The 72089-nt window shown below is 35.2% G+C and overlaps 5 protein-coding genes across 6 annotated transcripts in view; 2 read left to right on the forward strand and 3 right to left on the reverse strand.

Moving 5' to 3' along the window:
* The window catches only part of LOC131641803 (cullin-4-like), an 11366-nt gene extending 5678 nt beyond the window's left edge, over positions 1 to 5688 (forward strand). Inside the window, exons 7-17 of the mRNA XM_058912110.1 lie at positions 1 to 84; positions 236 to 337; positions 428 to 481; positions 2057 to 2163; positions 2263 to 2323; positions 2431 to 2562; positions 2671 to 2808; positions 2914 to 2994; positions 3170 to 3250; positions 4969 to 5049; positions 5330 to 5688. The exon at positions 1 to 84 is cut by the window's left edge and continues 42 nt beyond it. Of these exons, the coding sequence (XP_058768093.1) occupies positions 1 to 84; positions 236 to 337; positions 428 to 481; positions 2057 to 2163; positions 2263 to 2323; positions 2431 to 2562; positions 2671 to 2808; positions 2914 to 2994; positions 3170 to 3250; positions 4969 to 5049; positions 5330 to 5443 (1035 nt within the window). The 3' untranslated portion in view covers positions 5444 to 5688. The remainder of the gene's footprint in view (positions 85 to 235; positions 338 to 427; positions 482 to 2056; positions 2164 to 2262; positions 2324 to 2430; positions 2563 to 2670; positions 2809 to 2913; positions 2995 to 3169; positions 3251 to 4968; positions 5050 to 5329) is intronic.
* Positions 5689 to 15753: 10065 nt separating this feature from the next.
* LOC131641800 (outer envelope membrane protein 7) lies at positions 15754 to 16283 on the reverse strand. The gene has a single exon (XM_058912106.1). It carries the CDS (start codon positions 16156 to 16158, stop codon positions 15934 to 15936), a length of 225 nt encoding a protein of 74 aa, XP_058768089.1. The 5' UTR covers positions 16159 to 16283; the 3' UTR covers positions 15754 to 15933.
* Positions 16284 to 31820: 15537 nt separating this feature from the next.
* Positions 31821 to 34110, reverse strand: LOC131641804 (F-box/kelch-repeat protein At1g30090-like). The gene has a single exon (XM_058912111.1). The coding sequence runs from the start codon at positions 33246 to 33248 to the stop codon at positions 32031 to 32033; it is 1218 nt and encodes a 405-aa protein (XP_058768094.1). The 5' UTR covers positions 33249 to 34110; the 3' UTR covers positions 31821 to 32030.
* A 5907-nt stretch (positions 34111 to 40017) lies between these two features.
* Positions 40018 to 48587, forward strand: LOC131641802 (uncharacterized). Its single transcript, XM_058912109.1, has 5 exons — positions 40018 to 40436; positions 40566 to 40677; positions 46923 to 47015; positions 47365 to 47565; positions 47671 to 48587. Exons 1-5 carry the CDS (start codon positions 40120 to 40122, stop codon positions 47881 to 47883), a joined length of 936 nt encoding a protein of 311 aa, XP_058768092.1. The 5' UTR covers positions 40018 to 40119; the 3' UTR covers positions 47884 to 48587.
* Positions 48588 to 49867: 1280 nt separating this feature from the next.
* On the reverse strand, positions 49868 to 54057 carry LOC131641801 (exosome complex component RRP45A-like). Of its 2 annotated transcripts, none has more exons than XM_058912107.1 (8): positions 53872 to 54057; positions 52166 to 52614; positions 51945 to 52059; positions 51781 to 51861; positions 51506 to 51694; positions 51127 to 51389; positions 50838 to 50896; positions 49868 to 50309 (listed from the first exon to the last, which is right to left on the reverse strand). In XM_058912107.1, exons 2-8 carry the CDS (start codon positions 52606 to 52608, stop codon positions 50110 to 50112), a joined length of 1350 nt encoding a protein of 449 aa, XP_058768090.1. In that variant the 5' UTR covers positions 52609 to 52614; positions 53872 to 54057; the 3' UTR covers positions 49868 to 50109. The 2 variants fall into 2 exon arrangements, with proteins under 2 accessions (XP_058768090.1, XP_058768091.1); XM_058912108.1 differs by having other exon boundaries at positions 52166 to 52636.
* Between the last annotated feature and the right edge of the window lie 18032 nt (positions 54058 to 72089).

Genomic DNA, 72089 nt, shown 5'->3' on the forward strand with positions numbered 1-72089 from the left:
CTTCGTGCGGGTAATAAGGGTACCTCAGAAGAGGAATTAGAGGGTACACTTGATAAAGTCCTGGTTTTATTCAGATTCATTCAGGTAAGCACAATGTTTAATTGGAGAGCAGCTAACAATTACCTCTTGTTTTCTGTATTATTCATTCATGCTTTTTGTGCTATCGTGCATTTCTACTGATATTGTTCTTCCATACTAACACGGGCAAGATTACTTTGTCGTTTTATTGTTAAAGGGCAAGGATGTGTTTGAGGCATTTTATAAGAAAGATCTTGCTAAAAGACTACTGTTAGGAAAGAGTGCTTCTATTGACGCGGAGAAATCCATGATCTCCAAGGTTAAGGCTCATCTTTTCCATTAACTTGAATAAATGGACGGTTTCTCCGCAAATTTTTATTAACATGACAATTTCCTTTCGTCAATGCAGTTGAAGACTGAGTGTGGTAGTCAGTTTACAAACAAACTGGAAGGAATGTTTAAGGTATATATCTTTGAATCAGTTTATACCTTGAAGACATTTTATTTGGCTTCTGGTTGGCATGGACTGTGTTGATATCATCTCTACTAACCTCATTTTTTTCTCATGTCTTCTTCTTTGGAAATTCTAATCTGGTTAGAGATTATCTTTTACGGCCTTTGGTCACATTTGAGATTCAGCTGCGAGGTTGAACTTGGATTTTGAAATAAGAAACTTCTTCAGCTTTCAGCTATATAAAATTATGGCCTTTCAATTTGCTTGCAATTATAATTTTAAGGGGCGATAAACAAAATTGGACATGTCATTTTCAAAGAAGGAAATTCACTCTTCTCCCAGCGTAGACTTCTGTACATGTTTTAAAATCTTTGACACAGCATTTTTATGCATCAACTTTAAAATTGCTTTTCCCATCAAACAAGCATTTTTGAGACAACCAACAAAATGACCTATCACTTGTATTTGAAGGTGATGAATGAACAGAATTTGGTATTTTCCTTTGATTGAAGTCAGTATATCATGTGCCTGGGTTTCATATAACTAAATGAATAACAATTTAAGCTATGATGCATAAGTATGGGTACATGACCCAGTACCCAGTACGAGTACTGGTACTAGTACAAGATACGTCATTTTGAAAAAAAATAAAGGTGCGGGTACGTCTCTAAAAATAAGAGTTTTTCTATAATATGTATAGTGGAGATTTAGATTGTTCAATACAAAATAAAACACCACAATGAAAATTAAAAATAAAATTGTGTTAAGTTAGCATAACTAAGAAATTAAAATACATAAATCTTCAATGTTAATATAAGAAAAAACTGAAAATTTCCACTTAAAACTGAGTAATGAGAAAAAATGAAGTACCATGAGTATGCTACGTGTACCTGGTATCGGTATATTACAAGAATTTAAGTAACACCGTCCAGTTTGTTAGTTGAGATCAGTCAGTTAAGGCATTCAATTAGAGTGGTGGGATATAAGACTGTATATAGATACTAAGGGTGAAGTAATAAAGGACAATTACGAGAGTTTCAGAAATAGAGTTTGGGAGGGAATATAGTTTTCAAATATCAAGAACGCTGGAAATTATTATTTTGTATATAGATACTGTAAAGAGTCCCACATTGTTTGAGAGGGATGTTTATAAGTAGGGGTAGTCCTCACTTTACAAGCTGGTTTGAAGGGTTGAGTTAGGACCAACCCTAGATTCTAATATGATTTCAATCTATCCAAGACTTGTTGGGCCACCTGCAGTGCAGGTTACCACTATCTTGCCACTCAGGTCCTGCAGGTTACAACACTTTATAAATGGGGGTCGTCTTCACTTTATAAACCGGTTTTGTAAAATTGAGTTAGGCCTAACCCAAATTCATATAGGTACTATGGGTGAAGTAATATAGGACAATTATTAGAGTTTCAGGAATTGAGTTTGGGAGGGACTCTACAATATTGTGTTCTTTTCTCTAATATTATAATATGATCAAGTTCTATAATGATAATAATCTGTCAAACTTCATAAATTACATAAATTTTTATTCTAAGATTTTTACAATTATGTTAAAAATTATTTTGATACAGGACATTGAATTATCCAAAGAAATAAACGAGTCCTTCAAACAGTCATCCCAGGCGAGAACAAAACTCCCATCAGGGATTGAAATGAGTGTTCATGTCTTGACAACTGGGTAGGCTATTTGTTTCCCTTTGCTTATCTATCGGCACCAGTAATGTTAACATGACTCTATTTTCTAGGGAATCTTATAATAATTGTTTGATAAATGCAGGTACTGGCCAACATATCCACCCATGGATGTCAGACTTCCTCATGAATTGAATGTTTACCAGGTTCAGCATGAGCCATAATTGAATGCTCTTTTAATTTTTGGCGATTTCCATCCTTGATACTTTAACCCACTTCCTTGACACGGTCCTTTCCCTTTTTCTTTCTTCAGGATATTTTTAAAGAGTTCTATCTAAGCAAATACAGTGGAAGGCGTCTCATGTGGCAAAATTCATTAGGTCACTGCGTCCTAAAGGCAGATTTTCCCAAAGGGAAAAAGGAGTTGGCTGTCTCCCTATTTCAAGTTGGTTTTACTAAAGCCACTATTATTATTTTGTTATAGTTTCATTTGTTTAACTTGTATTGCGCACATTTTTCTGGAATTAATTCTGCATGGCTGGCTTTGCTACAGACTGTTGTTCTGATGCAATTCAATGATGCTGAGAAACTAAGCTTTCAAGATATCAAGGACTGTACCGGAATTGAAGACAAGGAACTGAGAAGGACTTTGCAATCACTTGCATGTGGAAAAGTTCGTGTCCTACTAAAGGTTTGTTTGTAACCATTTGCAGAATTTAACAGTTTATAGAATTTGTTTATAATAGGGCCCTCTGTAATTTCTTATTGTTGACTCCGTTTGTTGAACATGCAACAGATGCCAAAGGGTAGAGATGTGGAAGATGATGACTCGTTTGTTTTTAATGATACATTTACCGCCCCTCTTTACCGTATAAAGGTACCGCGCCCATTTCTTACTACAAAAGGGACCCAGTTAACTGATTTCAAGCTTTCATTAAATTTTTTGTAATTAAAATAGTTTAGGCCATTACAGTGTTTAATGTTTGTAGTGGGTCACTAAAAATTATGACTGATGATCTTTTTCAAACTAATTTTGGTGTTATGGAGTGTAGGTGAATGCAATTCAGTTGAAGGAGACAGTGGAAGAGAACACAAGCACCACAGAAAGAGTTTTCCAAGATCGTCAATATCAGGTCATTTTTCTTTTCTTAAAAGCTTCCTTCTAATATCCTTGGGCGTTATTTTTTAAAATAAAGTATCAATCTCACACTGATTAGATCTGTTTCATAAAATGTCAAACAATAATGAGTGAGTGCTTGTGTTATTGGAGATGAGGTCTTAAGATGGATTAATGGTCGTCATACAAGACAATAGGATTAGCAATACAATTGTTGGCAAGAAATTTCATGAAAATGTTATAATGTTAAATTTCATGGTTAAATAAATTGTAATATATTTAAGAAATAAATGTTTTTAATCCATCAAATTTCCTAAAATTTGGTGTTAGCTGTGAATAAGAATTAGTTTTTTCCTAAAATAAGGGTTTGTTCCTAGAATATGGGAAACAAATCAGAAATTGATTTGTTCTCATTAAATGTAATTATTTAGTGTAACTACCGGTATAGCCCCGTAACCTCTATATATACAAGAAATAATAATGAGATAGGCATCAAGCCAAGAATTATTGACATGGTATCAGCCTCGTAGATCAAACCTGTGATTTTCTGGTTCTGATTGTTTTTTTCTCTCGGTCTGCGACGACAACATCCTGATTAGTTCAGTTTGTTGTTAATTGTTTCTAGTTCCTGATCAATCACCGTTGTATTCGCTTAGTGACGATTGCCATTATGATTCTGGGTTTAGGGCTTCGGCTGTTTGCGATTCTTTTACAAATAGTGATTCTAGGCCGTGAATGGTTTTTTTCTCGGTTGCAATTTTGATTCTTTTTCTTGGTTTGAGATTCTGAAATAATTTGGCTTCGTGGTCTTTTGGCTGAACTTGGATTTCCTCAATTAGAGCCAACTTCACTTTATGCTGACAATATAAGTGCCTTCCAAATTGTTGTGAATCCTGTTTTTTCATGAACGCGCCAAACATATTGAAGTTGATTGTCACTCAATCCGTGACGCTTATGATGACCGAATAATATCACTTCCTCATGTCAGTACTCAGTTGCAGATATTCTTACCAAGGCTATTCCGCGTCCACGTCATCAGTTTCTTGTTAGCAAATTGATGCTCATTGACAAGCAGCAACAATTTGAGGGGGGGTGTGAATAAGAATTAGTTTGTTCAAAGAATAAGGGTTTGTTCCTAGAATATCGGAAACAAATCAGAAACTGATTTGTTCTCATTAAACGTAATTATTTAGTGTAATTACCGGTATAGCTCTGTAACCTCTATATATACAAGAAATAATAATGAAAAAGGCATCAAGCCAAGAATTATTCCCCCATTGAAAGTGATGTGTTTTTGTCTTCCAATGTTATTTGTGGTCCCTTGAAATTCAGTTTTAGTACTCTCCTTCGAAGACCACAAACGAATATGTTATAAGTAGGTGGGCAAAAACACATCACTTTTTGAAAGGGGATTAAAACCAAGTTTTATGAATTTTGTGGGGAAGAAATATAGAACTCTGTATTTAATAATATATTTTTTAGCTATGTACACAAAATTGGAAACTACCATTATTATTTAGATATTTAAACCTGTACATTTACTATTGCCGAGGGAAACCAAATAAGGGTGCCTTGGTTGGACATCCTGTTATACACGGGCATTATTATCCATTATTTTTTAGCTATCCAAAATAAGTTTTAAATGTCTCTGTACTAATTGATTAAAAACAAGTACAGAACATCTAATAATGATTATGATCGACATCCTTTCCCTTGTTGGCGGTTTATTTGCAGGTTGATGCTGCTATTGTGAGGATAATGAAGACTAGAAAAGTACTTAGTCACACTCTTCTTATTACTGAACTCTTCCAACAGGTGACATCATCGCTACATTTAATTTCTTCAATGCAGTTATAATCTCTGAATCCATTAGTAGTTCAATCACTTCCATATCGAAATAGTGCTGTGCCTATGTGGTCTTCTGATGGTGTGATATATTTTAGTGTTGTTGCAAAGCCTCTTTGCGGAGCAACCAAATGTCTCTAGCGGCTGCACTGTTATGCTTTATTTTGCTTGCGCGTGAAAGTTTCTGACATGAACTGTTCTGTTATTGTTAAGATAAATACTGATTTAAGGTTTTTTTTTTTGCGAGCAGCTCAAATTTCCTATTAAACCAGCTGATTTGAAGAAAAGGATTGAAAGTCTGATTGACAGAGAGTATCTGGAGAGGGACAAGAGCAACCCTCAAGTATACAATTACTTGGCATAGTATATTTTATCTCATTTTACATTTCAAAGTTTCTTTTTTCTTAAAAATGGCATGGGAGAAGCTTGATGTTGTTTATTCCCTAGCCATATATGTACAGTAACAACGGATCCCACCTTTCCTTTTTTTATGTGTCGGTTTCATTTATTAACTGTACTGTAATTGTAAAGTATATGTTTCACCTTTGAATTTCTTTTCATTTTCTTCAAAATTCAAAATTGTTCCCTAAAATGTATCTTTTCTGTCAAGCCTCCAACGTTGTTTCACCACTGTACCCTTTTTTACCTTTTGAATCCGGCTTGTTGACGATCTAAATTAGCCTCGCAAAAACAGAAATATATTAGGTCTGTTAGATATGAAAAATACTAATTTGATCCTTGATAAGTTGCACCATGAACTTTACTGCAACTTAAGATACCTCCATGCATCCTAGACAAGCTTGAGATTTTGAACACCAGTGAACAGTATTATAATATTATTCAGACATGATTCTTTGTTTTATAACCAAGCCACACTAGTCCTATTAGTGGAAGTGTGGAAGTTCTCGAATTGATTTAGATGTGATAATCCTTCAATTTGAAGCGCTGGCGCAATCCCAGACCATTTACAAACTTTACATCAGATATTTGGAGACACCGAACACAAAATGAAAAAAAGGATTCTTTACAACCACACTCACCAACATACTTAAAGATAATCTTGATCAATTACACCTCTTTTAAATAAGCTATCTTTTGTGACTAGTATATTTTATAGTAGTTTTCACTTTTCACACTAAACATGTCACTTTTGATGGGATTGATTTATTAGGACAAATTATTTGTGACTAGATTCCTCCATAAATTAAGAAATGTTATTAATTTTGTATGATAAAATATATATTTTTATTTATAAAATTAATAAATAAAAAAGATAAATTAAAAAATAAAGTAATAATAAGGTTAGAGTTTTGATCCCTTCATTGGATTTGGATCTTCTCAAGCTCTTTTGGTCATGTCCTCTCCTTTTCCTCATCTAAAGGTTAAATATTACATAAAAAAAAAAAAGTACAAATGAAAGAGAGAAAAAGTGAATCATTTTGTTGAGATTAGAGCATGATAGAGATATAAGAGAAAGACCATGAGAGAATCCAAATCTCTTTTATCCATTAACAAGGTCAATTATCCCATTTTATTTTAAACTATTTTTGGTTTAAAAAGATATCCATTAATAGAATCAATCATCCCATTTTATTTTAAACTATTTTTAGTAAAAAAAAAGATGTTGGATCATTTATTTTTAATAGTTGGTGCAAGGTGGACATTAAGCATGTTAATGGGAAGATTGGATCCTCTCTATTTTTTCTCTCCATTTTCCCTCTCCATTACTATAGTTTTGGAGATATATGTAGGACATAAAAAATAAATGTATACATTATGTGTCACATTATTACATTAATATTTTCAAAACTTTAATAATGTACAAAATGAAGATGGGAGAAAATGGAGAAGATCTTGTCTCGTTAATGAGACGAGTGAGAACAATTTTTACTCTTATCAAATTCAAACTTGAATCTTTGATAAATCCTCATTATTTGCTTGATCTCAGTCGATAATGAAGAATTGGACTACAAACATGTTCCAAACAATTTTAGACTGAGTTCGTGTATCTCTGACTCACTCACACTTGTAGTGCAATTTCTTTTTATTGTAATATTTTTTTCTCAATATTAAATTACATTATAAAAAAAGAAAAACTAAAAACTAAAATATCAAAACATTAATCATACAATTAATATTTTAAATTACCAAAACTAAATAATAAAATAATAAAATATAAATTAATATAAACTAAACGAATTCAAATAGATATCCTCAGGTTTGAGTTCTGTTGTCATGTCTAGTGGACACTACCTCAGACGTCTTCCTATTTTATATCTCATTTATGTTTATTTGTTTAATCAAAATTTATTAATATAAACTAATTATCAAAGCATTTGTGAGATAATTTTCATGTCATTAGTTTAATTTCTGAATACAAAACACAAAATGTTAAACTACAATTAAACTAATCTCTAAATACAAAATGTTAAACTACAATTAAACTAATCTCTAAATAATACCAATTAAAATGAAAAGTTGAATATGAAAGAAAGGAACAAACTCTCTTCCTATTTTACATCTCATATATGATCTGGGATACAAATATGTTTCTAAATTTGAAAAAATGTTTGTCAATCTATGCGTTTCAAAGAACTTGTGGTGTGCATATGCTTTCTCCTTGTCCATTGCTTCAAAGAATTTGATAATGTATGCTTTGTCTTTGTTGTTCATCTCCTTTCCATTTACCTTGCTTCCAGTGGCGGAGTTAGGAATTTTATGCAGCCTGGGCGAAAACTTTACACCATTGATTATTCATCTGTTATAATTTTCACACCCTATTTTTACTAATTTTGCCCCTGATTTTGTCTAAAAATCGACTATTAAATTAAGGGGAGTACAAAAAAATAGGAGTTAAGCCTGGGCGCCTGCCCGGGCTAGCTGGGCCTTGGCTCCGCCCCTGCTTGCTTCATATGTTGAAATAACCTCTCTTCATGTTCGATTTTGTTTCTGTTTTATAACTTCAACTTATGCATTTAGGGCTTCAATAATTTGAGACTCATCGTTATTAAACAGTTTGACATGAGTATTTCGAAAGTCATGAATACTCCATTAAAGAATTATTTTAATCTCTTATTAGATTAGTGTCCGAAGATAGATGCAAAACTGAGTATATGTTAATGGTTATTTATACTAATGTTGTTGGTTGTTTAATGTATGCTATTGTCTGCACTGCACCAAATTCGACACAAGCTGCAAGTTAAGTTTGTAAGTTTATGTCCAAACTAGGCACTTGAAGGGTACATGTTATAGTAACATGTTTAGCATTGGAAAAGGTGATCATTCAATTGTAGAATATATAGTGATTCAAATTATGCGGATGATATGGATAAAGAGTACGTCTACTTCATATGATGGAAAACATCGATTCAGTCCATAGTGGCCAAATTGATAACTAAAGTAAAGTACATGACGACACACAAGTAAAGTACATGACGACACACAAAGCTGTCAAAGAAGTCTTATGATTTATAGGACTAGTGAGATAATTGGATATTGAGTAAGGTGGAGTTCGGTTGCATTATGATAATCCGAGTGTCATTTATTTGACAAACAATCAGGTGTGTCATATCAGGACCAAGCATATTAATGTGAGATTTTATACGATCAAAGTTACTTACATCTAAACATATATTACTAGAAACAATTCATACTTTAGAGACTACAGTTGATGTGCTGATCAAACTAGTCATCTGTGAGAAATTTAAAATTTGTTTACATGTTTTTGAGTGTTGAGCATGAGATGTACATCCCTAGATGCTATGATGTGATCATTATGCAAAAAGTCTTCATATGAGTTTGATATTTGTCAAATGGGTGATTATTGTGTATGGACCATAGTAAGACAAAGAAGAACACAATATGTGAAAATTTTAATTATATCTTAAGCTCAATTGTTTGTTGTGGGTAGGATCTGGGGATGCAGGGGCGATAGTCCACGCGATACAGTTCAAGAGTATTTTTATAAACTGAAATCGTAATATTTTATATATTATTTATAACATTATAACACTAATTAATCACAGAAATAAAAAGAACTATATCTACCCTATAAACGCAAAAATATTTACTATTGACCGAACTGCGTTAATAAAGATCTTCTCACTTTTATTCAAAATCCATTCACTTAATCAAAATTAATTTTTAGTTGCATAAAACCTAACACAATCTTAATTTAGTCACGCCTAAAAGTCATGAAGGAAAATGGTGAAGAATGTTCATTAAAATTGAAATAAAAATGCCTTTGTATTTCAGTGATGGTATCTCAGCTGATTGAAAATTCATGAATTATAAATTTATAGTGGATCAAATTTATTTTCTAAATGTGGTTGCAATGATTTTAATCAAGTGTGAAATTCTGGCAAGGCAATCCCAGATGTCAAATGACATGTCAATATCTGGTCTGTTATAAAAGCTGCAATGGTAGGATATGATGATCTTCAATTTTGGTTCAACACTGGTATGCTAAAAGATCATAAGAATACTGGAACCATTTATGCATAATGATAACACAGTTATCACAAACAGGTTTTGATCTAGGTTGGTTATGTAAAAGCACAAGCTTTGGAATTATTCTCTGATGTCGTATTAGATGTTACGACATCTTATACCAGAATAATTAACCAGTGCAGGAAATAAAGAACACAACAGAATTGTTAACCCAATTCGGTTCAACCAACCTACATCTAGGGGCTACCAAGCTAGGAAGAAGACTCGACTATCAGTAGTATTATTTTATGTAAACAACCTCCGGTTTACAGGAAATAACCTCCGGCTACCTAATCACTACCCAATGAAACCTTTACCTTAGAAACCCATCTAAGATAAGAGAACCTCTGCTCACTCCCTAGTGGTACCTAAACCTGCTGCAAACCCCTGCAACATACAAAACTAGTTTGGAGAACATCACTCCAAACCCAAAACAGCCAAAAACTCTTTGACACAAATAAACTTGGAATTGCTTCACAGCTTCTTCCAATGACACAACTCCACTCATTGCTTCACATCTAATGAGTGAGTAAAATAAACCTCTTGCCTGCAGGCTTCGAGGCACAAATCAGTGACCATCCCACAATCCGGGTGGTTCACTTTACATGGCTAACCCTAATGATTACATCTTTCTAAAATCGACTCGCTCTCGAACTAGGTTACAAAGCTTCCTATTTATGACCTATTCCCAACTGGACTTAGGTCTTCAATCACAGCCTTATTTGCTGTTACAAATCAGCAGAAAACTTCTGCTAAAAGAAAGGTCTTCAATCATAAGTTTCTTAAATTATCTCCATAATTAGAAACTGCATAATCTTCAATATTCTGACTTGATTCTCTTGACCTTTAAACATGCGTCACATAGGATTGCATAATATTCCATAGAATATTCTCCATTTGTTGAGTACATACTGAATCTTCATATTCCAGCTCAGCAGGCGCGATGTCATGAGTTTCTGCATATGACATCTCATAAGACATGTTGTCACAGAACATGTCTCAATATTCCATAGGACATCTTCTTGTTGTACCCTGTTTTGTACAAATCGCAACAAACAGTATTCTTCACTTCAATTCTCTGCTTCTGAAAGTAGGACTAACAGTCTTTTGTTATGCAGATCCTGGGCCTTAGGCCTAAAGAACATAAATTAGGGTTAACCAAGTTACCTAAATTTCACAAATCAGGGTGCTAGAAATCTGACCATGGCTTGGTCTCTTACTGATATACAGTCAGCACATAATAGTTAGTTTCCTAAAATATAGCCTGAGAAAAAGTAGGAAACAAAGCAGAAACATAACATCACTTGATGTTCAGGTAACAATCACACAACATCTTGACATCACTAAAAACTATATTAACTAAAATCAAACCTCCTGCAGAAAACCACACATGCATGTCATGACATCAGTCAAGACATCTAAACTCAGAATTATGTTTTACCACAAAATACAGCCAATCAAAAACATCTACAAAATGTCTATGTAACTTTTTTTTCACCTATAATTTTTTAAGTGACAAAATAGACATACTCCTAAAGTTCAAGAAATATCTATAAAAATACAAATGAAGCAAAAAGAATCCAATAGAATAAACAAATAACCTCCATCTATTGGCGAAAAAATCTATAATATTTGTGGTCATTTCTTCTGAAAGCTTTAATAATCATTGTATAATTAACTAATTTAATGAAAGCAACTTTTATTATCGGTTTGGTAAACTAAATGGCATCTACCATAGTTACATGCCATTTGTGAAGCAAGGGTCAAAATTAATTTTATTTAGGGTTAATACCTATTTTCACCCTTGTCATATGAGGTTGGTTTGAAAAATCCCCCTGCCAAAAAAAAGTTGCAAGAATTCCCTTAACATTTGAATATTCTTTCGCTTTAAACCTTGCAAAATATTTGTTTTTAAAACCAACCTTGCCATTTGAAGATTCGGTCATTTTGAATCCTATAATCTTGTAGATTATGTCATTTTAAACCCTCTGGAATATGACGGGCAATGTTGATTTTACTAAAAATAATAATTTACAGGGTTCAAAATGATAGAGTCCTTCAAATGGCAAGGTTGGTTTTAAAAACAAATATTTTACAAGGTTTAAAACAAGAGAATCTTCAAATGTTAGGAAAATTCTTGCAACTTTTTTTTTGGCAGGGGGATTTTTCGAACCAACCCCATATGGCAGCGGTGAAAATAGGTATTAACCCTTTTATTTATAAAAGAGAAAATAAAATGTTAATACTTAAAATGTGTCGTTCTTGCTATTTTAATTATGGGTTAATAGTCGTTTATCCCCCTGCCATATAGGCGAGTTTTGATTTACCCCTTTAAAAAAAAGTTTTGGATTACCTTCTATAATTTTTGGACACCCCCCTAAACGTGTAAAAACCAGGGGAGTAAATAAAAAAAAATTCATTTTACAGGGGATAATTTTTTCTCTTAGGGGGCAAAAGACTTAGAATTTTAAAACTATAAGGGGTAATCCAAAACTTTTTTTTTAAAGAGGTAAATCAAAACTCGCTTATATGGCAGGGATAAACTGCTATTAAACCTTTAATTATTACATATTAAAGTAACAAATGTAGTATTACAATTTGGAACAACGTTGCATACTAATTAGACATGCGTAATATTGAAGCTCCAACTTGTAGTTTCGGTACACAATTTAAAATAAAAAAACTGTTAAGCTTAATATTCATTAATTCAAGTACTTTTTTTGAGTTTGTGTTTAAACTTTTATTTTCTTTTACAGAATAATAGGATAGTAAATGAGACAAACAATAATTCTACATATGTAACGGAAAAAAAATACCAGTGGAACGAGATTATTGACAACAACCATTCTCTTTGGACTTATCCGACGTTGGTGGACTTATCTGACATTGGTGCAAAGTAGGAATGGACTGAAAAGGAATGTTAAGAAGAATATAGTATAGCTCTTATTTTAATCTCTTTTATTGAGAGAAGAATATAAAGGAATACTTATTTGTTTACAAGTGACAAATGAATATTTGATTGAGATGCAAGAACATTAAAGAAATGCTCAAAAAGTACAACTCATACAAGTTCCTTTCCCGACTGAAACTACAAGTTTCAATCAGCCGATTAACAAGACTAAAAAAAGAAGATGAAGTGATGGACCGTGGTCAAAGACATTTATAATGAGGATGAGACTATTTATCTTCTGAATTGCTGGTTTGCCATTCAATGTTGCTATAAATCCTTACTTTATTAGTGCATTTACTTATGCGACAAACACTTCTATATCGAGCTATATTGCCATACGAGCTGTCACCATGCTACCGAGAGAGAAAGCCAATATTTTCAAACTACTACAACCTATCAAAGACACGTGACTAGAAAAGGGTGTGAATATAGTTATAGATGAATTGATGTACAAAGAACACCATTGATTGACTTTATGACAACCTCGAGTGCAAGACCTATGTTTTTGAAAGTTGTTGATTGTACAAGTGAGTACAAAGACAAACATTACATTGCTAACATTATAATTCATAGAATTGATACGGTTGGAGCACAAAATGTTGTCCAAATTATTACTAATAATACCATAATAGGTAAGGTAGCACAAAATGTTGTCCAAATTATTACTAATAATACCATAATAGGTAAGGTTGCTGATTTAATTGTTGAAAGTGTGCATTCTCATATTTTTCTGACACTGTGTGTAGTGCACACTGTGAATTTGGCTCTCAAAGGTATTTGCTTGTACACCAAATATTAATTTGGCTCTCAAAGGTATTGGTTCACCAAAATATAAGGCATTTTTTAGTCGATGCAAATCTTGTTTCAGTTATAGAAAACATCCTCAAAAGCACAAATTGTTTGTACATGCCAAATCTCATGGAATGATTACGAATAAAATTTATGATATAACCAGCATCATTAACTAAACACACCTTCAGTATTTGGCATATTATTGGTGAACAAATACCTTTGAGAGTCAAATCCAGTGGGTGCACTAAACATGTCCAAAAAAATATGAGAATGCATATTTTCAACAATTAAACCAACAACCTTACATATCAGAGCATTATCAGTCCAACAACCTTACATATCAGAGCATTATCAGTAATAAATTCAACACCATTTTATGCTTCTACCTCATCAATTAATACAATATTAAATTAGCAATGTAAAGTTTGTCTTTGCACTCACATGTACCATCAATAACTTTCAAAAACATATGTCATACACTTGAGGATGCCATAAAGTTTATTAATGGCCTTCTTTGTACATCTATCCAATCATCTGTAACTAGACTCACAAAAATGTTGGTTTTCTCTCTCTAGCATGATAGTTCTTATGGCATTATAGCTGGGTGAAATATAGCTCGACATAGAAGTGTTTGTTGCATAGGCAAATACACAAAAAAAAAAAAAGGATTTGTAGCAACATTGAATAACAAACTAGCAGAATAAAATAGTCTAACTATTTTAGAAGATAAATGGTCTCTTGCCTCATTATTATATGTCTTTGCCAAAGATCTATAACTTTTTATTCTTTTTTTTTATTCTTATCAATCGGCATATTCAAACTTGCAGTTCAAGTTAACAAATGAGCTTGTACGAGTTTTACTTGTGAACAAATAATTATCTCTTAATTCTTCTCTTTCAACAAATGAGTCATTATATTCTCCATGACAAAAGTTTCAACGCCATTTAGCATTCCCTTTCGGCTCATTCCTACTTTGCCCCAATGTCAGATAAGCCGAAAGAGAACTATTGTTATCAATACTTCCCGTTCCACTTATATATTTCTCCGCTAAAAATGTAGAATTATTATTTGTATCATTACCTATCCTATTAGTAGAACTATTATTATTAATAGGTTGCTCCTAAAACATCTGTAAAAGAAAATAGTAGTTTAATCAATATTTAAGCACAAACTTAAAAAAGAAAAAAGAAAATAGTAGCGTAATCAATGGATAGCTAGTTAATATTCAATTATTCAACGCAACAAATCTTCAATTTTCTACACATGATTTTTCTCAAAAACCCAATTAAATGCAACAATTAGACTTGTTAAAAAAAATAAAAAAATAAAAAAGCAACACATAGTAGATACTTATCAACATTGTGTCCTCGATAATATATGCTTTTTCACGTTCCAAGACCATAAAAATGTGAAAAATACTGAAGCTACAAGTTGGAGCTTCAATAATCAATATTACATATCAGTGTGCAACATTGTTTCAAACAGTAATACTTAATAGTACCTTTGTTACTCTAATGGCAGAGCAGTGAGAGCAGCAACCATTAAAAGTACCAGCACAACAGGTTTGCTATTACTAGTGTCTTTTGTTCCTTTACTATGTAATAAAATAATAATTAAAATATGGTACCCAAAACAGGTTTTGCGGGAAATATGATAAACACATACACAAATATGGCGCACGAACCCTGATAGCTTCCATCCAGTGTGTAAATACGGCACTAGAAAGACGGTTTAATACGGTTTTTGATATATGACAACAACCATAATAACATAACAGCAGGAAAATCGGCACCAAATAGTTTCTTATCCCATGACAGCAACCAATAAAACCAGTCATTGTTGGGACAAATAATCCACAAAATGGAAGAAAGGTGTGACATAATGACATTTCATATTATCATGTGTGATGAGAAAGAAACAACAAAATGTGACATTTCCTGAGGTCTGATTTCAGAGGCATAAAGGGGAGAAAAGTATGTCAAAGTTATTGAAGATAGTTAAATCCTTCAAACTAGAGGGTGTGTGAATCTTTCTTAATGAAAGCCTCTTAGGAGAAGTGAATGCAATTTATCATAAACCAAAACACATGCCAGCCATATGATATTCATCGAGACATCATTTTAAAGTGATACACATCATCGAATTGCTTCAAAATGCAACCAAAAAAAAGCTTCTCAAACAAACTATTTTCCTTCAAAATTTAACAATCTGTTCCATAAGATAAAACATCTGGAGCAACCAATTGCAAAACACTGCAAGCTGCTAGTGAAAGCACCGGTAAAACCCTAACATTACCAACATCTTGATCACTCTATTATACAATTATTACTCAACTCAAAATTTCATTTTGTTCGAGGTAATTGCACAATTTAACATTGAAAGAAACTATTTTTATTTCCAAACCAAGAAAAAAAAACCTTATGATTTTAACTATACCATCGCAATTGAAGAAGCGTCTGAATCAAAAACAATAAACGATAGCTAGTTACATCCATTAACAACCCATTGATATTTCAACAACAATGGATACAATTCTCAAATCAGCTATATAATACACACGAAAACTGAAAAATTAATTTTTCGTGTTCATGATAAAAACAATACCAGGGAACATTGACGATGAATTATGAAACGAATTTAGGGGCGGTGGAAGAGGCGGTGGCGTCATCGGGGGCGGAGGCGGGGTTGAGTGGTGCTCGGATATCGTCGTCGGGATCGTAATCGGGGTTGAGATTCCGATCGATGGCTTCACGGCCTTGTTCAAGACAAGGTTTACATGCGATTTCGATGGTGATCCAACCTAGAATTACAGCAGCTACTGCTATGACTGCGCTTGTGATTGCTCCCATTCCTTCTTGTTTCTTGTTTCTCTTCCGTTGAATTGTATTCTGTGCCGTTCGGAATGGGTCACACGCGTGGGATGAAGAAAGGTTGGTTGCCTGGTAGCCCGCGACTAAATAATACTATCTAGAGATTTTTTTTTTAATAGGACCTTTTTATAAGATACAAGTCAATTTTTAGATTTTTTTAGTTTATAGTCAATATATTTAGTCTGTTTATATGCAATTATGCAATTCTCGGGTACCTATGAGTTTAAGTTGGGTACCAGTACCCTTAGTGCAAATTGTATTTAAAATTAAATTTATTTTAAAATAAAATAAAATATAAGAGTGACGTGGCATTGAATTCCTCTATTTGATTGGTTGAAGGTATTGGTACCCAACTAAACTCAAGGGTACCGGAGTATTCACCTAAAATTAAAAGGTGTTACTAGAGCTGTTAAAATGGGTCCGATCTATCGGGCCGCTCAATAAGTCTTATAATTTAGCACAAGTTGGACCGCAAAATACCTTAAAAAAACACGACTTTATTTTTTGGCCGAGTCCATCAGACATATATTTTTTATGGGCTGGCCCTTTAAAAAAAAATTTAGTAAATTTTTGGAACAAAAGATTGAAATAAGGTATGATTGCATAAATGTGTTTTCAAGTGATAAAGAAAAGTTAAAGAGGATGCAAATATATTTTCAAAATGATGTGATCAAGAAAATGGTTAAGAGAAAATTTGATAAATATTGATGATAATATTAAGTTACTTTATATATGATGAGTAAGTTAGATAAATTAGACATATAAGTAGTTTTAAGCCACCTATTCTCTAAAATACTCAGAATCCAATTTTGGTTGGAGAAAACTTTGACAACCATTAAACAATCGTTTCAACCCAAAGTTTTTGCAAACCACAAGCCTTTGCAATGTCGTTCGCCTTTAGAACTGCAGAGAACTCTGCGTAAATCTAAGAACCTGTCTCTAACTTTTTTGCCTAAGCAAGAAAAAAGTCTCCATGATTATTCCTAAAAATGACACCATAGCCATTGATTTTTGTGATCAGACAAAATGCTCTGTCACAATAGCACTTATACCAGCCCCAGCTTGGAGGCATCCAGAGAAATTCTAAAATGCTGGGAGCACGAGGAGGCCGAATAATGACACCAAAAGCCTTGATCAAAGTGAAATCAACAATCGAGATGGAAGAGTGATTCTGAGCATTGTTACCGAATAACATAGTTTGATTATGAATCATAATGATATGATTTCTTCCGCTGGGCCTCAAATTATCATGCTTGCACTTATTTCTCAAAAACCAAATTTGATTGATAGTAAAAATCACTTCAGCTTTCACAACAAGACCAAATTGATTAGAGCTATTAGCATTACAATTGTTAAAACAGTTATCCAGATAAGTGATATTGAAGTGGATCTCAGCCTTCCTCCTTAGCCAATTCCAAAGAAACTCAGCAAAGGGGCACTGAAAATACAATTGTTCTACACTTTCTTCAACAAAATTGCACAAACAACAAATCGAAGCCAAAGAAAAGAAGTGCTTCAAAAGGAGCTTCGAATGAGCGTTTACCTCGTTTTTAGAGATATAATTTGCGGTTGAGGCCTTTGAGTACCACGACTCAATGGCTGAGAATATGAAGTTCCTTGTCTAGGAAGTGACAAAGTAGCTTTAGCTTCTGCCTAGGCATCACTATCTACAATGGAGGTTGCTCTTGCTTTAATGAATTAGGCATTATACTCTTCCCACAAAAAGATAGTAGAACTTGAATCATTGTTGAAAGAGTCTTAAAAAGATAAAAGAAAAGGTCTTGGACGGTCTCTGTGAGATACACCTCGAGAATCTTGCATTGGCCAAGGAGTACGTGAAGTCAGTGAAGGATAGTTACTCTATTGCCCGTGATTCTTTTGACGCTTTACAACAGGTGGAACACTTTTTCCCCCTAATGCATATATCACGAGAACTAACATGTTCTAACAATATGATAGAGAATGGAAATCTGGCTTCCCTAAGGGATTAACTGGTGTGTTTTTTATTTTATTTCGTGTGCTTATTTCTTTAATGAGTAAATAAGCTTTGTGGTTCCTATTTTGCAGGTGTATTATATTTTTGGTTACTTTCCATTATCATTGTTTGCTTATTTTCCACTGCTTTAGGTCTCAAGTTTGTTTCTTAGTGAGATAGTTTGTTTTCTGAGATTATGTTTGGAGTTTTATTGGATGTCTATTGGGTCGTGGCCACCAAAGGGTTCACACCCCTTCTCTACCCTAGATGAAAACTTGGTTCGAGATCGTCGTAATATTACTATGTTTTGCATTAAAGTTAGTAATATAGGAATTATCTCTCTTAATCAAATTGACCGAACGCGTGCGTTCTCAAGTAAGGTCATCAAATTTTGCAACACTAGTGATTCATACTACAACTTTATTTCTTACTGCATAACTAAAAAAACACTCTATTTATATGTGGCATAGGATTCATAAGCAACACTTCTAATACCACTCCTTGATATTCTTCATTCAATCCAATCAATAATTGAATTATTATTTCCTCATATATAAATCCCTTAGCTTTTCTCATTCCTAAGCAAGTACAAGGCATATGACATGTACAATTTGGCATTGACGTATATTGATCGAATTCTTCCCACATACATCTCAATTCAGTGAAACAACCTGAAATCTTTTTGTTACCTTGCTTCATATTTGCAATCTTTTGATGCAATTGAGCATCTCTAATGCGATCTCCTATCATGAAATGATCTTTGAGATCACTCCACATGTCTATATCAATATCATTGAACACCACACTTTATGCAATTGAAGGTGCGATGGAATTGACAATCCATGTAAGAACAAGATTGTTGCACGTTTGCCAAATTGCAAAATTCAAATCTACTTCATCATGAACTAGAATTGATTCATCTACAAACTGTTAGAACAAGATTTGTTCTGATCAATATTCTTAGTTTTGATGATAACAAGGATATGAATTTTGTGTGAGATAATGTGGTACTCTAATACATTGCAATTTCCCTTTCAAGAAATATATAAAGAGTATGCACAAATCAGCGCTCAGAAGCTTTGACTCAGAAGGTTCAGCATGCAACATCAGAACATGGTCTGGCAAGACATCAGAAGATGGTCAAGGCAGAATCAGAACATGGGTCTATGGAAGCATCAGAAGAACTTGAGTTCAGAAGCAGAAGCACTGAAGTTCTCATGGTATCACGCTCAGAAGCACTTCAAGGTCAGAAGACAAGAAGATGCTATGCACCAAGCTGTTTGACTCTGATGATATTCAAACGTTGTACACACAAACATCAGATCAGAAGAAAGTACAGGTGGCAGGCTATGCTGACTGACAAAAGGAACGTTAGAAGCTATTAAAGGCAACGTCAGTAGACACAGCGTGAACAAGGCTCGAGGTAGTTGACAAAAGCGTGAAACATTAAATGCAATGCTGTACGGAATACGCAAAGCATTAAATGCTCCCAACGGTCATCTTCTCAAGTGCCTATAAATATGAAGTTCTGATGAGAAGCAAGGTTACCAATTCTGAACGAACTTATTCTGATTAACTTGCTGAAACGCTGTTCAACTCAAAGCTCAGAAACTTCATCTTCATAAAAGCTCACTACATTGCTGTTGTAATATATTTGTGAGATTAAGCTTAAACTTTAAGAGAAATATCACTGTTGTGATTATAGCTTTTCAGAAGCATTGTAAAACTCTTATTTGATTACATTAATTTGTAAGTAACTAGAGTGATCAAGTGTTGATCAGGATACTCTAGGAAGTCTTAGCTTGTGTCTAAGCAGTTGTAATTAGAGTGATCACGTGGTGGTCAGGATACTCTAAGAAAGTCTTAGCTTGTGTCTAAGCATTTGTTCCTGGAGTGATCAGGTTGTGATCAGGATACTCTAGAAGACTTAGTCGTGGGCTAAGTGGAAAACCATTGTAATCTGTTGCGATTAGTGGATTAAATCCTCAGGTGAGGTAAATCACTCCGTGGGGGTGGACTGGAGTAGTTTAGTTAACAACGAACCAGGATAAAAATAACTATGCAAATTGTTTTTATCGTTCAAGTTTTTAGACTACACTTATTCAAACCCCCCCCCCTTTCTAAGTGTTTTTCTATCCTTCAATTGGCATCAGAGCGCCGGTTCTAAGGTGCAAGCACTTAACCGTGTTTAGAAAAGATTCAGGAAGAGAAAAACGCTTCAGTAAAAGATGGCCGGTGAAATTCCAACAAATCCACCTGCATCTACATCTGGCTCTGCTGAGCAAAACAATGGTTATACTAGACCACCAGTATTTGATGGTGAAAACTTTGAATACTGGAAAGATAAATTGGAAAGTTACTTTCTTGGTTTAGATGGTGAACTATGGGATCTTCTGATGGATGGTTACAAACATCCAGTGAAAGCTAGTGGCGTAAGGCTTACAAGGCAAGAAATGAATGATGATCAGAAGAAGCTTTTCAAGAATCATCATAAATGTAGAACTGTTTTGCTGAATACTATCTCTCATGCTGAGTATGAGAAGATATCTAACAGGGAAACGGCCTATGATATATATGAGTCATTGAAAATGACCCATGAGGGAAATGCTCAAGTCAAGGAGACTAAAGCTCTTGCTCTAATCCAGAGATATGAAGCCTTCAAGATGGAGAGTTCTGGATAACTGTTGGATTAAGAGTTCTGGATAAAGGCTACACCAAGGCTGATCATGTAAAGAAGATTATCAGAAGCTTACCCAGAAGATGGGGTCCAATGGTAACAGCATTCAAGATTGCAAAGAATCTGAATGAAGTTTCTTTGGAAGAGCTTATCAGTGCCTTGAGAAGCAATGAAATAGAGCTGGATGCAAACGAGCCTCAAAAGAAAGGTAAGTCTATTGCATTAAAATCTAATGTTAAAAAATGCACTAACGCTTTTCAGGCTAGAGAAGAAGATCCTGAAGAATCAGAATCTGAAGAAGAAGATGAACTGTCCATGATCTCCAGAAGGGTAAACCAACTCTGGAAGAGCAAGCAAAGGAAGTTCAGAGGCTCCAGAAGTTCAAAGAGATTTGAACGAGGAGAATCTTCTGGTGACAGAAGATCTGACAAGAAGAAGGCTGTCTGCTATGAGTGCAATGAGCCTGGACATTACAAGAACGAGTGTCCAAAACTTCAGAAGGAGAATCCCAAGAAGAAGTTTCATAAGAAGAAAGGTCTTATGGCAACATGGGATGATTCTGAATCAGAATCAGAATCAGACTCTGAAGGAGAGCAAGCCAACTTCGCGCTGATGGCTACAGAAGATGATGGATCAGAATCTACATCAGAATCAGATTCTGAAGAGGTATTTTCTGAACTATCTAGAGAAGAGTTAGTTTCCAGTTTAACAGAACTTCTGGAACTCAAGGCTCATCTTAGTATCAAATACAAAAAGCTGAAAAAGCAGTTTGAATTTGAAACTAAGAAGCTGGAATTGGAAAATTCTAAACTGAAGGAAAAAGTTTTAAATCTATCCAAAGATAGTGGATCTCCTTCTGAAACAGAAAAATCCATTCCTAGCATGAATCATATTCTGAAAGAATATGACTCGAGCTTTAGAAAGTTCTTATCTAGAAGTATTGGCAGAAGTCATCTTGCTTCTATGATATATGGTGTCTCTGGAAACAGAAGGTTTGGTTTTGGCTATGAGGGTGATACCTCACATAAATTTGAACCTATTGATGATCTGAAGATCACATACAAGCCATTGTATGATCAGTTCAAATATGGCCATGCACATGATATTAGGCTCACTTCACATGCACAGAGTTTTAACACTGTTCACACCAAGAAGCATGTGACACATCCTAAGAAATATCATGCTGACAAACCTAAAGAATATCATGCTGTTCCTCCTGTTAAATATTATGCTAAACCCAAGTTCAATCAGAACTTGAGGAGAACTAACAAGAAAGGACCCAAGAAATTGTGGGTACCTAAGGAGAAGATAATTTCTGTTGCAGATATCCTTGGCGGCAAAGAGGACAAAAAGCAAAATGTCATGGTACCTGGACTCTGGGTGCTCGCGACACATGACGGGAAGAAGGTCTACATTCCAAGACCTGGTGCTTAAACCAGGTGGAGAAGTCAAGTTTGGAGGAGATCAGAAGGGCAAAATCATTAGCTCTGGAACCATAAGTCTTGGTAACTCTCCTTCCATAATTAATGTACTTCTTGTAGAAGGATTAACTCATAACTTATTGTCCATAAGTCAATTAAGTGACAATGGTTATGATATAATCTTCAATAAAAAGTCTTGCAAGGCTGTAAGTCAGAAGGATGGCTCAATCCTATTTACAGGCAAGAGGAAGAACAACATTTATAAGATTGATCTTTCTGATCTTGAGAAGCAGAAGGTGACTTGTCTTATGTCTGTTTCTGAGGAGCAATGGGTCTGGCACAGAAGATTAGGACATGCTAGTTTGAGAAAGATTTCTCAGATTAACAAACTAAATCTGGTCAGAGGACTCCCAAATCTGAAATACAAATCAGATGCTCTTTGTGAAGCATGTCAGAAGGGCAAGTTCTCCAAACCTGCATTCAAGCCTAAGAATGTTGTGTCTACCTCAAGGCCGTTAGAACTCTTGCACATTGATCTGTTTGGCCCAGTCAAAATAGCATCTGTCAGAGGGAAGAAATATGGATTAGTCATCGTAGATGATTATAGCCGCTGGACATGGGTAAAGTTCTTAAAACACAAGGATGAGTCTCATTCAGTGTTCTTTGAATTCTGCACTCAGATCCAATCTGAGAAAGAGTGCAAAATCATAAAGGTTAGAAGTGATCATGGTGGTGAATTTGAGAACAAATTCTTTGAGGAGTTCTTCAAAGAAAATGGTATTGCCGATGATTTCTCTTGTCCTAGAACTCCACAGCAAAATGGAGTTGTAGAGCGAAAGAATAGGACTCTACAAGAAATGGCCAGAACCATGATCAATGAAACCAATATGGCTAAGCATTTCTGGGCAGAAGCAATAAACACTGCGTGTTATATTCAGAATAGAATCTCTATCAGACCTATTCTAAATAAGACTCCTTATGAATTGTGGAAGAACAGAAAGCCCAACATTTCTTATTTCCATTCTTTTGGATGTGTATGTTTTATTCTGAATACTAAAGATCATCTTGGTAAGTTTGATTCTAAAGCACAAAAGTGTTTCCTTCTTGGATATTCTGAACGCTCTAAAGGCTATAGAGTATACAATACTGAAACATTGATTGTAGAAGAATCAATCAATATCAGGTTTGATGATAAGCTTGGTCTTGAAAAACCAAAGCAGTTTGAGAATTTTGCAGATTTTGATATTGATATATCAGAAGCAGTAGAACCAAGAAGCAAAGCTGCAGAAGCTGATAGTCTCAGAAGCAATGGATCAGAAGATCAAGTTGCTGCATCTTTAGAGAATCTCAGGATTTCTGAAGAGCCAACAGTCAGAAGATCACCTAGACTTGCATCAGCTCATTCAGAAGATGTGATCCTTGGGAAGAAAGACGATCCCATCAGAACAAGGGCATTCCTTAAGAACAATGCAGACTGTCAATTAGGTCTTGTTTCTTTGATCGAGCCAACTTCTGTTGATCAAGCTCTAGAAGATCCAGACTGGATAATTGCCATGCAAGAAGAACTCAATCAGTTTACAAGGAATGATGTATGGGACTTGGTTCCTAGACCAAAAGGATTTAACATCATCGGCACTAAGTGGGTATTCAGAAACAAGCTAAGCGAGAAGGGAGAAGTGGTAAGAAACAAAGCCAGACTGGTTGCTCAAGGTTATAGTCAGCAAGAAGGGATTGACTACACAGAAACCTTTGCACCAGTGGCCAGGTTAGAATCTATTCGTCTATTAATTTCTTTTGCCACTCAACATAACATCACTCTTTATCAGATGGATGTCAAGAGTGCCTCCTTAAATGGTTATATAGATGAAGAAGTTTATGTCCATCAACCTCCTGGTTTTGAAGACTCCAAGTCTCCAAATCATGTTTTTAAATTAAAGAAATCATTATACGGATTGAAGCAAGCTCCGAGAGCTTGGTATGAACGTTTAAGTTCTTTCCTTCTGGAAAATGGTTTCACTAGAGGAAAAGTGGACACTACTCTCTTTTGTAAAACCTTTAAAAAGGATATTTTAATATGTCAAATATATGTTGATGATATCATCTTTGGAACATCTAATGTTACACTTGGAAAGGAGTTTGCTGAGTCTATGCAGGCTGAATTTGAAATGAGCATGATGGGAGAACTCAAGTATTTCCTTGGGATTCAAATCAACCAAACTTCTGATGGAACCTATGTTCATCAAACGAAGTATGTGAAAGAACTTCTGAAGAAGTTTAATCTTTCTGAAAGTAAAGAAGCCAAAACTCCTATGCATCCAACATGTGTCCTAGGTAAGGATGAGGTAAGTAAAAAGGTAGATCAGAAGTTGTACAGAGGTATGATTGGATCTCTTCTATACCTAACTGCTTCTAGACCTGACATTCTCTTCAGTGTTTGTTTGTGTGCTAGGTTCCAATCAGATCCGAGAGAATCTCATTTAACTGCGGTTAAGAGAATTCTGAGGTATCTGAAAGGTACTACTAATGTTGGTTTAGTTTACAGAAGATCCAAAGAATACAACTTAGTAGGATTCTGTGATGCTGACTATGCTCGGGATAGAATTGAAAGGAAGAGCACTTCTGGAAGTTGTCAATTTCTTGGAAGTCATCTGATCTCATGGTACAGCAAGAAGCAAGCTACTATTGCCCTCTCAACAACAGAAGCAGAATATGTTGCTGCTGCTGGTTGTAGCACACAAATGCTCTGGATGAGAAGTCAGCTGGAAGATTATCAGATATATGAGAGTAACATTCCTATTTTCTGTGATAATACTTCTGCTATATGTTTATCTAAGAATCCTATCTTACATTCAAAAGCTAAACATATTGAGATTAAACATCATTTCATAAGGGATTATGTTCAGAAGGGTGTTATATCTTTAAACTTTGTGGATACAGACCATCAATGGGCTGATATCTTTACAAAACCCCTTGCTGAAGATAGGTTTAAGTTCATTCTAATGAATATCAGTATGGATTTATGCCCAGAATGATAAGATGAGAAGATCTTATGTATGAGTATCTTCTGAAATATGATTGGATTTTTTTATAAGAAGTTATGATTGTAATCAATTAGAAGTAGTGATTTTGTTATTACTAAAGTTTCATTGTCTAAGTTGACTCAGAATCTCTTTAAAAGTAAAACAGCTGTAACTGGCTTTCCAGATGGTTAACACGTGTTCACTATTTCTGGAAAAGCATGCGTGCAGTTGAGGGGACGCCTACTTAGGTAACCGTGCTAATCACTTCATTTGTCATAAGTCTCTCTCCTCATGTCACGTAACATTAAATGCCATTCATCATTTCAGTTTATTTCTTTTTCTTTTTATACTCTTCAAACGTTTCTTTTCCCTCTATTTATTTTTCTCTCTCTCTCTCTCTCTCTCTCTCTCTCTCTCTCTCTCTCTCTCTTTTTGTGCATCCCTTTCGTTGCATCTGTTTTCAAACCCTAGTTTTTGATTTGATCTCAAAGCATAATCATCATGAACTCATCTTCAAGTTCATCAAATCCAAAAGAAAGACTCACTTCTACACAGATTCTTCTACGCAAATATGATTATGCTCCATTGAAAACATGCTTAATTCCCACAGAAGAACTGGAAGTTCTATGTGAATTTGCTGTGGACATCAACAACCTAAAAGCAAATGGCTTCAAGTGTGATGTAAGAATCTTTGAGCAAGGATGGTCTAAATATCTTGATAGATTGGTCGGACCAATTTATCCTGAACTTGTGAAGGATTTCTGGGTACATGCAACGGTTACCCCAACTGCCATCATTTCATTCGTGCTAGGGCATGAAGTGGTTATCACTGAAAAACTCATCAGGAAGCTGTACAATCTGAATGATGAAGAAGGTTGGTCTGGTCTTCAACATGCAACAGTTGACTGGTTTCAAGTTGAACAACAAATCTCTCTGGCCTTTGGAATTGATTCTCATAACACGGGCACCTTAAGGCCGTTTTATCAAGTATGGGCTGAGATTATTCTGGGTTCTCTTCACCATAGAAAGAAGATGCTCTCCTCCTCCTACATCAGTCCGGATCACAAGTATACTCTTTTCTGCATTGGCAGAAAAATAGAGATCAACATCTCTCATATTCTGTTTGAGAATCTGAAGACCTCTATTTTTGAGTCAAGAGAAGATGAAAGGGCAAAGTACCCTCATATTTCAAGAAAGACTATTCCTTTCGGAAGAATGATTTCAGACATTTTGATTGAAAGCAAAGTGCTGGACTCCATCAGAAAACTCAATGCGTCCCATTTTCTTGGAGTAGTTCAAGGTCTCATCTTCAATGGTGTGGATTTGTTCAGACTGGAACTCATTCAAAATGTACCTTCTGTGTGCACAAGCTTTCCTGACATCCTGTCAAGAAGAGTTGCTGTTGAAGGTTTTGCCTCCTTGTTTCATAAAGAACTTCATCAGGTTGTCAAGCTTTACCTGGAAGATTGTGTTAGGAAGCAATCAGATATTGATCCTGCTTGGATCCGTGGCACAGTACTTCCGTCCAAAGCTGATCTTCTGAAGAAGGATCAGAAGGAACAAAAGGCTAGGCTAAAAAGAAAGGCCCGAGAAGATGAGGTTAAGAAAGCCAAGAAGTTGAGGGTCACCTATGATCCTGACAAGGTGGACTCTGTTGAACGAAGGGAGAAAAGGATCAGAGACTCCTTTCACAGAACCAGATCTTCACATGCTTCTTCTGAACACGTCTCCAGGCAGGTTTTTACTCCACCTCCTTCTGTCCCTAAACCTTCTCTCCAATCACCTCCATCTGAACCAAAAGTAAACTTCACTTTACCAAATCCTTCTCCATCATCTTTTTCCTCTCCCATTCTAAACCCCACACCTCTAAGTATTCTTCCCCCAACTCCTTCTGATAAATCTTTCTCACCAATTCCCTTTACAAATACTCCATCCTCTTCTCAACCTATCCTTTCTGATATTCCATCCTCATCAATCATTCTCTCAGATATCCCTTCTTCCTCATCCACCGCACCTCCACCTTCTATATCCCATCCCTTACCTACCAGAAAATCCAAACCCTACTGTCTTCTCTACCCTGACTACAAATCCACCTTCAATCTGCCTGAACCTGAACCCTATACCTACCTGGAACTATTCAGACATGAGGTGATTAGGAGTCTAGACCTTCTGAAGGATGCCTTCCTAAATGGTCTGGATGATGTTTCTACAAGAAATCTCTAGAAAAGCTTTCGCAAGGAGTTTCAAGTAGAAGCAATGGGAGTACAGAAAAGACTAGTGGCTGGTTACCCTGGTTACCTTCTGGAGGGTGATAATGGTATATACTACCATCCTCTCAGAAATTGTGTTGCTGCTGAGGAGAAGCAGTTTGTGGATGAATTGGAAGTAGCAAGACTGGCTGCTGCATTGGAAGCTAACCCTTGCAGGGAGATTGTGGTCTGGATACCTCAATATCCTGTTCTACTTGGGGATTTCAAGACTCTCTTTGACTTTTTGAGGGAAAACCCTTCTAAGAAAGACCCAAGCTTGGTCATTCCAGAAGTTGTTGACCCACCAGAAGTTGAAGGTCCTTCTGCCCCTAGGAATCTAGTTGCCATTCTTCAGGCACTTGAGAATGGAGATTCTGAGATTCCGGCTGCAGAATATGGAGATGCTTCTATGCAAGAAGCAAATGTAGAATATCATGTTGCTGAATCAGTTCCTGTTGAGGAAATCCCTACAAATGATCTATCAATGGAAGCTACAGATCACAATGCCATCCCGTTGGATAGAAGCTGTGAAGCTTCTTCTGATGAACCTTCCCGTCTTGCAAGGACTCTGGAAGTTATTCAGAAGAACCAGGATGAGCAAAGCTCAGTCAATGCTGAGTTTAGAGCTTTCATGGAGAGGCAGAATGAGCACAACAATGGGGTTCAAGATATGCTGGCCAAGATCTTGTCGAGGCTAGGGTCATCTTAGATTGAGTCTTAGTTGTTTTGTTTTTGCTTTTGCTGCATCTGTTTTGTGCATCTTCTCTTCCTTATCTTCTTGTACTTCTGTACTTTTGTCTGCCTGAACTTCAATGAAAATTATCTTTTTCTTCCATGTGTTTCCTTTTGTTTTTTCATCTGAATCTTTTATGTTTTTGATGTTATGACAAAAAGGGGGAGAAATATGTGATAAATGATTTGATTTAGTCAGTTGCTTTACTAACAGAACTTGCAAAGTTCTATGCTTTAAGTTGTGTTGTTGCAGGAATTGAAGATTCTCTTTAAAGATCAACATAAGAAGCATCAAGATGAATTCAAGCTTTTGGAATCTTGAAGCAAGCTGAGTGCTATGAAGCTTCAGGATCAGAAGCAAGAAGGAAGAATGTTCAGATATTCTGATGATAGAATATGATCTGAAACATTATGTCTATTTGTTCTGATACATTTTATATGTTCTGATACATTTTATATGGCTCTGATACATATTATGTGTTCTGAAACATATTCTATGTTCTGACTCATTCATGCTGACTTTTGTCGTTTAGTTTTGTTTTGTAACATTTCAGGATGTAGAGATGCTCTGATGATGCTCTGGTACATTCAACAATGTTCTGATACAATCTAGCATGAAGTGATGTAAGAAGAAATTCAAGCTCTGAAGCTGTCCTGATGGAAGTAGGAATCAGAAGCTGTGAATGTTCTGAAGATCAAAGAAATTCAAGTTCTGAAGCTGTCCGATGGAAGCAGGAATCAGAAGCTGTGAATGTTCTGAAGATCAAAGAAATTCAAGTTCTGAAGCTGTCTGATGGAAGCAGGAATCAGAAGCTGTGAATGTTCTGAAGATCAAAGAAATTCAAAGTTCTGAAGCTGTCCTATGGAAGCAAGAATCAGAAGTCATGAATGTTCTGAAGATCAAGCACTGTGAACGTCTCTACTGAAATACTCAAGGAAGTCTTCTATTTATAAAATTCTTCTAGTATTAATTTCAGGGGGAGATTATTCATCTCAGGGGGAGATTGTTAATCTCAGGGGGAGACATATTCACATGCTTATGCTATAGCTGTGTAAATTGTCTTTAGCCGTCTGCTCTTTCTGATCGCAAATTCATATCATTTATATATGTTTTTGTCATCATCAAAAAGGGGGAGATTGTTAGAACAAGATTTGTTCTGATCAATATTCTTAGTTTTGATGATAACAAGGATATGAATTTTGTGTGAGATAATGTGGTACTCTAATACATTGCAATTTCCCTTTCAGGAAATATATAAAGAGTATGCACAAATCAGCGCTCAGAAGCTTTGACTCAGAAGGTTCAGCATGCAACATCAGAACATGGTCTGGCAAGACATCAGAAGATGGTCAAAGCAGAATCAGAACATGGGTCCATGGAAGCATCAGAAGAACTTGAGATCAGAAGCAGAAGCACTGAAGTTCTCATGGTATCACGCTCAGAAGCACTTCAAGGTCAGAAGACAAGAAGATGCTATGCACCAAGCTGTTTGACTCTGATGATATTCAAACGTTGTATACACAAACATCAGATCAGAAGAAAGTACAGGTGGCAGGCTATGCTGACTGACAAAAGGAACGTTAGAAGCTATTAAAGGCAACGTCAGTAGACACAGCGTGAACAAGGCTCGAGGTAGTTGACAAAAGCGTGAAACATTAAATGCAATGCTGTACGGAATACGCAAAGCATTAAATGCTCCCAACGGTCATCTTCTCAAGTGCCTATAAATATGAAGTTCTGATGAGAAGCAAGGTTACCAATTCTGAACGAACTTATTCTGATTAACTTGCTGAAACGCTGTTCAACTCAAAGCTCAGAAACTTCATCTTCATAAAAGCTCACTACATTGCTGTTGTAATATATTTGTGAGATTAAGCTTAAACTTTAAGAGAAATATCACTGTTGTGATTATAGCTTTTCAGAAGCATTGTAAAACTCTTATTTGATTACATTAATTTGTAAGTAACTAGAGTGATCAAGTGTTGATCAGGATACTCTAGGAAGTCTTAGCTTGTGTCTAAGCAGTTGTAATTAGAGTGATCACGTGGTGGTCAGGATACTCTAAGAAAGTCTTAGCTTGTGTCTAAGCATTTGTTCCTGGAGTGATCAGGTTGTGATCAGGATACTCTAGAAGACTTAGTCGTGGGCTAAGTGGAAAACCATTGTAATCTGTTGCGATTAGTGGATTAAATCCTCAGGTGAGGTAAATCACTCCGTGGGGGTGGACTGGAGTAGTTTAGTTAACAACGAACCAGGATAAAAATAACTGTGCAAATTTAAACTTACACTTATTCAACCCCCCCCCCCCCTTTCTAAGTGTTTTTCTATCCTTCACAAACTTGAACTTGCTCTTCATTGGCAATGCTCTTCTCATCTTCATTGACCGCACATGATAATTATCACCAAAATAAAACTGGTGTAACACATAAAGTTAATGAATTTTCGGAAGGACGCACATAATAGGGATCATGTTGATCTTAAACTTAATTTGATGCTTGATTCTGAACAACGTTACTATTGTTGTTTCTCACCATGATTACGATCTTCTCACGAACAAAAAACAAATCTAATTTTGCGACACTTTTCTAATTGATTCAATTATCATGAACGATTAGCAAGAACTTGATTACTTCAATAAATTGCATAGTGAAAGCAGAGCATGAGGAACCTGCTATAATATCATCAAAGTAGTTTCTATATACATATTTAAGAGAAAACAAGAAGATGAATCTCAAATTTTCATTATTTATTAGAGAATTATACAAGCAACTTCTTATATACAAACTCACTAATGTCATGTGAGCATAACTAACTAAATGAATTGAAATGAGAGTCTAACTAACTAACTCAAATGAAATGCAAAAGCAATTTTGAGATTTGACAAAGCTAGTGTGAACAAACTAGTTAGTTAGTCTAGATGACTTGTACCTCAAGAAAACAGATCAACATTCTTCTTCATTTATTTATGATAATTTCTCTTTTTCTGATAATCTCTAAAAACGTTTTTTCCAAACTTCTATTTCCGCTCTTAACTCTATTTTGAAAAATATTTTAAAAAGCGAAATTTCTATTCTACTTCTCCCTCTAAACCATTCAACGCTCATATTCACCAACAAACTTTACGCCATTTATCATTGTCTACAAGTCCTAAGGCTTGTCTCTCGTTTCCAAAAAGTTATGAACCTTTGAACAAAAGAGTAGTCCACACATGTCCCTTCCTGACCAATAGGTGACATTTCATCTTAATTTGAGTTCAAATCAATAATTAAACTAACGATCACATGTTACTTACCTTCATGTCAAACTCTAAATTATTAGAGTTCTCTTTTCCTATAAATAACAAAGTTTAGACAAAAGAAAAATCCACTAAAAAAACATATTCAACAACTCCAAACTTATCTTACCCGAAAGTGAGTTTTGATATCAAGTTTCAACTACCAAACAAACAACCTCATAATGTGTTTCACCAACCAAAACCAATAAGAGAAACCAACTAGTGAAGATTTAGCACGTGGAACACACCATTCTAACTATAACAACAATAATTGAATTATGCATCTAAAGAATTTCCCTGCAAATCACTTTAACAAATGACACATTAAAAAAAAATTAAGTGTTAGAATACAACCAACATTTTTCCAAAACAACCAAAAAAAGCTATTCTAATACAACTCAAAAACTGCTTAAATTTACCTTCACATAACTATATTTAATTTACATTTTACTTAAACAACACTCATAACATAATATTACATTATAATGAGAGGAAAAAAAAACTATGCAAATAGCACCTGAGAGCTTGAAGGAGTCAGGTCAGATAAACTTTTCGGCGCATCGATTACATGCCATTGAACGCCGAAGTTCCATTTCTCCTTGTGACTTTCTTTTCGGTTTAGTTTAGTGATATGACCGACAGCAACCTGAAGATTTCGGCCAACGACGTAGATTTGAGAATCACACGAATTTACGGCAAAAGGTTTGCATATTTGCTCAGGCAAAGGAGGGCCGTCGATGGCTTCCCACGTATCAGTTTCCGCGTCATAAACCTTTAGCTTCATTCTTTCGAGCTCTGAAACGACGAATAAGTGGCCGTAAACAACCACACTTGAACCAGTCCATCCTTCTCTAAGTCCAACCGCCATATTTTCCCAACTATTCGTTCTCGGGTCGTAGACTTGTCCTCTTGGAGAAACATAAAAAGGCCATAACCATCCTTCTGTTACGAGAAGTTTCCCGTTAAGAACTGCGGCATCATAGGATGCCATTTTAGTTCCCATGTTGGCAATAGCGCGCCAACTCCCGTTTATCGGATTCATTACCTCAGCCGAATCTAGCTCGTAAAGATCATTACTATTCCCCCCAGCTACATAAACAATCCCATCGATTACTCCAGTGGCGAAAAACGACCTAGCACTGATCATCCGATTCATCACGGTCCATCGATTTTTTGTCATCTCGTATTTCAAAACCAAGTCAAGAGGACAATCCACATCCGAGACCATGCCACCGCATACATAAAGAGTACCATCGTGCGGCATCGAAACACACCTAAAACCATGAGGACAAACCTTGTCCTTACACGGCATCAACGGGATAGAGTGCCATGAAAAGTGAGTCAAATCAAGAACCTGCCATTGAATCTTTCCGGTGCACTTATGGTAAGCAAATACAAAAAGCCAAGGATCTTTCAACCCGAATTGCTTCCTATTAGTAAAAAACCTCTCTTTATTACCAAGCAACACATGCCACCTCTTGCATACAGCCCTACAAAACGAATGACTCTGAACCGGTAAACGAAGGAGACAATTGAGCGCAACATCATCAGGTAAGCCCGGTATCAACGGCTCTTCTCGTAGAGAACAATCTAACTCCAGCGACGGATTTGTCAAATCAGATTGAACCGCGGCTAACCTAAACTTAGGAGATAGTGTCATTTGAGGATCACCTAGCTTGTGAACCGGCCCTTGTTGAGACGAAAACCTAACTCGCTGCATCTTAACCTATCTCGCTGGATCGCCTATCTTTAAATCTCAGATACAAATCCAAACCCTTAACAAGACACACTAAAGCCTGTAACTTTCTATAACATATACAATTTCAAGTTTCTACTATGGCCTCAAATGGATTGGAATAACATCACATTAAATAGTAACTAGCACCCAAATTTTCAATCTAAGAGATAAGAATCTATTCCAAATCCTAATCCACAATAAAGAGTAAAAGCACTTATTCCTCTTCCACAATGATCTAAAAGCAGATAGAATATAACAAAAAAGTAAACTAATTCCTCTTCTTAAATACTCAACTTTACTAAAAGAATTTCACTATTAAAAGATGTTGGAACCTGTTTCTTCTTCATCAAAAGCTAGTAACTTTATCATGAACTGAGGCTAGGGAACCAAAAAAGCTGTGATTTTGTACTAACAGCAAAAAAACCCAATTCAGAATTCTCCTAAAAACAACACCCCAGAAGCAGAATCAAATAAAAATCTCAACTTTATCTGAAAACAGCACTAGGAAAACTAACATAAGTGTTTTTCTGAATCAAAACAAAGACAGCCTTAAATTTATGTTGATGTTTTTCTGAAACTAAACTAAAACACAGACAGGAAAAAAGGAAAGTGAAGAGGCAAAAGACCAAAAAAGTACTTACAAAAAGCAAGAAAAGTGGTTGGTGTGTAGTAAGTGATGAGATGAGATGAGATTAAAGGTAGAGTTTGGTTTCTAGGACAAGAAAGAGAGAACATAGATAAACACTAGAGAGGAAAGGGGTTACCTGTGTTTGAAGATTGTTTTGATATGATTATTGTGTGGCAAATATGAAGAGCCAGTAAAGCAGATATATGGAAAGAAAACCACGCGCTTTTTGGTTAATAGTTTCACACGAAAAGGAAAAAGGAAACAAAGGGATTGTACTAAACTTTTGTTTTTTTTAAGTTATGTTGTTATTTATGGCATATAACTATAGTAATATAATGTGCTAATTTTAGAACAAAGGGTTACTAGGTGCTGCGTCTTTGGTCAATTTTATTAGGACACCTAGTTTTAGAACACCGTTTTTTTACATCATCATCATATGTATGTGGTTTTGTTATGTTGCATACTAGAGAATTCAAGGTCGTTAGAGAAATATTTAAATGTTGCTCTTCATCATTACTAGAGGATTCATCCAATTACTACTAAAGTTTTGTTAAGTAGAGCAATATTTACATTTTACATCATCATCATTTGTGGTTTTGTTAAGTATTCAAATTCTTTTCATTCATAACTACTATAATTTTATATGTTGCACTTGTCTTAAGATGAGGGAAAGTTCATCATATTTTGATGTTTTTTCAAGATCTTCATCAGCTGACTCTTTAATTTGAAGAGCCCTGACTTTCTTATTTTTAAATTTTAAAGCAATAAGAGTTGGCTTTTTTTAAAATTTATTTTTCATCAAGATTTATCTCATGACTTCGATGTGAGCTAATGATTTTCTGGAGTTAAGACTTTTAAGCCTTTTGCTTATTTAATATCAATTTTCTTTCGTCTCCATTTCTTTTAAAGTCTCATAAGGGTTTTCTTGACATGATCTATAATAGTATAGTTTTTGTTCAACACTTTGAATCGAGAGACTACAAAGTTTGGAATCTAGAAAAACAAATTTTCCACAGTTTTATCTTCTTTCACCTTGAATAATTTGCACTGCTTATCAAAGCATTCTCTTTGAAGTTTTTCATTTGTTTGTTCCCTAGTTAAGGAGCATAGAATCATAGATATTCTTTGTTGATTTGGTGTTGATGAAGAAGAGGAACATGTATATGCTACTCTAATGGACTCAACATCCGCTTGCATGTAATTTGGTGACACAACGGATGAAAATGATGATGATGAGATATTTTCTAACTTATCTTGTGATGAACTTATTGTTACATTGAGTGTGATACTTGATAAAATTAAAAGAATTATTGTGAAAAACTTTTAAAATTCTAATGAATGTATTGATAACTTCAAGTGCACCAAGAAATTTGATGTGCGAGAAAAAGAACAATCACAATCAAAATAAATGACAACATGGAACACATTAACCTAGTAACTTTCCAAAAGTAAAGACAAATCCATAATAAATCAGAAGAATATAAAAGAAAAGAACACAAAGAAACTTGTTTACCTAATTTGATTAAACTAACCTAATATGAGAAAAGAGTAGCTCTTTGTTTTACTATGCTTCCAAAAATTGTTACATGAGGCTACAAAACAAGTTAAATGTCTTAGGTTAGTGAAAAAATAGTAATGGTTGTGGCACAAACAAGTAGGACATGCTAACTTGAGATTAGGTCAGACTTTTATAAACCTCGGATGTACTCTCTAAATCATATCTCTTTATTTTTCTTGATTACTTTATTTCCGCTGCATTGATCTCCTCATTTCCTTCGTCCTTCTATTTTTTCTTAACCTCTAACATAAACATTTTAAAAGTAAAAGTTTATTTAGTTAATCACGAATTTTGAATATCACAACTCGCCCATCTTGTGTTTGGAGTCACTTTATCAACATATTTTACATAAACATAATACATGAACTACTTTGAAACTTTATCTAGAGTTGCAAAGTTCTCTACTATCAGGCTTCTCTTAACTTTGATTTCCTTTTATTATTGATGCATTCATCAATTAAATGTTAACAATGAGTTTCTTCATAGAGACCTAAATGAAGTTGTTTATACGAAATTTCTACATGGAATTACTCAACCTAAATCTAGCCAAGCTTGTAGATCATTGAAATCTCTCTATGGACTAAAATCTTATAGTTGATAGTGGTTTGACTAATTGATTAAATTTTTTTATCATATGGATTTAAGCAAGCACAAATCGCACACACATTTTTTTATCAAATCTTCTTGTTCATTCTTTTCCTTACTAGTATATATGGAAGATATTATCCTTTATGGAACCAATTTTAGAAGATTTTGATAGACTTAAGGCAAAGCTTCTCCCTACATTACACATCAAAAATCTTGGTCAACTAAATTTTTTATTAATACTTAAGATTGCACACTCCTTTCAAGGTATTTCTCTATGTTAAATAAAGAATTGTCTTAAAATACCTAAAGATCCATGTATCACAAACCACAAGTTTGCTAGTACTCCTCTTGATTTAGCAATCAAACTTTACCAAAATTCAGGATAACCTGTATTTGATGTGAGTTTTGTTTTATTGGCTTGTTGAAAGTTTTGTTAAAAGTTTACTATACTTCACTATCACAAGGTTTGAAATCATTTTTCATTCAATAACTTATTTAGTTCATGTATGCACCTAATGAGGCTCACCTTAAAGTTACGCTACGAGTACTTCGTTATCTAAATGTTGCATTAGGTCGAGGTATTTGACTATCTCCAAGTTATTGATTTTAGGGATGCTTATTAAAGAGGTTGTGTGGAAAATAAACCCTTCATATTAGAAATTCAAGAATCAACACACAAATTCATGTTCTTTTACTGAAGTTGAATATAGATTTTTTAGTTCTGCAAAAAGGAGTTCCAATGTATTTCTTTTTTACTCCATGATTTGTCCCTAAGAATGTGTTAGGAAAATAGTTCTCTATTATGATAGTTAGAGTGCTCTACATATAGTTGCATACTTATCTTTCATAAATGCATGAAGCACCTTGATAACAATTACCACATCGTGTGTTTAAAGTTTCAAGAGTGTCTTATGTTTCTCATGCCCATTTCATCTACATCCCAGGTTACAGACGTTTTTACCAAACTTCTAATCCCTGCTTGTTTAATGAACTATATACCAAACTTGGGTTGCAGAACTTTTTCGCCCTTCATTTTATTAAGTATTGAGTTCTACCATCAGTCTATTAAATTTAGGGTTAAATATGCCAGGGGTCCCTATAAATATGCGACCCTGCAATTTTAGTCCCTCTAAAATTTTTCTTCAATGAATGGTCCTCACAAACTTTTTTGTCCCTAATATTAGTCCATCCCGTTAGTTTCCACTAACGGAGGCCGTCGTAAATCTCCTCCGACGATGCTCCTCCATCAAAACATGACCTAAGAACATCACCTCCACCCTCTTCTCAGCGCGAACCCACCCCTGGAACTCAACTCCTCTGATTTTACTCCTAACCTCTCAAATCATTGAAACTCTCATGAACCCTGAATCTTAAAAAAAAGAAAAATAAATGATGGGGAAGAAGAATCAGATGGGACAAACATAGGGGTTTTACTCAGCATGGGTCAAACATTCATGGGGTATCAGGAAAAGTTAAGGGAGATGGAGAAATCTGGATGGCCTCTATTTTTTCAATTTCCTTAGTTTTTTCCTCTATGCCTCTGTTTTTTGTTGTGTTGTTGTGTTGTTTTTGTTGTTGAGAGGTTGTGGGTGGAGTACTAAGAATGAGGATAATTGAGATTATGCGAGGAAGAGGATATTAAGTTGAAGCTCAGAGAAAGAGGTTGAGGTCGAGGGAGGTGAAGATTGCACAGAATCACTGATGGTGAGTTGTTGAATGAGAGGAAGAAGATGAAGGTGGAGCGAATGGTGAAATGGTGTGTGTTAGTGGTTCCAAATTTTTGCAGAGGGTGAAGATGGGAGATGAAGGTGTAATTGAGAATGGTTGAGGTTCTGAAGCTCAGAGAGATATATGATGCCACGTTAGTCTCCGTATGTGGAATCTAACGAGAGTGATCAATGTTGGGGACGAAAAAGTTTGTGAGGACCATTCATTGAAGAAAATTTTTAGAGTGACTAAAATTGCAGGGTCGCATATTCATAGGGACTAAAAACATCTTTAACCCTTAAATTTAATAGCATCTCCAATGAGGATATTTAAAAGAGTTTCATAATATAATAAAATATTTCTTAATTTTTTTTTTACTACTGGAGGAACTATAATTAATGTGATACATTGGATAACAAAGAAATGATTAAAATAATTTAAATAAGCCGTTTCATAAATTTAATAAAAATTAATGTTATAATGAAAGCATAAATTGCTTAAGGTTTTCTTTGAGAGTTTGAAAGGGAAGGGAGGGGAGGACTTTGAAAAATAGGAAGGATTGAGTGAAAAGAATAGAAAGATTTTGGTTGGGAGGGTTTTAGAGGATTTGTTTTTCTTCATAACTCCAAAACCCCTCTAATTTCGGGGAACTCAAAATTTATATTAAAAGAGGGTTTTGGAAGGTTTTGGAGGACTTACATACATTTTCAAAATATTTTTTATGTTGTTATAGTATTCTCAAAATTATAAATACATTAATAATAAACACTATTTTATGGTTCTATACAAAATCATTTTTTCAAAAAATGTCAAATGTTTTTCTATATTTTTTTTTAAAATTCGTTTTCCGAAGTCTTTCCCTCTCATCCAAACTCGTAAACAATGCCTAAGAGTTACAAGTTTTATCATCATTTAGCTAAAATATAAATAAATTACATAAATATGACATGACATCCTAAATATTACCTTTTTTTCTACCAGGCTATAGAAGAAACAGAAAAAAGAGCAAAAGAAAGTTACAATCGCATCTCGCTACAAGGATGTTACTCAACCCTTGAGGGAGAAATGAATGAATCAGAAGGTTGATGTCACTAGAGGTTCCGAACTTTGTCATGAAATCAGCGTTTTGGTTTCCTTCTTTCAGAGTGCGGATGACTCTAAACTTGGAGTTTTATAAGATAATGTCCTTAATACTTTGAATCAATATGACATATTTATGGTACTTATTTAAGGGGTTCTCAATGAGGCTAATATTAAGGGAAGAGTCAGGGTAGCAAGTTGAGTTAGTAATGCTCATACCTTTGACTAAAGTAAGCCCTTGATAGATGACCCACAATTTTGCATGGAGGATAAGAATTTGGTATGTAACCAAATAAACCACATTGCCAAATTCTATTAGATGTAAGCACGGTATCACTAAGCTAGCCTGAGTTGGAGTGCCATTACAACTATCATCTACATTAATGATATTGCAAGAGTACTTTTGTAAACTTCAAGAGTTGAAGTGATTATCTATGTGCTCGGGAGGATTGCTGAAGCAAGTGATGAAAGAATCTGCCATAGAGTAGACAATCAATGTGAATATATATCTTAGAATAATTTTGTAAGCGATACAAACAACATTACAATTTTTCCAAGTCCACCAAATTCCCACGATAAAGAAATTGTGATAGGTACCATGTATCTTGTTTTTTATCCAAGAGTGATCATTTTGGCTCAAGAAGAAATCTGGATGATTAAATTCAAGTTGCAATCAAAAGTTTTTGAAATCCATGCGATCACAAATATAATGGAGGAAAGTCTTCTTTTTAAAATCATATCTAATATACAAAATCAAGAGAACTATGTTTCGATGATGAAGGAGAGAAAGTGTGAAGAACTTTATTATTTATAAGAAGCTAATTTCCATATCAAATTTTGAGATTGGTATATTGTATGGAATTGATAAATAAATTCTCCCCCAAACTTTTTCTTACTCAAATTCTCCTCCAAACTTAGTCTACACTTTATGGGACATTTGAGATTAAAAAACGAAAATCACACGATTGTACTAAGTGTCTGTTTGCTTTTACGCTTCCAATAGCCTAGACGTACATTTTTTCAACACTCCAATTTGGAGCTTCAGCTTTTTCACATAATTTTCACGTCAAAAATGTCTTGGGACGCGAGAAATGGCTTACAAAAGCTGTTCCAAACACATGCTAAGTCCACGTAGGAATATTTCATCATCATAAACGTATGGTCTATCCATGCTTCATTGATATCGAATCAAGTACTCCATATAAACTTAAAAACAAAAAATAAGCCACTTGTCTCAAGTCCCCAAAATTAACATCCACAAGCTAGAAATTATTTTTTATCATTAAAAAAAAATGGAATTACTTTATCTTCTATGCTCCATAGTCTCCACTTCCTTCACAACTCTTATTCTATCTCTCATTCTCCCTTTCCACGCGCTACTGCGTCGCTTATTATCCTCACGCGCCGCTTCTTCTTCTTCCACGGACCAACCTGAACCCGTATCTCTCTATGAAGGTACAGTCTATCATCAGCGCCGTCACCCAGTTCACCACTCCTTTCAATACCGTGTTCGCTACGCGCTTATTGACCTCGACCGTGAAACTCACGCGCCTCCCAATCATCTTTCTCCCAATGAAGCTCGTCAAATTACCGGTACCAATGGACCCATGTAATTTATTTTCTTTATTCTTTACTTTTTCCCTATTGGGTTCCTTCAGAGCCATTCAAAATTTCAACTTTTCTTTGTTGTGAAGTTTTTGATTTGAAATTGATTCGTTTGTTGAACATGATTTTGTAGTTTGCTTTTGACGATTCCACCTAGTGTGGGATATGAACAGAATCCATTGAGTGTGTATTATTGCTATGATGTTGAAGAGTCTGCCACATGTTTGAAGAAATGCATTGCTGAGGTTTGTGATAATTACACTCCCTTTACTTAGTTTCTGATGCTTTTTCAATTTGTGCATATCATTAGTGGTTCATCTTTTTTCACTACCAACATCATTTCCCTTGCTCAAACTGATGACTACGCTGTCTCTAAATATAGGAGCATTGGCTCTCATTGGTGGGACCTGGTAATAATATGAAAAATGAGTAAATTGAATGTAATCAATATCGTCGGTGTCCGGCACTCACATGTGGTGGACACCAGACGCGTCTTTGTTCAAAGGTGTCAGTGTTTTTAGCCAAAGTCCCTCCTTGTTTGTCCGTGTACTTGTTTTAATGATTTGCACGGTCTTGCATATGATTTGTAGGATCTATATGCTTTTGCACATCAGTAGTCTTTTGATAGAACCCTGGGAAGCCTAACAATTGAGCTGAAAAGGAAGTTAAAGAAGGAGTAGTAGTGACATGGCATATGATTCCACTAGCATTATTTAGGAGTGGAGTGAAATGTCTTAATGATTAGAGTGAGAGGGGTGAGGAAAGGCATTCATAAGTTGTACCAGTATAGATGATTAAATATAAACCAAAGTGAAATACAATGAACACTATGATTTTTGTTAACCCAGTTCGGCTATAGAGTAACTATAGTTCCCTTTATTTTAGTGTTATGAGTTAATTAGGATTCCAGTGTTACAAGCTATATATATAGTACTCAAGTTCAATTTACCTAAACCCTAATCCCCAGTTATTCTCAACAAACAATTACTCTACCATACTTATCTCAACAATATGAGCTATACTCAACTTAATGTCAATAATTCTTGGCTTCATACTTTTCTCATTATTATTTCTCGTATATATAAAGGTTACAGGGCTATATCGGTAATTACACTAAATAATTACATTTAAACTAATTCCTATTCACATCCCCCCTCAAATTGATGCTGCTTGTCAATGAGCATCAATTTGCTAACAAGAAACTGATGACGTGGACGCGGAACAACCTTGGTAAGAATATCTGCAATCTGCAACTGAGTACTGACATGAGGAAGTGATATTATTCTGTCATCATAAGCGTCACGGATTGAGTGACAATCAACTTCAATATGTTTGGTGCGTTCATGAAAAACAGGATTCGCAACAATTTGGATGGCACTTGTATTGTCAGCATAAAGTGAAGTTGGCTCTATTTGAGGAAATCCAAGTTCAGCCAAAAGACCACGAAGCCAAATTATTTCAGAACAAGCAGCAGACATGGCACGATACTCAGATTCAGTAGAAGATTTAGAGACTCTCGCTTGTTTCTTACTTTTCCATGAGATCAATGAAGAGCCAAGAAACATGCACCAACCAGTGACAGATCGTCGAGTATCAGGGCACCCTGCCCAATCGGCATCACTATAAGCACTCAATTTAGGAGGAACTCCAGTAGGAAAGAATAAACCACGATGAGAGCTTCCCTTCAAGTAACGAATTATACGACGAACTGCTGCCAAGTGAAGGTGGCGAGGAGAGTGCATGAATTGACTTACTTGTTGAACAGCAAATGATATGTCAGGGCGAGTAATAGTCAAGTAATTAAGGCTACCCACGAGTTGACGATACAATAAGGGATCATGCAACAGATCACCATCATCACGATGATATTTAACATTAACCTCAAGAGGAGTATCCACTGGATTAGCCGATTGCAGACCAGCCATAGAAATTAAATCTGTGGCATACTTGTGTTGATGGAGGAATATGCCCTTGGATGTAGAATGAACCTCAAGACCAAGAAAATAATGCAAATTACCAAGATCTTTCATATGAAACGCTGCTTGTAACTGCTGTTTAAGGCTTTGAATGGAAGCATGATCAGAACCAGTAATAATCATATCATCAACATACAGAAGAAGTAGGACAATTCCAGTAGATGTTCTATGAATAAATAGAGAAGAATCGTACTGACTCTGAGTAAAGGAAAACCCAAGTAGAGTGGAGCGAAATTTTTCATACCATGCTCTAGGCGCTTGTTTCAAACCATATAAGGAGCGTTTGAGCTTGCACACACCCTTAGATAACGGAAATAAACCTTGAGGAGGAGTCATATAAATATCTTCCGCCAGGTCACCATGAAGAAAAGCATTTTTCACATCTAATTGATGAAGAGCCCACCCGTTAGAAGCAGCTATAGAGAGTACCGTACGAACATATGTCATTTTAGCAACCGGTGCAAATGTCTCATCATAATCAATTCCATATTCCTGCTTGTTTCCTAAGGCAACTAAGCGAGCCTTGAAACGGTTGAGGGACCCATCAGAATTCAATTTCACAGAATACACTCATTTGCAGCCAATGGGTTTAACATCAGGAGGACAAGAGACAATATCCCATGTGAAATTCTCTTGAAGAGCTTGAAGTTCCTCATTCATTGCTTTTATCCAACGTACATCTTTAACAGCCTGTGATTAGCAAGTAGGAATAGATATGCTAGAGAGTGTGGCAGTCAGAGAAGTATGTGAGGAATCATACCTGTCTGGTGAATATCTATCTGGTGCTCGAGATATTCGACCAGAACGTCGTGGTTCAACCGTTACAGGATCAGGTGGCGGTTCAGCGTCGGGAAGGGGTGTGGGAACCTGCTGTTTGTGTTTTCTGACATATACATGACCTGGTTTATAGCGTTCTATAGATTGAGGCATAATAGAAAACTTAGGAAGAGTAACAATATCATTCATGACAGGAGAAACACATGGAAACATAAACTGATTATCAAAAAATGTCACATTCCTAGAAATGCGAAAACGATGGTTAGTGACATCATAACACACAAATCCCTTATGAGAGTGACTATACCCCATAAACGCACATTGAACAGACTGCGCTCCAAGCTTATGTCTTTCAAATGGAGGTAAGTGAACAAAACAAACACATCCAAAAGTATGTAAATCATTATAATTAGGCTGAATTTTAAAAAGACGAAAAAAAGGAGAATCGATATCAATAACCGTAGAAGGAAGACGATTGATCAAGAAGACAGCTGTGGAAAGAGCCTCCACCCAAAATCGGGGTGGTACAGAAGCTTGAAGAAGTAAAGTGCGGGTCACATCAAACAAATGACGATTCTTGCGTTCTGCCATCCCATTTTGTTGGGGGGTATTGGGACAAGATCGTTGAGACAAAATGCCTTTTTGTTGAAGAAATTCTTGAAACTCACGAGACATGTACTCACCACCAGAATCAGAGCGAAAAATTTTAACATTTTCATGAAATTGAGTTTCAACATATGTCAGAAATTTCTTAAACATAGAAAACACTTCAGATTTAGATCGAAGAAAATATATCCAAGTAAAACGACTATAATCATCAATAAATGTGACAAAATATTTATAGCGAGCATGAGAAACTACAGGAGACATACCCCATACATCACTATGAATCATTTCAAAACAAGAGGAAGCCCGATAAGCACCAGACGGAAAAGGAAGTGTTTTACTTTTAGCTAATTTGCAAACAGAACATGAAAGAGAGGCATTAGAAACAACATTTTTATTTCCCAATAAACCATTTTTAAATAAATGAGATAAAACAGCAGAGTTAGGATGACCCAATTTTCTATGCCAATCCTCATAAGAATTCAAGACATTATTACAAACAAGAGATAAATGACTAGAAATAAACTGAAGTGGAAACAGTCTTCCCACTTTAGGCCCCTTCGCAACCACCTTCCCCGACACCTGTTCCTGCACAAGGCAACCATCACGAGAAAAATTTACATTACAATTATTATCAACCAATTGACCAACAGATAATAAATTGGAAGCAAGTCCAGGTGCTACAAACACATCCCGAAAATCAGAGTTGAGGTCACCAACATTCGTGATAGAGAGAGCATTACCATCCGCAATTTGAATTTTCTGATTACCATGGTAAGAATGTAAATTGTGCAAGTATTCAGAAGAGGCTGTCATGTGATTGGATGCACCAGAATCAAGAAACCACGGGCAGGAAACATTCGAAGACTTACCCTGAATTCCCAAGGTTGAAAGAGCGGAAAGTACCATCTGTTGGATTATTTCAGGTTGGAGAGCACCACCATTAGATGGATTGATGATGGAAGGACCAACTGCAGAGCTTGTACTAGCAGGAAATGCTTGCACCGAACGTTGTGCTGATCGTGGAGGACGGGTGGGACAATCAGAGATAATATGGTCCCGCTGCTTGCAATAATTACAAAACTTCTTACTGCAACTCTGAGCAAAATGTCCAAATTGTTTGCAAGAGAAACATTGGACATGTCGAATATCACGACCTTTACCTCTACTCTGAGGAGCATATGCAAACATAGCAGACTCAGAAATGACAACATCGTGAGACAAGGATCCTTGAGTAGCAAGACGTTGTTCCTCTCTGAGAAGTTCACCAACACATGTATCTAAAGAAGGAACAGGATTCCTATTCAGCAGAGCACCTCTGACAACCTCAAATTTTGCACGAAGCTTCATGAGAAATTGATCTCGCCTACTAGTATTGTAGACCTCTTGGGCATCCGCGAGAGAACTCTTGGGAACATCAACATGTATAATCGCAGAGTGTTCTGTCCACAAATTCAAAAAACCAGAATAATATTCTTGAACGGACAGATTGCCTTGTTTGTAATTGGCAATGTCTAGCTCCAATTGAAAACGTTTGGCCGCGTTGTCTAGGTTATAGATACACTTCAAGTAGTTCCACATTTCTTGGGCAGTGGAAAAAGATCGCAAATTATTAATCATGTGAGGATCAATAGTACCGAGAATCCAAGTGATAATCTGAGCATCTTCTATTTCCCATGCATCTAAGTCAGTTGTCTCTAACGGTGCCAAAGAGACATCGTCCAAGTGACTCCATAATCCTTTCCCTTTGACATACATCCGAAACTGAAATTCCCAAACAAGATAATTCTTTCCGGTAAAACGAACACAAATATGATCTATCTATTCTTCGGAAGCCATAATATCAGAGATGACTTAAGAACAATTTTGTTAACGTAACAATTTTGTTAACGTGAAACAAGAAACACCAACGGAACACTGAAGAAAATACTTGCCGACACCAAATCAACACCCCAATTCAGGATACTCGCCGACACCAAGTCAAAACCCTAATTCAGAATACTTGCCGACACCGAATCAAAACCCTAATTCAGAATACTTGCCGACACCGAGTCAAAACCCTAATTCAGAATACTTGCCGACACCGATACGATAACACGATCAAAGCAAACACGATTTGTAAGCACCCGAGATTAGAATCGCAATCTTGGAAGAGATTACCGAGAACCGAGAACCGAGATGATTTCAATTACCGAGAAACGAGATCTACCGAGACGATTTCAAGAGCGACCCAGTGGGGTGTCGCTGAATAAAGCCAAGATTAACCTAAAACTCACAGGTTTGATCGAAAACCTACTGATACCATGTCAATAATTCTTGGCTTCATACTTTTCTCATTATTATTTCTCGTATATATAAAGGTTACAGGGCTATATCGGTAATTACACTAAATAATTACATTTAAACTAATTCCTATTCACACTTAAGTATTGTTAGAGTTGGTTAGGAGAGTTTTCTCTCTTGTTAGGAATTCGTCGATTATGGTTTATCCTTTCATTTTGCTATTCCATTATTATAGAGCTTCTGAATTTAGCTCAATTACAATTCCAGCCCACTATTGTTTCTCGCCCACGAACTTCCTTTTTGTAAATCTGATATTTTACTCCCAAAGTTTCAAAATATGGGACATCTGCTCACTTTAAATTTCAGGATCAAAAGAAGATTTACAGTTATTAGAAGTATTTTAGTAAAGAACAAAGTAATAATGTTAAAAATTTGAAAGAGACCCTGGCCTGAACAACTCACAAACACAATTTTGAACAACAACATATTTAGAGACATGGTTAGTATAATAAATCCTTAGAAATCAAGGTTACACTCATAAGAGCCTTTAGAACAAATCCGGTCCAAGTAAGGTTGTGGTAGTAATAATAAGACCTATCTATAGATTTGGATCTTCGATTGAGTTTCACTTTTTGGTATTTGGTGTTCAATTGCATATATTTTCTTTCTAAGATTTCTCTCGAGGGAAAAGCAGTCGGTGGTGTTATTCACTTTTGTGTGGGATATGTAATTGAACTCTAATGGAGTATTTGATAACTCAAAACCGTCGTTTTCCATTTCTATTAATATTGGCATTAAGTAGAGTTTAGTGAAACTGCTTATTTTGTTTGTTTGTTTGTTTGTTGCAGGTAACAAATACACCATGGGCTGAAAGAGTAACCTTTATTTTCAATCCACATTCTGATTTAGTGGCCAAAGCTTTGCATGTCAGTCCTTTTATGGTATGTAAATTGTGCCTTTCCTATGCAGATTTTAGGATCCTTTGGGTCAAATTGATATTTGTTCTCTAACTTTATCCATGTATTGAGAACACAACAATTACTTCCTCTGAGTTTCACCCAATTCTTATTTTGTTCTCCTCTTCTTTTGCTCATTGTGTAGTATTGCTTCAAACTGAGAAAAACCATACATAGATAATAAATAAGGGGAATAATCCTAGTTTTAATAATAATAAACAAATATCATGGTTGGCATTAGATGCTTGACCTACATGGTTAACTTATAAAAATGACAACAAATTATTGTAGTTTTCTGCATTCTATCAGTAAGCATATCCCTGATCTATGACAGGATATGCTTGGAAGTTGGAACATTAAAGCAAGTGAACCCGGAGATAATCTTAGCATATCAATTTCAGTTCATCATCCTGAGTTTGGAAACTATTTTACTGCTAGTTTGAAAGCCAAAAAGCTGCACTCGTCATCAGCGTCAGATCATGCAGTTTTCTTTTGGTTGATGCCTCATAAGGTTGCGGTGTGGATATATTGGCATGTAAGCTTCAGTTTTACTCTACAATCCTGTTTCCGTGTTTTTAACGACAAGTATTTTGTGCCATTTCTGTTATGTTATAATGTCTTTTATTTGTTCATCCTCCAGGCTATAAAGCTGTGGTGGAAGAATGTACAGTTTATACAACACCCTAGATATGCGACTCCGATGTACAGAGACGAAGCTTTAATACGAGATAGAAATCTGCAGTGTTGTGGATTCAGTGCACTAGGAGAAAACAACAAGGATGGTTTATTATCTGAAGTAAAACCTAGAGACAGGTGGTTTAGATGGAATGATGCTAAATGGCCTTGGTCATAGAAAATAGCAAGCAAACATTCCCAAAGGTTAAACATGTAGTTTTACTTTGTATTCTGGTTGGTCTGTACTATTGTCTATCATCACTTTGTTTGAAATGTCTCATTATTACCCTTTTTTTTAGGACACTGATTTTCTGCAGTCATATCAACCTTCATTCGCACATTCAGTCGTATTTGACCGTCAGATTTTGATCAGACAGTTCCAATTTTAAAACTGGAAAAACAAATTCGATTTTTCCAAAATAATTTATGTGAGCAACTTATAAATATATAAAAATAATTTATGCAAGTTTATGAATAAATGTTTATTTTAGTAAAGATTTAGAAAATGTTTATCCAACCAACGACTTCCTCCATTTTAAAATGAGTGTCGTTTAAGATTTTTGCATATAGATTAAGGAATGTAATTATAGTGTTATAAGATATTGCACATTTACTATATTAACCTTATATTAACCTTATGTTGAAAGTAGTGAAGAGAACAAAAAGTAAAGGATAAAATTGGAAAAATCATAATCATTATTATATTGAAAGATGAGAATGATATTTATTTTAAAATAAATTTTATTTGTTAAAACGACTCTGATTTTGAAATGGAGGGAGCAGATTCTAAATCGAAGAAGGAATATCCCAGCAAAATCAGTTGGCCCTGGGCTTCATCTTCAATGATTGTGACTAAAATAGAACCTAATTAATCAAGTTCTCATAGTCACACAGAAAGATTTGGCAAGAAAATCTCATTCAATTCAACACAAGTAACAAAGACATTTAGTTATCTATATAAGTTGCATATAACTAACATGTAATTGAAATGTAACAAACCAAATTTCTAACAAAGCAGAATCACATGACATGATCAATAATTTAATATTTAAAAACCAACAACTAAATGATCAAAACTAAACATCATAGTATCATCTCTCTATAGAGTAGGGATCCACTATATTTCTTACCCTCCATTTCTTTTCCATTACTATAGTTTTGTGTGCATAAAGTTAAATAAATTATAAAGGTATACTATAATCTACCACTACCACCAGCGCCGCCAGACATCTCGTTCACAGTTTCTTTTCATACTCGGTCAATATGTATTTATTAATCTCAATCATGCACCTTACGCTCCACTCGGCCATCATTTAAAAGACGAATATTTAAAATTTGTTTATTCAGTTCCATCAAATCAATCTATTCTAAGAGAGAAAAGTGGCTCTATGATTTACTATATTTTAAAAAAATTAAGAGAAATTGTAAGACACATTGAAAAAAAATTGTCTCAAATTAAACGTTAGTTTACATTTTACAATGCAACATTAATAATATTTATTCCAATATAACTTCTATCATTTTACTATTTTTTTTTAATTCTTTAAATTTATCTTTTATGTGTAATAAATAAAAGACTATATTGTAAAGTCATACATAATTTGTCATTTTTATATAAATTTTTTTTTTTTTTAATTTTTGTAAAAATTTTAAAATGTCTTATATATTTAGGATGGAGATAGCAATTGTTTAGAATCGTTGAAGAATAAGAATTTATTTTAAAATAACAAAATGCATTAGAATAAAATGCAACAATGATCTTTATTTAAGAATTGTGCAAATTAAAGATATTTCAATGGGAATTGGAATTTTATCTAAGAATTAAAGGACACAATTTGATTCAACTTCTAGAAAGAGTAACCTTTGTTTTCAATCCACCTTCTGATTTAGTGGCCAAAACTTTGCATGGCAGTCCTTTTATGGTATGTAAATGTTTCTTATCCAGATTTTTGGATACTAAGGTTCAAATTGCTATTTGCTCTGTAGTTTTATTTATGTACTGATAAAATTTTAGTCACTTCTTTGCATTATTTTCTTCTCCCTGAAACTGAACTGTGACAGGATATACATGGATGTTGGAATATCATAACAAGTGATTCTGGAGAGAACCTTAGTATATCAGTTTCAGTTCAACACCCTGAGTTTGAAAACCACTTTACTGCTAGTCTGAAAATCAAGAAGTTGTGATGTGGAAACTATTTTACAGCATTCCTCCCAGTTGATCATAATTTCTTACATTGCCATTTTGTACCTTCTGTTCTGGTATAGTACAGTTAATAAAAGTTCCCCTTTCTTTAGTCAAAACTGATTTTGGCATGCCTAAATTCACAAACAAACAGACTATCTTTCATTGCCCATCAAAATTTTACAGCATAATGTGTCAACTGACTGCACATTTCATCGCTTAATTTCCACTATTGGAAGATCTTTTTTTCTTCCTCTTGTTTTTGGGCTTGACAGCATCCTTCAGAGTCTTACCTTCATTACTCTGCGCAGCAGTTAGAGCTGTGTCAATTGATTCCGAATCTGCCTTGATTTCCTGTGCTGGTTCTTCCGCCTTAGTCTCCCGTCTTGAATCCTTTTGTTTACTAGGAGTTGATTGTCCTGCTTATTTTAGATCAGTTCTAGTCAGTGAAATTTTGTACTTGTTAAATAACGTAAATACGTGCATAAACTATATGAAGCACATACACCAATGATAATTAAATATTGAAATTTTAAAGGGGAGTCCAACCAAAAGCACAGATGAAATCAACAAGGGAAATGATGCATATTTAAATGAAAACTTTACAAACCCTTCACAGAATAATGAATATCTGGTGTAGATATATGGTTGCTTAAAGTTATGGATAACTTTACATCTCAGCCACTAAATTATTGTTTTGAACTTGTGAGAGTTTTGTTTGAGCATGCATAATTTCTCAATCAACAAAGCCTCCAAAATATCAAAATAATTCTAAAACATCCAATTGGACACTCATATTCAAACAAATTAGTAGCCTAAGAAATGCAAGAGTTCAGTTTTTCGGAATTTTGGAAATATCCCCAAGTGCAAGCAAATAGAGTCACTGGTGCAATCAAAAGCCACATAAACAGGCAAAATTACAATGAAGATGAAAGAGAGGCAATTACCACGAGAAGCTAGAGAAGCTTTTAGAAGATCTGAATTGACGCACTCTGAATAGGGATCCCTGAGAAGTGAAAGACCAAGTATACGTTATTCTCAATATATCCAAATCTCATAATGGTAAAAACCAAAACGGCCAACAATACTACTAATTAACTTCAGCAGTTCACGTCCTGTGAATGTTACTTTAACAGCTTATGCCATATAGGTTTACAAATTATCTATACGTTGGCTATATGAATGAACTAAACAACAAACAAGAAGCTATTAGCTCTTGGTGAACTGACACCTTACCAGCTTGAGGGACCGCCAATGAAATTCTTTGAGCTTCCATCCTTCTTGTTATTCTGTCCTTGTTCTGATGAGGAAGCATCACATTCCATCAAACTCGCCCCATCTTTTAGCTTCAATTGGGCTAGATGACTGCCATCTTTATCAGCATCTGATTGATTTTGTTTGGGAGCTAATCTGGCAGTGGTTCCGCATACATCCACGGCTACAGAGGAAGAATGGCGTTTAATCTTTTGTAGTGCTCTTTCAGTGTTCTGCTTTTCAACCTATACCAATTAAGACAATAAAAAGAGAGATGACTAACTAAATGCATCGATCGGTTCATAAGCATTAAAAGCAAAATGATGTCCTCGAAACTTAAGCATAAAAAAGGAGAACTCACTGCATCCTTTATCTTGGCTGTAATATCACCAGCTTTAACATGAGCAAGTTTCAAGCAATGCATGATAACCCGTTGAGAGACTCCCTGCCCCCCAGGCTTTTGAATGGCACAAACATCACCATTTGCATTAAGTGTTGTAGTCATGCGTCCGGTCATTACAGCCTCTTCACGGTATGTCGGATCCAAGACCTATTGAGCGTCAAATAAAATCAGAGGACTCATCATATATGTTCCCATATGTGCCAAAAGAATTACAGAGAGAGAAAGATCTGTACCACAAGATTTTCATTACTGAAAAATCCAAAGGTGACAGCAATTGGAAGATGGTGTATAATCAAAGGGAGTGGCTCGCGCTCCTGCAATGCATATATATAACAGTTAAGGAAGCTAAATAGAAATCGGGGGCGAAAGGACAAACTGTTAAACTGAAGAAGCTAACCTCAGGAGGATGCACTACAACTTGTTGACCATCCTCTCCCCCCAATGAGCATTCAGGCCTTCTGAATGTCATCAAAGAAGCCAATGCAGCAATATTTGCAGCATCAACAAGATTCCTATTCACAAATTAAAACATAATAATAATTAGTCTTAGTTTGTATATAAGCAAATTGGTAAGTTGGTTAGAAAGAAAAATAGAACAGAAGCAAAGCTGATTCTCACCCTGCATTGTCCAATATATGGATATCAATGCGAATAGCCCACACAAGTTTGGCAGAAAGAATGCAGAGTGATTCAGTGTCAATGGCTCTGCTTTCCCGTAAACCGCGGTCTACAATCCGTCCTAACTCAACGGCAGATTCTCCAGGACGGCCAGGCTCAAAGGAAGGATCAGCCATGGGAGAGAATTCAGTGAAGATGGAAAATGTACCTTCATTAGGCCTATCTCTGTAAGGCTGCACAAGTTGACCACTCACAAAACCCATCACACGTGTCTCACCCAATTGGACCTCTGCGGATCCATTATCCCTTCCAAATTTAATGTTTAACTTGCGATAATCCAAGGGGCCACGGCCATCCACTCGAAGATCTGATAGTAGAGCACTTTCAATGAATTTTTTTTCGTTAACTGTCAACCGCCAACAATTAGCTAATCTCTGCTCCATGTCTCTCTGCTTAACAAAAAGAAAAAGGCTGATAACCAAGTAAGCAAGGTAGTTAGATTTTTATTGAAGGGGGAGAGTATCGTATTTGGAATGAATGCTGTAGTCGTGTTGCGTTTTGTGTTTTAGGGTTAGGAAAGAGAGAACTTAAGTAAAACAAAAAAATGGGTTCACTTAAAAAAATTCAACCCGGTTAGAAAGCCCAAAAAAACAGGCCCAGCACTATGGTTTTTACGATCTTACCTTAAAGGTCTCGATCTTGACTACAAAAGCACACAAAAAAGTTTTTTGTAAGAACTTGGCACTAAAAGGGAATTTCAGATCGTAAAATCTTGCGATCTTGACTACATTGCAAGTAAGAATGCAATTAAAAAAAACAATGCTTTCATGAACCAGAAACGATAAAACACCAAAACAAGGTAAACCAAACCCCTCACATATCATAAAACTCCAAAATAAAGTCACAATACAATGCAAGTCAGTATTCCATATTTTCTGATTTCAAAACTTCAATTGCAGACCAAGAAAGAACAAACGGTACCTCCGTCATTATAAGAATCTCCAATTAAGAACCAAACTTTTCAAAGTTGAATTGTCCCATATCACCTAAACTACTAAAATCATTTATACAACAATTCCAAATCCAACTTCAAAACCTAAGTTTGACATCTAAATCAAAACATTTGAACTCTAAGTTGTTTTTATTTTTGTATAACAAAGACATAATAATCCATGATCATATTAAAAATAAAAGTTAAATTTATTAAGAAATTGAACAAAATCAACAAGTAGGCCATAAACTATGGGTAACAAGAATGAACAATTTGGTTCAAAATTAACAACCCTTAACCCATAGCAATTGACACATAGTAATTGAAACAAAAAAAAAATGCAAATCTTATAGCAACCTAATACGAAGGAAATCTAAACCATGAAGTAATATTTCCTTTGTTTATCAAAGGAGAACAGAATTTACTCTTGGGTTGTTTTGGAATTAACATTTTGAAGCTTGAAAACTGCTTATTCACTAAGAAGTTAGGAAGATTTATTTTATACTAATGTCAAATATTTAGGGATGATTGTGTATGAGTTCCAATATTATCTTATAGCAATCTACTTGTTTATTCAAAACCATGAAGTAATATTTTTTTTTGGTAACATGTATGAACCTCATTGAGGCATTTTCAGAAACACCGTGTGTGAGGGCGAATGAATGTTGATTTTCGAAAAACTAGAGATTAAAGAGAGATGGAGAGAGAAGAGTACCTAGGTTGAAGAAAAATAGAACTGCTGAACGGGAAGAAGAAAGAGTGGTGAACGTTCTCGCTGGTTCTGACGGCCGACTTCCGACTCCGTTTCCGGCGGCTTTTGCTTTTCACGGCGAAGCTTAGGTCAGTGCTTGTTTTAGGGTTTTAGCTGGAGTGAATAAAAAAATTTAGTCTTGTAAAGAACACACAGAACTGATAAAAAATTATAAAATAATAATTATCGTTAAAAACATTTTATTTATTTTGTGTATATTTTATTTAAGAAATAAAAATTATATTTAGATTTGTTAATTTTTAAATTTTGCTTTGAAAATGAGTGGGTTTCTAATACGATAAATTTACCCTTTTAATTCTGATATTTCAATATGAGTTTTGTTAATAGGTTTTAAAATTTGTATCGTGAAAAGGGGATGAATTTGTGAAGATACAAATCCACCCTTTTTCAATTTTGATATTCTTATCCTATTTCTCTAAATAAATATTTTTTAGACCCTTTTCAATTTTGATATTCTTATCTTATTTCTCTAAATAAATATTTTTTAGGATAAAATTTAGGTGCAGTTTCAATTGTGCTGTTGATGTTTTTTTCCAATTATAAGATGACATCTGTACAAAACATGATGTCACATTCAAATTTGTTAAAAAACACAAGTTTGTCGTGCATTTATTTTTAAGAATATGGAACATTAAGTCCACGTGTTATATCATGAATGGAGGACAGTATTAATAGCATGTAAGCAACCGTATATAAGTTTAGTCCTATTTTTTAAAGTATTTTATTATATTTTAATAGATGAAAATAGTATAATTTTATTATATTTTAATATACGAAAATAGTAGGGTCTTAATCGGGTATTTGCATTGCAATTGTAAGCGATCATGCCGCAATCAATCACTTATGTTGACATAGAAAGTTGTGTTTTACCTCGAATCTTGCTACAATCCAATTAGATTGTGACTCAATCAATATTTCTAAGTGTTTGCCATTTTATTGGCTGAATGGACCGTGCCACGATCCATGATGATCACATCGCGGTTGAATGGATTCTTCCTTTTTCTTTAGGAACACATGGTCTCACACGTATTAACACATGGTCTCAAACGTATTATTGCATGTGCCACTTTATTAGCACGGGTTTAGGTCGGAAGGAAATCGATTTCCCCCAACTGGGTAATCGATTTCCACAATAGAAATTTAAACCAGAAAACTAAAAAAGCTTCAAGAAATTGATTTCCCCAAACTGGGTAATCGATATCATCTTCGACAGTTTGTTTTTTCAGACTTCCAGAAGTGCTTTTCAAATAAGCTGCTTTTCACGAAACGGTCTCAAAAGCTTCCACAATGCATTTGAATTATCAATGACTTCGATACACCACCTTAATTCAAATGCTTCAAGTTTTTCATACCTAAACTTGTCACTAGCTTCTTCAAAACCATATTTGTTACACCTTTCGTTAACAAATTCGTAACTTGTTCTTCGCTTCGACAGTATCCTAACCGCAACTGGTGTGCACATACCAGATCCCTCAAGTAACGAAACCCCATCTCAATATGCTTACTTCTCCCATGTGCAATAGGATTCTTAGCAAGACTAATAGCTGAAACGTTATCAACCAAGAGTGTGACAGATTCCTCCACCTTGTTGCCCAACTCTTTCAGCAGATTCACAAGCCACAATGCTTGACACGCACATAACGACGCCACGATATACTCGGCCTCACAAGATGGAAGTGCTACCACAGGTTCCTTCTTAGAACACCAAGAGATTGGTGCTCCTCCCAACATAAAGACATAATTAGCTGTAAACTTTTGGTCGTCCTTATCTCCGCACCAATTGGAATCTGTGTAACCGAGAAATTCACACTTTCTACCCGGTCCGCTGCGGGAAAGAGAATTCCGCAGCCAAGAGTACCTTTGACGTATCGTAGGGTTCTCTGAACTCCTGCCAAGTGAGACACCTTCGGTCTCTCCATAAATCTACTCGCAATACCGACACTAAATGCCAAATCTGGCCGCGTATTGCATAGATAACGTAACAATCCAATCAATCTCCTATAATGCATTGAATCCACATCCTGCTCATCATCACTTTTGGACAGTTGTAACCTTGCCCCAGCTGGCGTATTGGCAGCATTGCAATGCTCCATATCACACCTCTTCAATATCTCAAGTGAATACTTTCTTTGATGCATAAGCAATCCCAATTTTGACTTGTGGAACTCTATGTCAAGAAAGTAAGTCATGATACCAAAGTCACTCATTTCAAACTCCTCCATAAGCTCACTCTTAAACTTAGAAATGCCAAACACATTGCTGCCCGTGATCAACAGATCGTCCACATATAAGCAAAGTATTATTACATCTTTGCTCGCATCCGTCTTCATATAAACACCATGCTTCGAACACACTTCTTGAAGCCAACATCGACAAGGAAACCAGCTATGCGTTTGTCCAAATCTCTTGGAGCTTGTTTCAAACCATAGAGCACCTTCTTCAACTTGTAGACCCTTCACTCTTGATTTGTCACAACAAAATCAGGGAGCTGTTCTACATTGACTTCCTTTTTAAGTGGACCGTTCAAAAATGCAGATTTCACATCCATTTCATATATTGACCAATTGTTGCAATTTGCAATACCAACAACTAGTCTAATAGTTTCCAGCCTAAAAACTGGTGCAAAGGCCTCATCAAAGTCTATACCTTCTCTTTGCAAAAATCCCTTCACAATAAGTCGAGCCTTATACTTGACAATTTCTCCTTTTAGATTTGCCTTCACCTTATAGACCCATCTCACACTGATTGCCTTCTTTCGTTCCGGTAAATCAACCAGCTCCCAAGTACTATTCTTCTCAATCGATTCCAGCTCTTCCATCATCGCACACAACCACTTTGGATCGCTTAGTGCCTCCTCCGTGCTAACGGACTCGGATTCGGTCATAAGCACAAAGTGAATGAGATCACCATCACTATTAATCTCATTGTCCTAGAAATACTTCACAATCTCAAAGCCTCTGAGGCAAACTTATTTGCCTTGCTGGTCGTCTACTGGATTCACCGTTTTTGACTTCGACCGGCTGCTGTTCAGGATTTTCAACATGCTAATTTTCTATGTTTGCTTCAGGAAATCGATTTCCAAGAATGGGGTAATCAATTTCCCCTTCTTCAAAGCCTTCAGGATGCAAAAATCGTGAAGGAAATCAATTTCCACTAGGAGGGTAATCAATTTCCTCTTCTGTCATGGCCATTTTTTTGCTGTCATACAATCCCACTTCATCCACGACTACGTCATGACTGATCACAATCTTCTTACTCTTCACATCAAATAGATTGTAACCTCTGGTAGGGTGGTAACTAACAAGCAACATCAATTCTCCTTTGTCATCCAACTTCTTTCAAAGCTGTCCTGGGATGTGTCGAATCGCAATCGATTGTAACCTCTGGTAGGGTGGTAACTAACAAGCAACATCAATTCTCCTTTGAACACATGAAACACCTCATCTTTCCTCTTGATAACACAGGTCCATAGTTTCCTACTAAAATCGTCAATAAACGTGACAAAGTATTGATTGCCACCATACAAGTTGCCTTGCATTGGACCACAAACGTCGGAGTACACCATCTCAAGGTGACATTTGGTCTTATGGCTTGAATCTTTGTTGAAACTACCTTTGTGTTACTTCCCTTGCACACACTCTTCATACATCTTAGCTGGAACATTAATTCTTGGCAACCCGATTACCATACCGTTCCTATGTAACACGTTGAGGTCTCGAAAATTAAGATGTCCAAGACGATAGTGCCACAACCACTATTCACAACTTGCCGCTGTAGCAAGATACCTATGCTCCATAACTTTCAACTCTATCTTGAAGGTCCTATTGGTAGCCATAGGAGCTTTAAGGACTAAAACCTCGTTTAGGTCCAAAACGCGCAAATTCTTGTTTTCCATGCGATTTGTGTAATCCTTCTCAAGTAATTGGCCAATACTTAGAAGATTACATTTAATTCCAGGAATGTATAGCACATCTTTGATCAAGGAATGACCACCATCTTTTCTCATGATCAAAACATCAACGACCCCGTCTGTCACTAAAGTGGTGTCATCCACGAATCTCACTATATTCTTTGTGGCTTGATTGATTTTGACAAATCAAACCTTTCTACATGTCATGTGTAACACCCCCAAATCTATACTACTTAATAAAACATACATTTTCATAATTCAGAATAAATAAGCATGCATCACATGAGGGCATTACACATTTTTGCCAAACAAACACTTTAACATGCAATGGTTACATACAAATAACACGGGATTGAAAAATTCAAAACAAACATGCAAAGCTACAGTGGAATAATTGTCTCATCAATAAAATGGTAAACTCAGATGATTCCCATACATCATCTGTCATATCACACTATCTCGGCTCAAAGGCCACTCATCAACAACATAACATATCCAAATAGGAAAATACAATAAGAGTAAAATAAATATCTCATGAGCATCTAGTCAAAGATAATAAACCCAAAATCCCATGTGTTACATTGACCAGAGCACAATAAGACTACCTAGTCAAGGCACACTAAAAGAGTTTTATGCTTCCTAGCTAAACATCCTCCGAAGCACCATTATCCTTGATACCTGAGCAATGTCGCAATAGAACATCATTTCAACAGAAGGGTGATAATTAAAATCATTATAAATAAACATAATAATAGGAAATGTATAACACAATAACAATACGTTCCAAGAATTCATCACACTTCACATAACAAGTATACAAATATACAACCATGTATAAGAATCACCAACACATTACATCTATCATATCATGAACATATGACACAAACAAGTTTATGTTCACTCATCATCACTAAGATTCACGTATATGCATAACCACAACATCATTCCATCACATCACATCAATCACACAATATTAACAATTCACACCGACATGCGCGACTCAAGTGTGACTCAATGCGATATGCATGCGGATCCCTCCATTATCATTTCCTGCAAGCCGATTGTCCATCTCTCGGACTAGATAACCACCTCTAAAGCTCCATTCGGCGTTAAGCTTTCAAACCCCATTTGGCGTTAGGTTTGCGACAAGCAAATAATCTTCGCAAGATTACCTGTCATTGCCTCTTTCAAAGACCCATGCTAGTGTAAGTGTGCAACAAAATAAGACTCATGCAAATAAGACGATCGCAACCTCTTAAAATACATAAGCATCTAACATCCAACATAGCACAACATACACGAGCATGACTTCAATCCCAAACAGTGCATCAATTAGCATACATCATTTCCACATCATTCAATCACATGTATTCAAACATGGTACAACATACATTCCATTATCATTCATCAATTCACATCATAACACATATATATTTCAAGTATTATGTTTTTCCTATAAATTCACCCATAAACCATTCAATACATGCCAAACAATTCATCAAAACTCATGATAATTATTCTTAAATCAATAGCATGCAAATCCATAATCCAATTCAAGAAAATAAAATTATTTTATTTTTCAACACAGGCCGCGCTAAGCGCCCTGGCACCTGCGTGAAGCGCGCTACCTTCTGTAATGTGGTTTGCAAATTTTTCAACAGTGCGCTAAGCGCCCTATACCGTGCGATGCGATGCTCTGCGTTTTCTGCAAAAATGCTTCTGCGATGACAGCAAACCCTTTTCCCCCATTTTCACCCAAAATCAGTTCCATTTTAGATTTTCCCATTAATTTCATGTTTATATCACATATACAACACATACATCCAATTATAAACATCAAAACATAGTTCATCACTCCATGGATTCTGTCATAATCTCTAAGTTAGGGTTTCTCCAAATTCAACATACTTACACCAAATCATATGTTATTCACATACCCATTCATAAAATCACATACAAAATCATCAAAACATGTTATATTTCACATAATTTATGGATTAACATATCAATTTCAGGACAAAACTCATGAAAATAGTAAACTATCAATCCTAAATCATACATATCTAACCCCACATACATTACTTAATTATATCTACTTATACTCACTTGGATTCACACCCTTACCTTAGATTAGATGGAATTTCTAGCCATCCCTCTTCAAGAATTTCCTTTCTTTCTCTTCTCTTCTAGCCTTTTTTCTTTCTTTTCTTTCTAACTTAGGTTTTCTTACAAAACCTCTCTTACTATCTTTATTCTTGATGGGCTTAACCCATCCAATTCCACATTCTTGATGGGCTTAGCGAGTTTTTGATTTTTGTCCCTGTAAGTTTTTTTTGCTTGAGATTTAGTCCCTAAAGCTAAAATTCACAGGATTTTCCTGCAAATTTTCCTGCGGATTTTGATTTTAGGGACTAAAACAAACGCGAAAGTGAAATATAGGGGCTCATACAAAAAAAATAACTTACAGGGACGAAAAGTGCATTTAAGCCTTCTAATTAATTAGGTCCATTACTGGTATTTACTAATCTTCACACATGTACTTAATTATTTAAATAGCACACATATTCAAATAATCACAAAACACATCAAATAATTAAGTATCACGCAAATAGTAATTAATAAAACAAATACCTCGTAAATAAATACGGAAATAAATATCGGGTTGTTACATCATGTGTGTTGAACAACCAGAATCTAAGTACCACTCATCACTTCCTTGGACTCCATCTCGAACCGTTAGAATAAAATTTTGCTTCAGACACGTTTCTACAGCAATTTTCAAACTACTGCAGTTGCTGCCCTGCAACTTGCAGCTGCTACTGCTATTGTCCAGCACCTCACTACTGCCATAATTCTCCTCTATGATCATCAGAAGAAGCGTATTATCACCATCCACTTCTTGTCGAGCAACCTTAGCTTCATCGCTTTGAATTTTTGTTCGTTACACATTACACTCTCTTGAGAAATGACCGTATCTTTGACAATTGTAACATTTCAAGTTACTCTTGTCCCATCTCTTAGTGTTGTTGCTTTTATCACTATCTTTGGAGCTGCTCTCACCTTTTTCCCCAATCAAAACCTTCGAATTTTGTGAATCCTTTCCACCAAAGTTCCGAAAAATTGACTTCCCTCTTGAAGTCCATTTTCCTTTCGATCGTTTATTATTGTCATTGAACCGTTCTTTCAATGTAACTTCCACTTTGGCCTTATTGTTTCCTCGTTCATCCATCCTTTGTTCATGAGCCTCAAGCGAGCTTTGAAGCTCCTCCTTGCTCAATGACAAAAGATCCTTCAATTATTCGATTTCCACTACAATATTATCGAATATTGGCATTAAAGAACGCAAGATTTTCGACACAACATTCTGCTCTACAACGGTTTCTCCGCAAGCTCTGATTCGATTCACCAATCACGTGATGTGTGTTATGTATTCGTTGATAGTCTCATTCTCTTCCATTTGAACCAACTTGAATTGACGCTTGCAAGTTTGTAACCTCGCCACCTTTGCCTTATCATCCCCTTCATAAGCTTTCTTCAAGATCTCCCAAGCTTGCTTCGCTGAATCGGAATTGCCAATTTTTTCAAAGTTGTCCCCATCAACACAAAAGTGAATCAAGAAGAATGCCTTGTAATCTTTATTATTTTCTTCCTTGTGTGTAGCCTTCTGTGCATCGGTAGCTGTTGCCCTAAGTGGTGTAACACCATTATTAACCACTTCAAAAATATCTTGATAGCCAAACAACACCTTCATTTGTTTGCACCATTTGTCATAGTTTTTCGAATCAAGGGTTGGAAGGTTGGAGGGAACTCAATCATTAGATATGGTAGTCATCTTTGTAGCAGATTAAGGATCAGAACCATGCTCTTGATGCCAAATGTTGGAACAAGCACAAATCTTGTAGGTGAATCAATGGAGAAAAATGGAGAATTAGAGAAGATGGAGAAATATGAGATATTGAGGTAGAGAGCAATTGAGGAAAATGAGAGTGATGAAAGCATAAGAGGATAGTGTAGCGGCCGACCTAACAAATTTTGTACCTCGAAGGGAGCGAAAAGAACAGAGTCGCCACCAAACTTTATTTATTCCAAAAAGGAAAGGGAAAATATCGATAAAACCCACAAAGAAAAGAAAGAAGGATAAAATGGTCGTCGTAACCATAAACGGGTTCGGGGGTCGGTTAAGCAAGGGGAAGGTATTAACACCCCTCACCTCCATCGTACTCGATGGGACCCATTTAGTTATTCTTACGATCGATTGTTAGCTTAATATCAACTTGCGTTCTTTATTTAGAAAAAGGAACAAAATATGGTTTTTTATTATTGTGCTCGCCAAGACATTTGTATCTTGTGCCTACGTATTCCCTCGTGCAATGGGAAAGTGAGAGCAATCGTAGTTCGGGGGTAAAACTATGAAAATGAAAAGTCAAGTTGACGAAAGGTGTGAATGAAATTGTTTATTAAGAGAATACAAGCATTCAAACAAAGGCTTAACGGCCATCGCCTAAACGCTTTAAAGAGCAACTTGCACAAGTATGTACAAACCCCTCTTGGGTGATGGAATAGATTTGCACTTGGGCGAGAAAAAGAAATGATTCAGTGAATCGAAAGTGTTTTGTAAAGGCGAGATAAGTCGAGTTTGAAAGATCTTTAATGGAGTCCACACATTCAAACAATGGCTTAACGACTATCGCCTAAACGCTTAAAGAACAACTTGTACAAGTACGTACAAACCCTTCTTTATTATCCATTATAGACTAAATTCAATTTGATTAAAAGAAAACTTTTTGTAAATAAAGGTGAGCTAAATCGAGTTTGAGAAGTCTTCAATGGAGTCCACACACTCAAACAATGGCTTAACGACCATCGCCTAAACGCTTAAAGAATAACTTGTACAAGTACGTACAAACCCTTCTTCATCCATTAAGAATCAAACATGATTCGATTTAAAGAAAGCGTTTTTTTGTAAAAACAAAAGGGTGAGCTAAATCGTGTTTTATGGAGTCTTTAATGGAATCCAAACATCTAAACAAAGGCTTAACGGCCATCGCCTAAATGTTTTAGAACAATTTGTACAAGTACGTACAAACCCTTCTTCACCTATTAAAACTCAAAACTCGATTCGATTAAAAAGTATTTTGGTTTTTTTAAATTGATAAAGTAAAATAAATATGTTAAATATTTTTATGATTTTGATATATATAAAAAAAAGATCAATTTTCAATAAACTAAACTATTATTATTTTAAAAAAACAAACAAAAGTATATGGGAAAGGGGGTGTTAAAAGCAGCAGAAAGTGAGGCCTAAGAACTTTAACACAAAAAGGGATAAATAAAAGAAATAAAAAAACAATGGGCTGGACCGGGTCGGGTCAATGTGACCCGGATCCAGCCAGTTAATACTCAAACGGGTCAGAAGCCCTAAAAAAAGAAAGAGAGGCAGCGCCTTCCCCCTCTTCTCTCTTCCCGTTCTCTCGTCTCCCTCACCCCTCTCTCAGCTTCCATTTCTCTCTGTCTTACGAAAAACTCAGAAAATTGAAGGCTCTCGTGCGACTGCCTCCCTCGCGACGAACAACAACAAACCAAACTCTCCTCTTTCGGTTAACATTTCTTCTTTGTGGATGCCTCTCTCTTTTTGTAGGCTGAGACTTAGGGTTTGAATGAAAAATAGGGGGGAAATTGGAGAGGCTTTTTGAACAATCTTGGCTAACTATTTATGTTTCTTTTTGATTGCAGGTGTTTGTAGGAACATCTCTGTGTAAGGTTTGTACTATGTGTGCAGCGAAAACGCAGGGGCATTTGGACTTATGTCTTTGGCTTGGCATGGCAGAGATCTTGGACCAATGCAGCAAAAAATTGGAACGTTGCCACATGAACAAGACAATGTGGGACAAAAAAAAACTACATAGTTCAAACAAAAATAAAACTAACTTGGACTACATAAAAGGATTAATGGGCTTTACACTAATAGATTCTAATCTATCCTATTTGGATAATAAAATATAAAAAAAAAATAACAATAACACTACTAGATGAACTAAATTATTAAAACACAATTTTTTTATGTATATTTTTTAAATTGAAATGATGCAAATACTTAAATCTAAATAATCTTAAATCTAAATAATCTCAAATGAAAGACTTTAATTAACAATTTTTATTTTTCGAAGTGGGAGTTGAAAGGATGAATAAAAATCGGGAAATGTACAAAAAAAAAATGTTACGATTTGAATCTAAACGAAATATAAATGCAACATGACTATATGAATGAAATTCGTAGGACAAAAATTGAGGTACGACAGATAGTAATAATGAAATAAAGAAAAGATAAATATAAACTTTGTTTTCGTAGGGGTGTTCAAATTAATTCAACTCATTTTAGATTGAAATTACTGTCAAGACATTAAGGTTTAAGTAGAAAATAGTAGTAAGTTATTACAGCACAACCGAGACTTCTACTCTTAGATTGCCATAAGGTCACTAGGGGTGTTTAAATTAATCATTTATATAAATTATCTATATCCATATCCAAATCCGGTTATAAAAAACCGGTTAATTTTAATATGGTTTTTAACCAAATTTATAATTTGGACATTTTATAAATATGATTTTAACCAAATCCATATTTTGGACATCCACATCCAAAATAAAAACTAAATTAAAATATTTTCTCAAAATACAATTTTTTCAGAAATACGAATAAATTATTATTTTTTAAAAACATTAAAGTTAATTTTTTTTTTAAAAATACAAAAAATCTATTTTATTTCTAAAAACATAAAAAAACGAGTTTTTTAAAAAATACAAAAAATCAATTTTTTTTTAGGAAATACAATTTTTTTTTCAAAAATACAAAAAATCAATTTTTTTCCGAAATAACAAAAAATCGAGTTTTTTTTCGAAAAATAGTAAAAATTGATTTTAATCGATGTGTTTTTGGAAATACGAAAAGTCAATTTTTTTGGAAATACAAAAAAATCGATTTTTTTTAAATACGAATAAATCATTTTTCATAAATACAAAAAGTTGATATTTTTGGACATAAGAAAAAAATCAATTTTATTCTAAACTCGTAAAAGATCGAGTTCTTTCCAAAATACGAAAAAATTGAGATTTTCAAATAAATACGAAAATCGTATTTTATCGGAATAAACAAAATCATTTTTTTCCAAAATTGAGTGTTTTTGAAAAAATGATTTTTTTTTTTGAAAATACGAAAAATTTTTTTTTTTTTTCAGAAATAGGTAAAATCGTTTTTTCTAAAAAAAATACAAATTTTCGAAATCGGTTTTAAATTAAAATTTGGTTACAACTTTAGAATCAGTTATAAAATGTGGTTATGGATAAACAAGTTTTATAACCAGTTATGTAAAAATATAACCATTTATATGGATTGGTTTTATATCTGGTTATAGTAAATGGTCATTAATTGAATATAGATTGGTTATGTTAATTATGAGCACCTCTAAAGGTCACCATAATTTTGCATCAGAACTACTGATCCCGAAAACAATCCAGCAACACCAAGCAATCTCTCCAAGGAAATATAGACAAACTCAAAACTCATGCTAAACTAAGTCAAGCTCCAAGATATGAACATGAATTAACATAATAACTAATAAGAATGTAAACAAAATAAAATAAAAGCTCAGAAAATTAATCATAAACTACAAAATGAAATAAAAGCTCGGTTTTATAAATATTATTTGAAAAGTTGAGTTATAAGTAAAAGTTCAAAGAAGCATTATATCAAACATGAAGATTGCAAAAGTAAGGAAACTTATTCACCAAATAGAATTTGACTTATCTTGGTTGCTTTTTTCTTTCTCATCCATTGGTGTTGTTTTGTCCTCATTAATATTTGACAATGCTGAAAGAAAAAAAAGTAACCTAATGATATAATGTAAAAAAGTTAAAAAGATGAGAATTCACTCTCTCGGTGTCAAAGTACGGGTTCCATTTATTAGAGTTTGACCTAACTCATTTTTACAAAATTGGTTTCAATGCTCTATCTCCAATAAATGTGGGACTTTAGAATCTTCCTAATACACCCCCTCACGCCCAACATTTTTTTGGGCTTGAAGCGTGGATATTAACGATGAGCGACCCATGCTCCGATCGAGAGAATCTGATACCATAATAGAGTTTGACCTAATTCATCCTTACAAAACCGGTTGGTAAGGTGAGGAGAGTCACTCTATATAAACTCTTTCAATGCTCTATCTCCAACGAATGTGAGACTTTCAAATCTTTCTAATACCATTAATGCTGAATGAAGAAACAGATCTATTCTTTGAGTCTCAAAAAATTGAAGTGAGAGAATGAGGGTGCCTGAAAAAGGAGAGAGTAGCTGTAAAAAATTGATTTCAAATGAGTAGGGATGACAACGAGTCGGGTCGAGTGCGGGTTTCACATAACCCAAACCCGCACCCGAAATCGGCCCCGAACCCAAAAGTTGTTCGGGTGTCAAAATAACACCCACGCCCATATCCGTTGGATTATGATTTTTCACCCGAACCCGAACCCGCATCAAAATAGATAAAATACATTTTTTCTACAACTTTCCTTCACACACACACACACACACACACACACACACACACACACACACACACACACACATATATATATATATATATAAGCGGGTGTAATTTCGGGTTTCGGGTGCGGGTTTCATACTACCCAAACCCGCATCTGAAATATCAGATGACACCTGAACTCGAACCCAAACTCAGTCAACTCGAGTTTTCATCCGTTGACTCGGGTTCGAATGCGGGTGGGCCCCGTGGGTTTGGGTCTGTTTGTCATCCTTAATAATGAGAGAGGGAAACACAACTAGGTATAAAGATGAAACCAAGTTGAATCATAAGATGAGAAATGAGTAATATCCTCCACTTGGCAAAAGCGATGTATTTGATTGGCCAATATATTGTATTAGCAAATAACAAAAAAAAGACATTTTTTAAGATAAATTAAATTTGTGTTAAAGGGTAATTAAGGATATTTATATATTTTAAATCTAAATCTCATATATTAATATGAAAATAAAAGGAAGGGCAAGACCTGACCCACAAAGAAGCCAAAGAATAAGCTAAAAACTATTTAAGAAAATTTAAAATTGGGCATTTCCAATTTGTACAAAATGATCTCTTTTCTAACCACCATAGGGGGATAGTTCCACCATGAGAAGCCATCAAGCGAGAGCCCTATATTAGCTAAAGTGTCGGCACATTGATTTCCTTCTCTATAAGTATGGGAGATCCAGAATTACATAGTTTTGGATATAGCAATGCTATTACACCATCTGTTGCTTAATTGCCAAGGCACATGCATAGGGTTGGAGAAAGCCAAGACTACAGTTTTAGAATCTGATTCAATCCAAAGCAAGTTTCAATTGTTATGCTTGGCAGTCTCGATTGCCAAAATAATAGCCATAAGCTCGACATAGAAAGAGTTTTGGATGCCAAGATTTGAAGCGAAACATCCCACACAGTCTCCAGAGCTGTTTCTAAAAATGCCAGCACAAGCAGATGAACCAGGGCTGCCTAAGGCTGAACCATCCGTGTTACACTTTAGCCAATGACCAAATGGAGGGCACCATATGACTTCCAGAATTTGAGGAGCCCTAGGATGATGAGTCTGAACCCTAAAAGCTTTGATAATGCTGAACTCAGTAATGGAAGGCCCTGTGGCCAGCTTGGTGAGATTACCTGTCATCGAAACAGCAACAATGACGGAAGAAATTATTGTATTGTGAGGCACCATAATGCCTTTGAATCTGAGCTGATTTCTGCAGTACCATATGGTTCTATATAAGGCCATCATAGATGCAGTAACTACTAGAGCACATTGAGGGCTCCAACCTTTTTTGCCAACATAAAGTGTGGTAATTGCATATGTGAAATCAATAGGTTGGTTCAAAATATTCTGAAGCCAAATCCATAATTTCTTTGCAAAGATGCAGTCAAGAAAGAGATGTTTGGAAGTTTCAGAATGCTTGCTACATAAGAAACACATTGAAGGTAACTGACAACCTCTGGTGGCCAGATTCTCATCTGTAGCCATTTTCTTATGAATGATTCTCCATAAAAGAGTTGAGGTGGAAAGAGGAATGACAGAGTTCCATATAAGCTTGGCCCAGTAAAGATGATGACAAGATTTACTATATAAAGATTATAAAAGAAACAATAAAAAAAATATAATTTTTGTATAATAAAGAATGTAGAGAGAATAAATAAAATCAAATATAAATCTAAATGTTTTTCTATGAAATAGCTATTAATTTGTTATCATACACTGCATGTTTCCTTTACTCATTTTTTAAATATATATTTCTGACTAAATTATTTTTTCCCTAGAATATTCGAATTACTTGTTATTAGGGGTGGCAAAATGGGCCGCCCGCCGCCCGACCCGCCTTAAGCCCGCCAAAAAAAGAGTGGGGCGGGCATGCCCGCCAAATAAAATGGGCATAAAAATCATGCCCGCCTATTTTTATTTATATTTTTTTTTCATTTTTTTAATAGATTAATAGTTTTTTTTACCCTTTAATTGAATTTTTCACTTATTTTTTAAAACAATTTTTTATAAAAGCTACTTTTTAACAAATTTTACTTAAAAAAAATATTACATATATTTACAGATAAATATATAAAATAAACCATCAAGAATTGGAATTACTAGAATTAACCAAAAAAGAGAAAATTTTAGAGGAGGGGCGGGCGGCGAGTTTTGGCGGGGCGGACTTTGGCGAGCGGCGGGCCTAAAATCCCAAACCAACCCGCCATTTTTTGGCGGGTGCGCGTGCCGGCCCGGAGGGCCATGATCCGTTTTGCCACCCCTACTTGTTATGATACAAATGAGCTTTATTTCATATGTAAATAGATTTTCTAATTGGATTTGATTGAGTTATATTTTAATAGGTTAAGCTTAAATAATAAGTTATTTTTGGATATTATTTTTAATAAGTTATTTTTTAATTATAGTTAAATAATTATTTTATATATCAAATGTTTCTTTAAATATAATGTACTTAACTTGTATATTAGTTATTAAATGAACCTATATAAATCTAAAACTTTGTTTATTATGAATAATGATGGGAGTATAAATACATAGAAGTAAATAAAATCAAATATAAATTAATATTTTTTTTTATAAAGTACCAGTTAATTTGTTATCATAGAAGTAAATAAAATCAAATATAAAATAATATTTTGTTCAGTGGTTTGCCTGCGAGGGTGTTTTTGGGATTTCCAACCAACTTAAGTGAGTCTGCACTATTTAGGAGGATTTTCAAGATGAATTAGGAATCTTTTTTGCCACACGAAGAATTGGAGGATTGAGAAAGGAAGCCTATGCAATTGGAGAAGAACAGAGAACTCTCATGAGCGTAAGCCATTGAAGATCAAAGTTCATCATCTCTATTGTAATGTCTTTATTTGATAGCTTTGTAATTTCTTTGGATGATATGAGTAGCTAAACCCCCAATGCTAGGGGGTGTCCCTGATTAACATTTGTGATGATTTTGAATTCCGAATTTCAATAACATATTTCTCTTTCATGTTCAATTTAATGGTATAAGGTTTTTAATGCTTTCCTCGTCGGACCAACTGGATTGATTTATGACTTACAATTAGGATTGACATCCATTGTTAGGGTTTTTATACCATTATACTATAGTAGATATCACCTAGGACTAGGAATACCCTATAGTAACCGAATTGTTCTTGATTATAATAATACTTGATTTGATCACTAATTTCGAAGGACTTTGGGATTAGGATTTCAATTTTCAAAGGTCTGCCCACTAAGGACTTAGGAGCAAATACCCTTAAGAACCGGTAATTGATAAGTTGAATTTTGTTAATGAAACAAGGGTTCAGAATTGTTACATGTTAATGCACACACCTACCCTGGCATGCTACTCATATTTGGCTAAATCAACCTTTTTAAGTTTATTTGCAATTTAATTCGTAATCATAAAAACCAAAACCCCAAGGCTTTTTGTTTAATTGAATTCCTACTAACTCTATAATATCACGCAGTCCTTGAGATCGACATTCGGGGAATTTCCCTATTATTACTACAGAGGCAAAATAGTACACTTGCTATTTTACCGATCAATAAACAAGATCAGTGGATGATAATTGGTGACTTTAATAATGTTCTTATCCCTGCTGATAGGATTAGAGGGAATCTGGTACAAGATGGTGAGTTTGTAGACCTTGCAGACATGATGACAGTCACCAGTCTTTTGGAACATGATACTCTAGGTACTCATTTTACTTGGTCTAACAAACAAGCTATTGGTATGATTTACTCTAGGATAGATAGAGTTTTATATGCAATAGAGAATGGTTCTTGAAGTACCCTGATTGTGTGATTGAAATATTAAAGGCACATATATAAGATCATACTCCCATCAAAGTGAATCCTCTAGGAATCCACACAACTTGCTTAAAATGTATTAACAGTGTGATTGATCATCCAGAATATTTGGATATGATTCAGAACAGTTGGAATATTGAGGAATTGGGCAGGCCTAAGGTGGTTATTTGGAAAACGCTGTAGAAATTGCAACCTATTATAAGAACTTTGAATAGAAGGGTTACTGCTAGAGTTCAGAACTTCCATATTTTTAGAGGTAAACTTGCTCAGGTACAACAAAATCTAAATGGTGATTTGTTCAACAATTATTATCTGAAGGAGGTTACACACTAGCAGGAAAAGCTTACTCAAGCTACTTAAGAAGAGGAAAAGTTACTTATGCAGAAACCAAAAGTTACTTGGCTGCAACTCGGTGATGGGAATACTGCACATTTTCATGCCATTATGAAAGGGAAAAATAAGCAAAATGGGATTCACAAGTTGGTTGACCAAAATGGAAATATAATCACTGATTTCAAGGACATAGAAACTGATGTGATAAATTTTTATGAGGAACTTGTTGGAACAACTTCCAATAGGCTTAAGCATGTGGATATTGACGTATTTATAAAGGGTAGCCAAGTGCAGGATTCAATTTTATAACTAAGGATGAAGTATGGAAGGCTCTCAAGAGTATTGGAGAGACTAAAGCACCAGACATGGATGATTCAATTCTAGATTCTTCAAGAGGGCTTGGAATATCATTAAAAAGGATTTTCTGGCTGCTAATTCCCTTATTGAGCCACTTCTATCCATTATTCAGTGGCCTGTACTTGTTCTATAATTTTTACAATTTGTTTGAGAATCCAAGAACTTGTTAAAGTCACTTTCCTCTGCATAATGTCTTCCCCTTTGAGAAAATACATGTCCATTCATTTAATCCACAACCTGTCAGCTTTCATGTGAATGTTCCACAACAATTTTTCGGCCAGTTGTGGCTTTATTCCAAATCCTCAACGAGGTAATGTTCAGCCCACTAGAGTTCCTAGGTTCACAAACCTTATCCCAATCTGTGGGAGATTTCCTGTTAATAATATCAGTCTCACTCCGAAAGTAGCTTCTACAGATGGATTCAATCTCTTTCATAACTTTTTAAGGAATAGAAAAAACTAGCATCCAATATGTCGTGACAGAAAACAAAACACTACAAATTAATTGGCATCTTCTAACATAACTCAATAGCTTTAAAGTCCATTGCTTTTTGTAACAATTTTCTCCACAAAAGGCCTACATTGATTCACTGTGATTTTCCTACTAGACAGAGGAACGCCTAAATATTTGAAGGGGAGACTACCTTCTGCAAAGCCTGTGATATCTACAATTTCTTGCCTAACATTTGGCAGAACCCTACCAAAGTAAAGATTGCACTTACGTGGGTGCACATAGCTTGTGAAAAATCTTGGAAAACACCCATCATAGTCTCATTGATTTCACATCACCCATAGTAAACAAAATCAAGTCATCAGCAAAGGAAATATTTGTAATCTGGAGCCGTTCACACCGAGGATGAAAGTTGAAGTTAGGCTTATAATTCAGCTTCTTCAAGCATCTATGGAGGTAATCCCTAATAAGCACAAGCAGTAGAGGGATACAGGATCCCCCAGCCTGAGATCTCTTTCCGCCTTTAGCAGACCTGTAACTTGGTCGTTGATAGAATACCTGTATGAAACATACCGTACACATAGCATTATCAAACATATGAATTTAAGAGGAAACTTTAGCTCTTGCATAATATCCTCGAGAGTAGGCTGTTCTACCGTATTGTAAGCTTTTTGAACGTCTATTTGGATGACACATCTTGGAGAAATGTACTTATAATTATAAC

This window comes from Vicia villosa, unplaced genomic scaffold (genome assembly GCF_029867415.1).
Source record: "Vicia villosa cultivar HV-30 ecotype Madison, WI unplaced genomic scaffold, Vvil1.0 ctg.004104F_1_1, whole genome shotgun sequence".
Taxonomy (NCBI): domain Eukaryota; kingdom Viridiplantae; phylum Streptophyta; class Magnoliopsida; order Fabales; family Fabaceae; genus Vicia; species Vicia villosa.

Coding starts and splice junctions, on each gene's coding strand:
- LOC131641804 (XM_058912111.1), bottom strand. CDS start 33,248: ATGCAGCGAGTTAGGTTTTCGTCTCAACAAGGGCCGGTTCACAAGCTA.
- LOC131641802 (XM_058912109.1), top strand. CDS start 40,120: ATGGAATTACTTTATCTTCTATGCTCCATAGTCTCCACTTCCTTCACA. Junction 40,437..40,565: donor ACCGGTACCAATGGACCCAT/GTAATTTATTTT, acceptor ATGATTTTGTAG/TTTGCTTTTGACGATTCCAC. Junction 47,016..47,364: donor TGCATGTCAGTCCTTTTATG/GTATGTAAATTG, acceptor GATCTATGACAG/GATATGCTTGGAAGTTGGAA.
- LOC131641801 (XM_058912107.1), bottom strand. CDS start 52,608: ATGGAGCAGAGATTAGCTAATTGTTGGCGGTTGACAGTTAACGAAAAA. Junction 52,060..52,165: donor CATATATTGGACAATGCAGG/GTGAGAATCAGC, acceptor ATTTGTGAATAG/GAATCTTGTTGATGCTGCAA. Junction 51,390..51,505: donor CAGCCAAGATAAAGGATGCA/GTGAGTTCTCCT, acceptor TAATTGGTATAG/GTTGAAAAGCAGAACACTGA.
- LOC131641800 (XM_058912106.1), bottom strand. CDS start 16,158: ATGGGAGCAATCACAAGCGCAGTCATAGCAGTAGCTGCTGTAATTCTA.